The sequence below is a fragment of the Cavia porcellus genome, unplaced genomic scaffold, assembly GCF_034190915.1.
Source record: "Cavia porcellus strain 051 isolate PalLab524CR breed Dunkin Hartley unplaced genomic scaffold, mCavPor4.1 scaffold_21, whole genome shotgun sequence".
Lineage (NCBI taxonomy): Eukaryota > Metazoa > Chordata > Mammalia > Rodentia > Caviidae > Cavia > Cavia porcellus.
This window is the reverse complement of record NW_026947504.1, coordinates 34719795-34782125: the sequence shown is the minus strand read 5'-3', so window position 1 is coordinate 34782125 and position 62331 is coordinate 34719795. Positions and strand designations below refer to the sequence as shown.

The following is a 62331-nucleotide window of genomic DNA, read 5'->3' as shown; positions in this document are numbered from 1 at the left end:
GCCAGGGCAGGCAGTGGGACCATAAAATCTCAGGAAGTGGCCACCTCAGGGCTGAGGGAATGGTTGTCCCTAATAAAGTGATTGTTCCCAAGAATGCCAGCATTCCGAAGACACAGGTTTGAGCCTCAGCTCGGGCTTCCAGAGCTGCAGCCTGGGAGGGACTGAAAGGGGGATTGTGTCTCCAGGAAGAGGAGGGAGACTCACTAGATCAAAAGTCTGTGGTGCCCACCACTTAACCTCCCACATTCCTGCCCTGTCAGCGTAACCGGTGCCCCCTTTCTGCCCTCCCCTCAGTGATCTGTGGCAAGTAATGGGGTTTACAGTTTTTTTCCAGTCTTGTTTCTTGGGAAATGAGACCACACTCGGCTGTCCCTGCCAAGCCCCCCAGAGGCATATTTAGGAAGACCAGCTGCTGACTCCTGCTTTTTGGGAGTGCAGCCACTGACACCTCCAGTTTTAACCTTCTTCATTACAAAACCCAAAGGGCAAAAGGGGTCCCAGGGCCTTGTGCTACCAGACTTGTGGGAGTGTCTTGATCGGTCTGTACTAGGCAGGTTAGTGGTTGTCACCTATAAAATTAAGAGGTATAAACACCAGCTTAACCCTGGGAGCTTTTGAATCAAGGGAGATACAGGACACTGAAAAGTGCTCCAGAGATGACAAGGTGAAGAGAACAGTGACAAATGCCACGAGGCAAGCTTGACAAGGAGGAACAACACATCCACTTCTCCAGGAAGGAGAGCGACATCGGGTTCCAAGCTCGATGGATGTCCTGGAGTCAGGCTGCCTAGCTTGAGGGAGCCTGGCAGCACTGACCAGTCCTCAAAAAGGAGTCAGATGGTGGTTACTGGCCCCTCCCCATGGTTGGTGAGATAGAAATGACCACCTCCAGGGGAAGCCTCATCTAGCCGCCTCTGAATTCCTGTCTGGGTAGTTCCAGTCCTGGCTGAGCAGCTCTGGAGTTGATGACAGTCCCTTCCAGCACCGAACCCCTTGGCCACATAGCTCCAAAATCCAAGAGATCCTTTCTTAGCCTTTGCCTGTTCAAAACTCTTCATGGACCACAATTAATAGTGGCTTTTCAGTCCCCTCACATTCCCTGGGAACAGAAAGGAAATTTCATTGGAGAAGGTTTTACTTTGCAAAGAGGATAACATTTTTAAGACATAGAAATGATATACAACACATAATTACCTAGATATTAGCAAACATGCTAGCCTCCTTTTCCTCGCTGTAACTGCCCATTTGAGTAGAATAAACCTGCTGAGTTTTCACAAAGTGAACACATAGTTCGGCCAGCACTTTGCTCAAGAGATGGCAAGTTGCAGACACTGGGATAAACCACTGGGGTGACACTCAGGAAACCATTCGCCAGACTTCTCCCACAGGCCCACTGGGTTTTAGTTTAGTTTAACTAGTTTGGTTCTTGGATGAACGTTTTAAAAATGAATTCTTTAATTTAACTCAAATCCCAAATGTCAGATGAATTTGCAGACGCAGCCGGAGGAAGCGACAGTCAATTTATGTCCTGCGGAGGGCAAGTGATTTCCTTGGGCAAGAAAATAAATTCGCATTGCTCCTGCAGCCTGGGAGCACAGAGAGGGTCAGCCCTTCTCTTAGAGCTCCGCTCCTCAGCTCTGTGGTTGGTCAGAAACTTTCCCATCAAAGCAATGGCTTTCTTTTTCTTTTCTCTTTGGGGAGAGGAGTTTCCTGACTGCCCCCTTTCCAGGGAAGGCATAAATACGACTGCTCGGGTCTCTAACCCCAGATTCCCACTAAGATAGCTCTTTCTCTCCCCAGGCTTTTGCAAGTCTCTTTATTTCATTCTTTGAACCTGTGATTGGAGGCTAAAGTGCATCAGGTTGGAAGGAGGAAGCTCCCTAACAATAAAGGCTTGAATATTTAGCTGTGATCAAGTCGCTGCCCTCTCCCAAGGTCCCCCCACCTTTTCTTTTAAAATGCAAATCGTGTTTGGGGGGGCCGAGCGCTGAGTGCGCGCTGCGCCTCGGCGTCTCCAGCCATTGGTGTCTGTGTCATTACTAAGAGTCTTGTAAACACTCGTTAATCACCTTAGGCCGCCGGCCTGGGGATCCGCACGCCAGCCTGTGGCGGGTCTTCCCCGCCTCTTTAGCCGAGTGGGAAGGAGGAGGGAGGAAAGAAGGAAGAAAGGGAGGGCGGAGGCAGGGCAGAGAGAGGCACCGCCTCGGACGCAGAAGCTCCGCGAGGAGCCAGCGAACAGCGGAGCACCCGGGCCGGGCCGCAGCCACCCGCCGCTCGTGGCACACCCTGGTCCCTTTCCCGTCGCGTCCTCGCCCCGGCCAGCCTCCAGCGTTCGTCCCCAGGCAGCATGGTGAGGTCTGCTCTCGGTCCCCCGCCACCATGTACGTGAGCTACCTCCTGGACAAGGACGTGAGCATGTACCCCAGCTCCGTGCGCCACTCGGGCAGCCTCAACCTGGCGCCGCAGAACTTCGTCAGTCCCCCGCAGTACCCGGACTACGGCGGGTACCATGTGGCTGCCGCAGCAGCCGCGGCCGCGAACTTGGACAGCGCGCAGTCGCCGGGGCCGTCCTGGCCGGCCGCGTACGGCGCCCCGCTCCGCGAGGACTGGAACGGCTACGCGCCCGGGGGCGCAGCGGCCGCGGCCAACGCGGTGGCTCACGGCCTCAACGGCGGCTCCCCGGCCGCAGCCATGGGCTACAGCAGCCCCGCCGATTACCACCCGCACCACCACCCGCACCACCACCCGCACCACCCGGCCGCCGCGCCGTCCTGCGCGTCGGGGCTGCTGCAGACGCTCAACCCCGGCCCTCCCGGGCCCGCCGCCACGGCCGCCGCCGAGCAGCTGTCCCCCGGCGGCCAGAGGCGGAACCTGTGCGAGTGGATGCGGAAGCCCGCGCAGCCGTCTCTGGGCAGCCAAGGTAAGCGGCGGCGCCCGCGGGAGGGCTCGGGAGGGCGCGGGGGGCTGGGGCTCTTGCTGGGCGGGCCGCGCGCCCAGGGCGCACCGGGCAGCGGCTGTCCACGAGCTCAGCGCCCAGCAGGCGGGGCGAGGAGACGAGCTCGGGGGCGCTGGCTTCTCCGGGCTTCGCTGGCTGCAGCTCCCAGGAGTGGATATTTTGGGGCTCAGGCGCAGAACAGGGTTCTCCTCCCATCGGTTCTCACTCACAACCTTGAGCCACTTTCGGGACGTTCTTGCAATGGCTTGCGTCTATGGGCCCGCGAACTCAGTCACGTCCTCCCCACGGTGGCCACCCGGGCTCCTTCCACAGCAGAGGAGAGGGAGCCTCGCCTCGGACTCTTTCAGTCCGCGTCTGCACCGTCTCTTCCCGTGCTCTCCTTATCTGAGACTCCCCAAAGGAGAGCTGACCTGGGGAGTCAGAGGGCCGCGAACCTGCGCGTGGGGCCAGATTTGGCGTTCGGGACAGTGCAAAGGGTTGGACCTGCAGCGAACAGAGATCCAGGACGCAGCTGTAAAGGTGCCCGCCGCAGGCGCTGAGGGGTAGGGAGCGCGCCCAGATCCCAGCACCTTTGAAACGCAAAGGGGCTCTTCCCAGTAAAAGCTGGAAGGCTGTGGCCAAAGAAGCCAGAGGAGAGAGGGAGGAACTCGGTGCGGGTTCAGCCGCTGCACCAGACAGGGGTAATTTCTCCAAAGCTTCCTTTTCTGTGGAGGGTGTGAGTGTGGACCCCAACGTGGCAGGATTAAAGGACTCTGGCTTTGGGCCTGCCCCTCCTGGTGTCAGGATGTGTAGTCAGGTGGGAAGGAAGTGAAAACAGGGATTGTAGGAGAGGCCTGGCTACTTTTGATTTGAGAAGTCTTTCCACAGCCATCGGTGCTAACAATGTCCTTGCTCAGCGTCTTGCTGGCCCAGCTGGGCGGCTGGCAGGTAATAAACCCTTTGCAGAGGTTTATAGCCAATTACAGCCGTATAAATCAGGGCGCACGTTGAGGGCTGTCTCTGGACTCCGTGTGCGTCACTGCACACATTCTGGGTATGCTCAGGTGGGAAACAGCCTGGGAAGGACACAGATCACCCTTGGGTTCTCTTTCCCCGGGAAATGGGCGCCCTTGTCCTAACAGGCACCCAAGACCTGAGCTTCCGCAAACCAACTTACTGAGCTTGCTTGGGGTGAGGGTGGCTGGGGTCACCTAGCACCTAGGGAGGATTTTTCATGTCCGGAGAGGGTGGCTGCAGGTCTGGTGTGTGTGTGTGTGTGTGTGTGTGTGTGTGTGTGTAGCTGCAAGGGCCCAGGCTGCGGGGTCGGCAGATGCGAGGTCGCTGTGATGTCCCGCGCCGAGGTGGTGAGGCCGCGGTAGGTGCCGGGCGCCCTTGTGATGTTAATGTGGGGAGGCCGCAGCCCAGGCCCCGAGCCCGGCTCCTCTGCGGAGCATCATCTGTCAAAGGGGGTGTGGGGGGTACCAGGCCCGGCCGGCTTTGATATACACCTTCCCAACCCTGCCATTGTCTCCTTTAGGGCCCGGAAAGAGGGTGGTGACTTTCGCAGTCAATAATGAATTCTGACAAGTCCCTCTCATCCCTCCCCCTTCAGCCCCACTCCTTGGTTCCCAGGGGGTGCGGGGCGCCTATAAGGCCCTTGGGGCACAGGGCATAGAGCGCAACTGGTCCTGGTCACCAAGTTCTGGGGCTTGCCAGGGACACTGAAAGGGCAGAACCCAAGCAGAGGCCACTTCGAGGCACCCCCAGGGCCAGAGTAGCTCTTGAGGTGTTATTTTTTGGGGGAGGGGTAGGAGGTGACTGCCCTGTGCCCTGCTCCCAGGCCTGGTCCAGAAAGTCCTGTCCCCTCGTGGGACCCAGACTGATGGTGTCCTCCTCTCTGGGCCGCACCGCGCACAGGACAGGACTGGGGCTGCATGGGAGCCGGTGGTGGCGGGGTGGTGCAGCACCCGCCTCAGGAAGGCTCTTGGGGCTCCTTTGCTCTCCGAGCCGGCGGGGTCGGGGCCGCAGCTCCCATTCAAATGCGCCTGCCGGGCGGTGTTTATGTTAACACGCCTGGCGGGGAGGGGGATGAAAGCCCGGCCGCCATTTGCTCAGTAGTGGTAATTCAAACAGAATGCGGTTGTTATTAAGGCATTGAAAGGGCTTTTCTTTGATAAGATCGCCTTGTCCTGCATTGTTTGCGGCTTGTTCCCCTTTCAGCGGCTGGGGGAGCTCCCTCTGATCCCGCCTGTGTCTTCCCAGGGCGCTTTTGTTATGGTTTGCAAAGGGTTTACCTGAACAAAGTCGGCCCGCGGGACATTAAACACCTCCAGCAACTCCCAGACCCTTTAGATCTTCCTGAAGGAGTGGGCACTGGGCGATTGAACCTGTTCGGCCGGGAGACCACCCTGACCTGGGCCTGAGGCCCAAGAGAAAGCTCATGGAGGAGGGGCACCCTGCCAAGAGCTGACCCAAGACGGACTGGCAGTGGCCAGGCTCTAGCCTGCTCCAACAGCCGTGTCACTGTTTGTGAAGCCCCCTTAGTAAAGCAATCAATCCCAGATTTAATATGTTGACTCAATCCAGTGATCATAGATTACTGGTCAGGAGAGCTCTGGCAGGGTTTGCACTGGGAATAAATGGGGAATTAAAAGGAAAAAATGCCCCAAACCAACCTGGCTGGTCAGATATGAAGTGTCCCAGCAGGAGAAACTTTACCCTGCCCTCAGAAGTGATCTGGGAGCAAGCCCAGGTGTCTTTGAGTGAGCCCCAAGTGTGTGTGTGCACGCGCCTGTGTGGTGGTTCTGGTCACATGGTAATGCCCACTTTGGTCCACAGCACACCCTCCACCATCTTCAGGGGGCACTGACATCTCCGTAGGCCCAGTAATGGGGCCACACCACCTGCCCCCTTCCACTAGATGCCAAATGTATTCCAGCACAGTACTGCGTTTGGATTTCCAAAAGAACAGCCTGGATTCTGCTGTCTTCTGTGTATGAGGTTTTAGTTTCAATTTTCAATAACAACTTAACCCCAAGGTTAATGTAGTTGGCCTCCGCTCTCCTTCTCTCCCAGGACTGGGGGTGGGACTGGCAGACCTGGCAGGAGCCAGCCAAACTCGGGCCCCCCAGGGCGCTGGAGGAAGAGAAATGGATCCTGGGTTAGAGAGGTTTGTCATTACCTATGACTGATGGGCTGCCTGTGGCTCTCAGCCCTAACTTTTCCTTCCTCCACAGTGAAAACCAGGACGAAAGACAAATACCGCGTCGTGTACACTGACCACCAGCGGCTGGAGCTGGAGAAGGAGTTTCACTACAGTCGCTATATCACCATCCGGAGGAAGGCCGAGCTGGCCGCCACGCTGGGGCTCTCAGAGAGGCAGGTGGGGACTGTTGTCGGCTCCCCTGGGCCTGGGCAGGAGGGGAGAGCGGGCAGATACAAGGTGTCTTTCTATTTATGCTTATCTTCGTGTCACTGAAATGTTTTCTGCATTGAGGGTCCTGTAAGGTACAAGAAAAATTGGAATGTTACTTTAATACAGAATTCCATTTGGGCCAATAGACACTCTCTGAGTTCCCAGAATTAGGGAAACTAAAAAAGAAGATATAACTTCGACTCAGAAAAACACAAAGGGTGGCCAGGCACCGTGGTGCATAAATAACTGATCCTAGCAGTTTTGGAAGCTGAGGCAGGAGTATCACCATTTCAAGGGTAGCCAGGACCACTTAGCCAAACTCTGTCTCAAAATAAAATTTAAAGTGTTGAGAGGAGCTCAGTGGTCAGCTTGTGGGAGGTCTGTTTTTCTTGGTGCTGAGGCTGTGCACTCCCAGGAGATTCCCTGGAAAGAAACCTGGGGAGCCAGAAAGGAGGAACACTCAGCTCAGGAGGCCGAGCCCCGAGTTGGGTGTGAGCTCCCACCCTAGGCTGTTCCTGAATATCCCAGGAAAGTTTCTAAGGCTTCAAGGTCCTTTTGTTGCAAAGGGAGGAAGATACTGCTAATAATGCTGGCTACTGTTCTGTTTGTCCCCACATGTTCTTCACCACCTCCTGTTTGCTCCACCTTTCCATTTCTAGGTTAAAATCTGGTTTCAGAACCGCAGAGCAAAGGAAAGGAAAATCAACAAGAAGAAATTGCAGCAGCAGCAGCAGCAGCAACAGCAGCAGCCGCCCCCTCCAGCTCCCCCTCAGCCTCCCCAGCAGCAGCCAGGACCTCTGAGAAGCGTCCCAGAACCCTTGAGTCCTGTGTCTTCCCTGCAAGGCTCAGTGCCTGGCTCTGTCCCTGGGGTTCTGGGGCCTGCTGGAGGGGTGTTAAACCCCACTGTCACCCAGTGACCCTTATGGTCTGCATCGATGGCAGCAGAATTTCAGGCCGGGCCATGAGGAACGTGGATTTTGCTAGGATCATCAGAAGAGACCCCTCCCCCTCCTTTCCACAAGCATCTGGCTCTCAGAGGAAAAATGGGGATCAGGAGTAAAGAACAAGTGGGACCTGGGGCCTCAGGGAAGATATCCAGGATTTTTTTTTTTTTTTTACTTTTCCAGCCTGACTCTGTAACAGTGTTCACACAGGAAGTGACCTTTGAGGCCTAATTTGCTACTGGCTGAAGCATTACCTGAACTGGCTACAGTGGTCAGGCATCTAGTGGCCTAATTAAGCTCCAGTTCCCCTCTCCAGATTCTACAGGCTGCATTGCACCTCTGGTTGGAGCTCAGGGGACGGAGGGACTCAGGGCAAGGGCAGTGTTTGGAGCCAGCATGGCTACTTCCTACTCACTGTTTCAAGGACCAGCTGGCCCTCCTGCACGGGGCCAGGGGCGATTTAAACTGCAGGAGCCAGTGATAGCAAAGATAGAAAGCTGGACTGACAAAGACTGCAGAACCCGGTGGCCTGTGTCTTTCTTCTCTTTTTCCAGACCAGGAAAGGCCTGACTGGGTGTGTGCGGTGTGTGCGTGCGTCTGTGTGCTGTGGACTCCAGGCCTAACCAGGGAGAAAGTCTGTCCCCAGACTTGTTTAGAAAGCCTGTCACCAGAGCTTCGCGGGGTGAATGTATGTCAGTGCTATAAATGCCAGAGCCAACCTGAACTTCCTGTCGTTTTCACAATCTTAAGGCTGTTGAGGAAGGCAGTTTTTGTTGTCCCTGCCAACGTTTGGGCCATTGATCTGTGTCACATCCGAGCCAGCCTTATAGAAGCCTTCTGGATCCATGGGAGAGATGTGATGTGGTGAAGGGAAGTGGGGGTATCCGAACACGGCTGAATGTTTTTTCTAAAAAGAAAAAAAAAAAAAAAAGATAAATGACCTTTCCAGATCTTCGATTCTGTCATTTATCCTCTTCAGATTTTGAAAGGAATTATTTTTTTCTAAGAAACGAAGTCACTTCTCTGCTTGCATGCCGGAAATAGGAAAAAAAATATCGGAGAGGGTGGGAAAGTCGACACGCGCAGCCCGGTTTAACCGGAGAGCAGAAGCCCGAGGCTGCGGGTTCCAAGACCTTCCCAGCCCCCAGCCTGAGCCCAGCCTCGCTTGCGGAATGTGTGATTCTCCTAGGGGTGCCTTTAGGCTAAATGCACATCTGGATGGTCAGCTGCTTCCCAGCTGCTGCGGAATTGGGGCGGGGGGAGCGCGAGGGCTTCCTCGCAACGCCCCTTTAAACCCACGAGGCAGCGCGGCCAACAGGGAACCGGCCCCACCAGCCACTTCTGCCTTCTTGTGGATGTTGAACAAAAAGCATGCAGTAAAAGTATTTTGTCCCTTCTGCCCAAGACATTTCCACGCATTCGTCCTCCGTGGCCCCGAAGCCTTGCTCCCTGTGCGCGCGTTCTTACCCTGTCCCACCCTCCCACAGACGCGGCGTGGGGGGGGGCGAGCCCCTCCCCGCCCCGGTGCTGGGGTGACCCGGGCCCCGCCCGGTGGCCGCCGATCTGTCGGATCCGCTGGCGCCACACTGGAGAAGCTGGGGTCCGGGAGGCCCCGAGGACGCGGAGCCTGTGTTTCCGTCTGGCCCCGGCGCCTTGGAGCGCCCGTCTCCGACTAGGAAAAGTCACCCGGGGGCGGCGGGCCAGGCGCGGCCGGCGGCCAGAGGCAGGGGCGCAGCGCCTCTGTGCTCCGCGGCCCTTCCGGGTGGCGCGTTGCGGCCGGCCAGCGCGGGCGCCTGGCCGCGGGCGGGGGCGGGGGCGGGGGCGGGGGGCTCCCCACGGGGAGGAGGCCGCGTGGCGTCGCTGGGCGCGGCCGGGTTCAGGGCCCGGGCCGCAGCGCCCCGCGCCCAGGCTGCGCCCACCGCCGCCCCGCGCCGCGCCGGGGTTGCTATGCGTTGCCGCGAAACGCCTGTCAATAAACCTGTTTGGACGGTGCAGCCGGAGCGCAAGGGTTGTTTGCTTAGTGGTTAGAGGTTCAAAAGTCGGCATTGTCCCGCTGCGAGCGATTACGAGCGAGCGCTCCCCGGCCCGGCTCGGCCCCCTCGCGCGCGCGCGCGCGGCGTGGCGTGGCGTGGCGAGGAGGGAGGCGGGCGGGGGAACCCGCCCTGCTGCTCTCTGCAAGCTGCCACCCGCCGGGGCCAGCCCAGCGTCCCCGCTGCGGGCAAGGGCGCCGGGAGCTGCCCAGCGAGGTGCCGTGGACCTGTGGGGCTCCGAGGGGTCGCGCAACGAGGCGCGAGTGTGCATCGCAGCAGCCTCCGTTCCGTTCCAGAAGCTTGCGCTGGGCCCCTGAGGTTGAGATGGAAAGATGAGGCGACACCCAGAGCCACCCCGGGTAGGGTGGGGATGGGGGACCCTGGGCAGGGTGGGGTGGGGCCCCGGAATCCCACGCTCTTCGGGGCGCGCTGGCTTCAGTTTAGCCGCCAGGGGGCGCGCGCGCTCTGGAAAACGGGCGTTTGGGGTTGGCATTAGGAGCCCTCGTCCTGGAAATGACCCCGAAAGGGGCCCAAGTCCTGCCCGACCCTAGACACAGGCACCAGCGTCACTGCATCCTCCGCGGCTCCCAAACTGGGCCGCTGGAGATCCTCCCACGACGGCCATGGGCCTGAGGTAGGGGGCTGAGGACGTAGCTCACTGAGTGTGCGCTTAGCCCGCGTGGAGGGGCCGGGTTTGAGCCAGCATCCCCCAAACAAAAACCAACACCCAAACCCTAAATTCCAGCCAAGTCAGGCCCCGCAGAATCTATTGGGTGGGTTTAAAAAAAACAAATCTGGGGGAGAGCTTCTCCACCATTCTAAAAGGATAGTTTTGCCCAATACGTTTCTTTTGTTAAAATGCACAGTGATATGGGCACGTTATTAATGTATGGTAAGATTGGGATTTTAAGATAAATATGGAAATTAAATGTGCAAGCCTTAGCTGGCCGCCTTGGCGCAGGTCTGTAGTCGCAGCACTTGGGAGGCTGAGGGAGGAGGACAAGCTGAGGCTCACCGTGGGTAACTTGTGCTATCTCAGCATAAAAAGAAAAAAATAATAAGAAAGAGCAAATTAAAAAGGGCTCGAGACCTCGCTCAGTGCAGAGACTCTGGGTTCCATCTCCAGCGCCCCCACACACAGACACTCACACCGCGCACCAGTGGAACTCTCGCCACAAAGTAGGTATGGGGAAACCGCAGCTGGAGTTTTCCCTGTAACCAATTCACCGCAGTTTATTCACTCAGTTAACACAATGAAACCAACGGAAGCTTCGCTCCTTTCTAGTAATATCCAGTAAAACGCCTACATTAGTGGAAAAAAAATCCTAAATCCTAAGTAGCGATTCAAACATCCGAACAGTAATGATCTCGTTGCAGCTCTTGTTCAGGAAAAAATAAGAGAAGGCAACAAAAAGAAACGAAAGAAATCTCAGCGGCAGAATGGCAAGAAAAGGATGTAAGTTTTTAAGGCCAGTGCTGGAGACTGGCTTTAGGAACAGGCTGCCCTTTTTCAGTCTGGTGACCTTGGGAAGAACACCCCTGAGCTACCTCTGCATCTGTGCAGCCCAGATCAAGAGGCAATCTCAGTGAACTCATCTTTACAGCTTACACTTGGGACTTGATCCTAATAAGGATGTCAATTGCTTCTTTTATCATGAACCATCTTCTGCAAAGTGCTCCAGGTTCCTTGCAAAGCAACTTTGAACAGAACAATTTCTCAAATCTTGATAGGAGAAGCCTTTCTCAGAATTTTTTTTTCAAATGCATTGAGCTTCGCTTCCTTTATCAAAACAGCCCCAAGCCTGTGGTCACCGCTTTCCACCACCTCAGAGTCTGCATCTCATCCGCAGTGGCGAAGCACTGACATTCCAGATGTGAAGACAAGTTACTGACCTGCATAGCTTCCTTGTCTTTTCATCTACCAGAAGAAATGTCCCCAAACACATCTGGTTTCTAGGAGAGTCAAGATTAGTTGAGGCTGTTGTTGGGGACTTCCACACAATTGATCGGTCCATTTCTTTTAGTTCCCCAAAACCAGACACATATTTAAGTAAATAGCATTAAATTTTTCTTTATTGTGAAACCATTTCATCTCAGTATTAACTCTGCTCTTCGTTTCCCAAGGGGTCTGTTGTAGTCCTACTTCTGTAAGTCGGATTTATCCTCTGAAGTCCTTTTAAGGCAAGAATTTTACACTTTACAATTTTCCCTTCATAGAAACTACAACAGCAATTCTTGCGCTAAATTAGTTTTTTCTTTGGAGGGTAAGAAATGTAAATTCATATCTAAATTATGCAAATAAAACTATCAATATGTAAAAAATTTAAATTATATTACAGACCATATTAACTCCCCACCACTATGTAATTCTTATATTCATTTTTTAATTTTTAATTTTATGATTTTAGGAAACCAAGCAGATTTTAGTGATAACTAGGGGACTGGCTGAATGAAATCACTTGAAAAAAATATATATATATTTCCAGAAAGTTATAAACTTAGATATAGGAGGAAAAAAATCTCTCAAATTCTAAATAAAATAGAATGTCAATTTGTTAGTTCAAGAGATTATACCAACTTTTTTTTGAAGCATGACTATGTCACTAGGAATTGAACACAGGGCCTCCGGGGCCCTATTTTACCGTCACTTAAAAGGGCTTCTTTCTCGGAAGGCTCAGTCTAGAGAAGGCAGGGCAGTCAGAGGTGACCTTTTGTCTTCTATCCTCAAGTGCCCAAACATGACGTTTGTTTTAACAACAAAGTGTCTAAGTTGGAATTTGTCATTTACCACAGTCAGTACAGATAATATCATCTAAGATCCAAAGCCCCAAAGTTAAATGGCCAGTTTGTCCTTCTTTCTACAGGATTTTGGCAATTCTGTGCTACAGATCTAATCCATAAACCAGTTTTTCCTTTTTCTGGGGCTGGGGATAGAACCCAAGGCCTTGGGCGTGCTAGGAAGCAATTTACTATGAGCTATATTTCTAGCCTAGAGTATAGCCAAATTGATCCATGAAGAGGATTTCTTTGAGATGAAATGATTAGGAAACCATCCCTTTAAATATACACACATATTTTCACGGAAAGCAATATTCCCCAAGACATTGGGTTTGTCTTGGGGTTGATTGCTATGTATGAACCTCAGGCATGTCATACATCTCAGTATTTGACTTCTGAGAAAGGATTTTTTTTTTTGTAATTGTTCACATTATCTCAGAGCTGTCAGGGTCCACAGTCTGCATTCATAACTTTGTATCCAAAGCATGACAACAAGCAGTAGTTGATAAATTCCTCTCCAACCTCAGGAAAGCAAATAATGAAAAAAACGCCACACTGTAGGAGCTAGTCATTGTAGTAGAACACAATGGCTTCTTGTGTGACACTTAAATAATTTAAATTTATTGCTGATTAGCAGAATCAGCAACAAGAATTAAGTACTTAAACCACAGATTAGGAGCTATTAAAAATGACTTGAGCTATTTTATACTCAGACACTTGTTCTTTTACTTCATGTATCTAAAGTTCTAAAAATAACCACAGGCAAACCAACAAAACTTCAGGACTCACCCCACCTCACCTCCAGTTCTCTACACAGAATTATGTTGGGGTACAGCTGAGTTGGCAGAAACAGACAGAAGGCCACCATGGTTAAACTACAATGAGAGACCACTGCCCAGTAACTAGCAATACAGAAGGATGCAAAAGGACCAAAAACAAAGCCTACCTGGATTTGTGTGGCAGCCAGATGGTAAAACATAAACATTTTTTCCCCAAACGATTGTTAAAAATACGGCTGAACTGGTAATCCCAGGTCAGGGTATCACCAGTTTGAACCCAGCCTGGTAATGTAGGGGTTCAGAGGGATAAAGTGGCCCCGGGGACGTAGCTCAGAGTGAAGGCCCTCAAATGCATGTTTCTTGTCATTTCTTCCTATCCTGGCAGCTGGAGGACTGTCCTTGGGAGTGATCTGCAAACACCAACATCAACACTTATTTCTGTTTCCTGGGGTGAGGATCTGAAACGCACAGCCAGTGTCCTGGGTGCTTCTCTTGGGAGACCCTTGGCGGGAAGGGGAGCGACACCCTTGCTGTCACCTGGGTGCCTTTCAGGGCGGATTTCTTAGTCCTGAGGACAGAACAGCGACTCTAACGCCAAGCCACGCAGGCAGAAGCGAGCTGTTCGCTCAGCCAGGCGTCTCCAGCGCCCTGCGGTCTGCAATCGAGCCTTAGGATACTGGAGACGGAAAGGTGGACGGAGCTGGGTGTTGTGCGCCCGCCCGAGGGCAGCACCCGCCCGCGTCCAGGCAGTCGCCGCGCTCCGGGAGGAAGCCGGGGCTGAGTGACTGGACACCCTGGTCACGAGCCAGGTCCGGGCGTGGCAGCCGCGGTCGGATCCCTGCAGGGGGCGCTGCTGCCCCGGCCTCCGAGCCGCGAGCCTGGTGCGCAGGGCAGGGCAGGGCAGGGCAGGCAGGGCACGGCAGCCCCCCTGGCCTGGGCTCCCGATCGCAGTGTCCTCCCCCGGGCCGCGCAGTGACACGCAGGACCTGAACGGGGGACTTGTGCCCGAGAGCCTCGGTGTGGCCGAAAACTCGATTCCGATTTACCCGGGGCACAGGGTTGCCTGCCCGTGGTCCCAGCTGCTCCTCGGGAGGCTGAGGCAGGAGGAGCTTGAGGCAAGCGTGGCGACATAAAGAGACATCGGTCACACACACACACAAACACACACACAGAAACTGGGAGACAGGGAACCAGAGAAAATAGTGCACGCCTGTAATCCCAGCGCTCTGGAGTTGGAGTTTGAGGCGAGAGGACCTCAAACTCAAGCCCAGGCTGGGCAGTGTAATTAATGACTTAGCAAAATTCTGTCTCAAAACTTTTTTTCTTTTTAAACTTTTTTTCTTTTTAAAAGGGCTGGGGCTGTAGCTCAGTGCCAAGGCCACTGGGTTCCAATCCCAGTACTGGAAACCAGCCCTCCTCTCTGCAAAAGCAAAAAAAACCCCAAAAGCAAAAGCAAAAACCAACGCCCCAGAAGCAGGACGCCACCTGCCGCGTTTCCGGCGTTCCGGAGACCCGATTTCTCTCTCAGCTTCGAGATCAGTGGATTCGAGCCCGGCCCACTTGGGGTGTGGGCGAGAGAACCGGGTGAATCACCCTGGACCTCGGGCCCGGCGGGATCGTTTATGCTCCGCGCGCCGCTCCCTCCCGCACCCCGCCCCACTTCCTGCTGTGGGAAACCCCGGAGGGAGCGGCCGGGGCTGCGGGTTAATATTAATAGCGGCGGTGCCGGTCCTCCCGGGAGCAGCGCCCCTCCTCGGGCACCTCGGGGTCCGCTCCGGAAACGGAGAAGCCGGGGGCGCTGCTCCGGGAGGCGGTGGGGGGAGGGGAGGGGAAGGGGCATGGGAAGGGGGAGGGAAAGGGGGAGGGAAGGGGAGGGACGGGGAAGGGACGGGGGAGGGGCAGGGGCGGGGAGGAGCGACGCCCGCCGGGGTCCCGCACGCACCGCGTCGGCGACGGCCAAGGTCAGCGGCGGCTGCGGCGCTAGCGATGATCGGGAGAGGAGGATCTGCCTTCCCCGGTGGTGCGGAAGGCTTCGACCCTTCTCTGTCCCATTTCCCTTCGCCAAGTCTGGCTTGAGCTTTTATGGATGCAAGCGGAAGGTTTGCACACTTTCTTCCAACAGATTTAAATTATGCAGAGGCGTGAAAAGAAAAATGTTAATCCGCCCCCCCCCCGTCCTGTCTCTCCTCCTGGGATACCAGTGTCACAGGTTCAGCTAATTCCAAGGATTGTGTGTGCGTGCTCGTGCAGCCATAGTGATACATACTCTCCTGCTGAACCAGACGCAGTCACTGAATATTTATTATGTGCTAGGTTCTGAGAGACAGCAGCAAACAGGTCTCTTCTTGGGGAACTCGATTTTAGTGGGAAGAGACTTAAACATTTATCTATTAAGAGGCATGTAAATCGTTGTTAGTGTTTTACTGTTACAAACCATACAGAGGTAAATATCTTTTCCTGTACGTCCTTGTGCACTTTGCATTTTTGGGGTCTTTTTAGAGTATAAATTAGTTAAATCGAAAATGTTATATCAAATAATTGGCATCTTTTTCTCATCATATTGAGACTCAAACCTAGGGTCATTTTAACACTAAGATATATCCCAGCCGGGTTTCAAATGTGTATTTTGTGTCAAGGCCTTGTTAATTTGCTCAGTCTGACCTCACATTTGGGATCCTCCTATCCCAGCCTCTAGAGGACCTGAGCTTGGAGGTGGTGTCACTAAATGTAGCTAAGAATATGCACATTTTAAGCTTTAACAAACATAGCCATTGCTTTCCAAGAAGAGTCAGCAAATGACACAATTCTCCATGCCCAGGAGTGAACTCCTGTTTCGCCTGTTATGGATTAAAAACTGGTGGTCGGGGGCTGGAGGCATAAGCGCCTGCCTTGCAAGCAGGCAGCCGTGAGCTCGATCCCTGGTACCGATAAAAAAGGAAAAAGACAAAAAAAAAGATACATTAAAAAAAAAAAACTGGTGGTCAGCCTAATGCCAGCTGAATAGAATCAGCATGGTGCTAAGTGTAGATGGCCTGCCTGAGGAAAGTTGCCAGCATAAATAGAAACATAGAGAAGGAGAAGCTAGGTGTTGTGGGTTTCTCTGAGTGTTGCTGTTTTGAGCGGGTTGGTTCTCCTGGAGAAGGAGTGTGTCATGACTGGCTTCCCCAGTGTGGGTTTGACCATTGTCATCAGAGGAGCTCAGGACCTTGTTGGTGAGAGTGGCTGTGGTTCACTTTGGGGTAGCTCTGGTCCTTACATTGAGCATCGCTTCCTGGCTGGGGATGGGGGGGGGAGACGTGTGCTGTTTAATCTCCAGGAGGAACTTATCACGCTGGCTTTCTGGCATGTACTTGACTGTTCTTATCGTTGGAGGAGCTCAGGACCTCCATGTCACTCAAGATGGCTGTTGTGCTTTTCAGGACAGCTCTCGTCTTTGTTGTGAGTGTGGCTTCTTGGGCTCCAGGGTAGAACCCTCATCCCACCAGCACAGCTCCTTCACCCTGCTGGCATAGACTTTCTGGCTTCCACTGCTGACCTTTGGGCCTTCCCAATATGGATCCGTAAAAGAGACTGGCATGAGTCCTTGTCATGGGCGCTACACCTCCATTTGGACTCTTGGGAGGCATTGTCATGGGCTCAAGGTTTTCATCTGGACTCATACAGGACATTGCTGTAGGATCCAGGCCCTTGGCTGAATATTCTGTGAATATTCTGAATCTAGTGTTGTGGACAGATTTCCTGCACTTTCTGTTTTTTCAACTCTGGGTGACCATCATAAAATAATGTTATAAATAATATTATAAATTCTGTGTCCTGATTCTAATTGTTCTCACAACCCCTGACTACAACACAACATATCACCTTTTGTGCTAGAGTTTATCCTTTAAATTTTTGTTAACCTGAGCATCAGAAAATGGTAACCAGTTTTTCATTCTAAAATTATTAAGCAGGTTGAGCACATTGCATTTGCGGGGGGGGGGGGCATTTGTGTTTTGTCTTCTGTGATTTGCTAAGACTGAATCTTTTCTAAAAACCAGAAACAAATACCATGAGTTATATACTCCAAGTCTTAGCACTCAGAGGCTGAGGTAGCAGGATCACTGTGAGTCTGAAGCCAGCCTGGACTACATAGTGAGGTTGAGGTCAACCTGAACAACATAGCAAAATCCTGTCTCAAAAAATCAAAAACACACAAATCTTATGCTTTTGGGAGGGCAGTCTGGATTCTTCAATTTACGTTATTTCATTTAAATTTTCCACCACCACCATTCATATATAGAGCCTAATCCAGTCTTTTTAACCCAGACCCCATAAACGTTCAGCCTGTAATGGGTCTGATTTCAGAAAGAACCAGACTTCCTGTATAAAGTATGAAACTATAAAGTAAGTGACAGAGTTACTAAAAACCTTTCCCATCCTCACTGCACAAACATTTGTGGGCCCCCAACTTAAAACAAATATTAAAATGACCAAGAAGTATTTGCTACAAAAATCACAAAGGATTATTATCCTTAATATACAAAGAATTCAACGTAAAATGATAAGGAAAACAACTAGGCTTCTGAAGAAATACCAGCAAACGCCATAAAACTTTAACTTAAAGTCCAGTAGCAGGCATCTCCTATGGGATGATAAAATAATAAATTACTAGTGCTCTGCATGTGCTGTGGATTGCATGAAGGGCCTCGAACACGTGAAGAAAGAACTCTGCCATCTGGCCAACATACCCAGCCTTAATGAATGTATTTCAAGTAGCAGTTTGGCAATATATCTTACAAATCTTAAAACAGCTCCACTCAGGTTCGTGGTTTCACTATCTAGAATCTACTCTGAGAAAATAATAAAAAACAGGGAGTTGGAAATAAGTATCCAGTATTAAGGTTTTGGATAACTAAATTATGATATACACATTCAACAAAACATTCTATGTCCAGTAATATGCCCAGGCTATTTTCAGGGTAATAATGTGAGAAATGCTTATTTTTTTGTTCATATATCAAAAAAAGGCAGGATATAAAGTTGGGATAGGAGGAATTTTTTTTTTTCCAGTACTGGGGATCGAACTCATGACTGCCTACTTGCAAGGCAGGTGCTTAAGACAGGCTATAAAGTGTGGCTCAGGGTTAAAGCACTTGCTGAGCATACTGGAGGCCCCAGGTTTGGTCCCCCATGCCACCAAAAAAAACAAAACAAAAATAATAAAATCAAGATTTCAAAAAGAGAATGTATAGTATGATCCTTGCATATACCATTCATGGCATCATGGTGGGCAGAAAAATAAACCCTCAAAAGGTGTCGTGTCCTCATTCTTGGAGCCTATAAATTTAAAGTGTGCGACGAGTGGAAACTCAGCCAAAAAAATCTCTGCAGGTTTAATTAAACTAAGTATTTGTTTAGTGACCCAGGATAGTGACCCAGAGGAATAGAGACCTGTGGGTGCTGACCTTGACCAAGTGATGCAGCTGCCGGAAGCTGGAAGAAATAAGGCCCGGATGTCCCTGCAGCCTGCAGCACCTCAGTGTCTGTGCGATGATCCCAGTTTATACTTCTGGATTCCAGAACTGTGAGAGAATAAATTTCCGTTGTTTTAAGCCTCTGACGTTGTGATCATGTGTTTTGGCAGCCGCAGGAGACAGATACAGCAGTGCTCCATTACTGACCATTGTGTGACAGGAAGCAACTCCAAACTTGGTGTCACTGCCTTCACGGTCTTCATGGGACAGGAAATCAGACTGATCCAATGCAGGTGGCTTCTCTCCACCCCGAAATGCCTGGAACACGAGTGGACAGTGAGGCTCCTGCTTCAGAAGCCATGCAGACTCCCTGTCATTGTCATTTTCAACTGACTGAAGTAGTGACATCCTGCTCCAAGGAGGGGACATAACTCTGCCTCTCAGGGGAGAAGTATCAGAGATTCAGCCAGCTTCTCAGCTGCACAGGTGGCCTCCACACCTGTCCTCTGTCCGCCACGTTTCATCTCCTGAAGGCCCTGACTCATATTCAGGTTCCGGGGTCTCAGAAGCTAAACGTGGTCCATGTGTAGTTGGGTGCCTTGGGAGCTTTTCCTTTTGATTTTAAAACTTACGAAATACAGAGACAAGTTTTCTGCTTTTCCTTACGCAAATACACCTAGCAGATGATGTTACAGATGCAGGATGATGGCAAGAGAGATTCTTGTTCTAAGTGGGGAAGGGCTTGCCCAGCATGTGAGGCCCTGGGCTCAGCCCTGGGTAGGTTAGGGTGGAGTCAGTGTGGCAGGCTGCGGGTCCACCCAGGAGACTGGCGGAGGAGCGAACTTCCAGGTGTGTAGGGCAGGCCATGGAGGTGTGGCCTCAGGTATACATCTGGTTCTGGGCCTTTTCTTCTCTGGCACTGTTTTCCTGTTCTGCTAACTTCCTGCTACAAACAGAGCAACTTTGTTCTGACATGCTTTCTCCTACAATATTTCTGCGCTGGAGCCAGCTGACCCTGCATGAAATCTTAAAATGTAATACTAATTAAACCTCTCTTTCTTTAAGTGTGGGTGTCAGCTATTGTGTCCAAACATGCAAAGCTAACTCAGGTGATACTCATCACACATGCACACGCGCATGCACGCACACGCACACGCACACATGGCGTGCAGGGGGAGGAGGGAACAGAGAGCAGTCACTGGCTTAGATGGCTCTGAAATCCATCCTCTCTTATGTCACCTATTTATTGGTGAGGGCTCAGTCTTGCTTGCTGGAGGAACCCCGGAACTTTTCCCTCTCTTGTAGGTCCCTCTTCCCACTTTCAGAGCCACCTCTTTCTTTTCTTCATAAGAAATCGTCTGTATTTGTGGCATTTTTAGCCTGTTTTATGGCTATAGAGCCGTGATGCGAAACTTTTAGAGCCTGAGTGCCGGTGGCACCCGAAACCCACTTATTTGTCACAAAGCGCCAACGTGTAATTAAATTTGACCACTGGGACTTTCATTTACAAAGAACGACTCACACATTAATATCATTTGTCTTGAAAGAAAAACACAATATGGTATAAGTTCACCACCATTGCCATACAAGCTTGGAGCGCCTCATTTGGTTTTGAACTATCTTTCACCCTAAACTGACATAATTCCTTCAAAATATTTGTGGGTTTCTTATGTGTCAGTTTATAAAATCCATCTATTACATAAAGCTACACTCACAATTGTCTTTGTGATAAACCCTTCCTTCCCTACCTTGAGAGCCTACGATGCCCTAGTGCAACAAGCCCTTAAGATTCACAGCCGCGCCTGTGCTGAACAGAGATTGTTCACAAGGCTTGCTTTAGAGTTCTTCAAAGGCCTTGTGTCTAGTTGAAAGAGTCACCTTTGAAATATCACCTTATTCTTCTACTGTCCTAAAGAAGGAGTTTAAATTCGTATGTTTGGCTCATTTTCATGGTGGTGTCCTGGACCTGACCTTTGGTCAGTGGTCTTTCTTCCTCCTTATATTGGGGGACAGAACTCAGAGCCTCCTACCTGGCAGGCAAGTCCTGTAGCTGTACCCCTAGGCTGTGACGTCTTGTCTTACCATGAGAAGCTTCTGCTGGTGTGATCTTGCTGATTTCTCTCCGGCATTCCTAGAGCGCTTTGCCTAAACCTCTGCTTGCTATTTTTTAATTGCTTTATCTGTCTGATTCTTACCTTTGACAATGGACTTCCTGAAGGAGGGACCTTGTATGTGTATTTTGCCTCTTTCTATCCCCACTACTGGACACAGTGCAGGCTAAACAGTCCATCCAAGTTTATAAAAACAAGCTAAAAGAACGCGGCATTATAGCATATAAATAACCCTTACCAAAGGTAACTTGCTGGCAGAACTCGTAATCTTTGACTGATGGCCAGAAAAACATAGTGTAGTGTCTTATAAACCTGGTCTCATTACACAGCCCAGGGAACTCCCGTTTCTCTCCCAGACAGTTTGCCCTTGAACTGAGGTCCAGGGGGCACTCTTAAGTCAGGCGGTCTTGCCCAGTCCTGTGAGGTTGGACCCATGTCATGATTCCCAGCTGCAGTTTCTTTGGCCAGTGGTTGACCAATGATTAATGAGGTGAAGAAGGGTTTACAGACTGCCAACAGCAGAGCTCCTTGTAACCTGATACACTTGGTGCACTTCCTGTGGGGAAAGTGACAACAGTTTAGTCAATGTTCTTTTGAATAGTGCCTGCTTTTACTCAATATAAAGTGAGGTTCATATAAGGAAAAAAAAAAAAAACCTATAATCCTTGCACTTGGAGTTAACCATTGATAAATTTAAAAGACTTTATTCTTAATTTTAAAAAATGAGTGCATTTTTCTCATTGTCAAAAACAGAACTAGTGCAGAAGAACATAAAGTGAAATGGAGGGGACAGCCAATTCCGCTCCTCAGAGTTAAGTCTTGTTGGTATTTTGTGGTAGCTTTGTTTAGGCTTGTTTTAACTATAAAGTGACTCTTTAAAAAAAAAAGCACAAGGTTTCAATAATAATGGAGACACATTTTAAAATGCCACAAAGCCTACTTCCATCAATACTTAAAAAACTATCCTGATGAGATATATATGAATGATTGCTTGTACCATTCGGAGGACTGGCTTGTAGCTGGGTGTAAGCCCTGTGTGACACAAATCCTCTCGGATTTCAGCATAGAGTGAAGAGTGATTCTCCCAGTGTTTTATCAGTGCTGTTTACTTGCATAGATCCTGCATTTGTAAATGGTGAAAATAACAGCAGAGAATGAGCTTTGCAAGTCAATTGCTGAGCAACTGAATTATTGCTGAACACTGAATTATTCTCCTCCTCTTCCTCTCCTTTAGATATTATATTATGCTGAGATCAGCCCCAGGCCTTCCTGCCTGCTAAGCATGTGCTCTATCACTGAGCTACCCCTGAAGTGCAGATTGAAGCTCTGAGTGTGTGTTTCTGCTGTCTTTTCCCAATCACTGAATAGTGACAGTTATGTGATGCTGTTAAGTGAAAGGCTGTATAAACAAGCAGCGTGTGTGAAGTGGTTTTATTTAACCTCCAAGGTTAAATAAAGTTCAAGGTAAAGTCCTAGGGTTTCCGTGTCAATACAGCATTAGTTGTGACTATTTTCAGGAATTTGGACTAGGGCTGATTTATTTTCTTTAAATGTGCTCTATGCATATGTGAAGATATGGACAACTATTTGGAAGAAAACAAGAGATAATGTGATAGATAGTGAAGATCTCTGGTCGTCTTGCTTTGAAATTTATGTCTCTTATGTTGCTTTCTTATGTTCTGTTTTGTTGTGTTTAATTTCATCCTCTTAAAATTTAAAAAAATGTGCTTTATGCATATTTTTCTGAATCAGCTGCCTGTTGGCCTTGGAAAAGCAGCCTCCTTATTTCCAGGAGAAAATGGTTATAGTTGCAAAAAATTGAAAAAAGTTACATTTTCAAAGAGAAGTTTAAAAAGTTAACATCTGAAGTAGGTCGTGTAATTTGCCTATTTACTTTCATGAGAAAACAGAAGAAATGGGTTTGATAAATAAAAGCAAAAACTTATGAAATTCATGCTGGAATTCCACACTTCTAACAACCTAGTCCTACTACTGGATTTTGCTTTTTAGAGTTGTTTTACCCCCATTTACTGTTGGCTCCTCTAGTACCTAGCACAGGAGTGGCCCATTCTGACAGTCTCTGCTGAATGATTGATAATGGATCATTTTGATTCATCATTCATTAAACTTATCATGAAGATGTTCTGCCTGTTGGAGCATCATGTTAGGGACCAGGGTACAGAAAGGGTGTTGATTGGCCCTAAGTTTCTACCTTGGTCTATGTTCTCCTCCACATGGCCTTAGCTCATAGGCTACGTTTTCCTGAAATCTTTGCAGTAAGACTTCTAAAGGCAGTGAGGGTTCTGCCAATAAGATGCATTCATGCAATGTCTAGAAAGCAAAAGAAGCAGAAGTCATCTTCTGGTTGTAGTTGTGACTGATGCTGCCAGGCATGGCTGCATGACCAGGTCCACTTTCCGGCGTCCGACATCACCTTCCTGGGTGTAGGTATAGCTGTTGCAGTGTTAAGAGTTGGTGGACTTCCGTGTTGTAGCTGGGGCGCTATGATCTTAAAGCCAATTGTCTAGCACCCTGCCTTTTAATAATTTTGTAAACACTTCTTAGTTGAAATGCCTTTATTGGTTTCTATTCTGCATGCTGACCTTTTCTTATAAAAGGAAGAAATAAGTAGGACATAATCACTGAATTTAAGAAACTTATTATCTCATGGACTGGGAATGTAGCTCAGTGATAAAGTATGTGCTTAGCATGCACAAGCACTGGGTTCCATGCCCTGCACCAGCATCAGATGAGAGAGGAAGCTCAGCTATCTCCTGAGTGAAATAGACAATGCAACTGGAGTAGAATCGTGGAAGCAGCAATGGAAATGTGCTATGGAAGAGTAAAACCAAAAAGAAAAAACCGGTAAAGGGACATCATGGCGTTGCTGCAAAGCGAACAGCCTCGGACATTGAAGGATGAGCTGTCCCTCAGTTTTGTGGGCTCAGCGGGACAATTCTGCCAGTCTGATGTAATTGCCATCAGATGGTGGCTGGGGCTGGGGCTTGTTTGCAGTAGTTTCTGACCTGCCCATGTGGCTGTGGACTCAGAGAATGAGAGTCTGATTGTCCAGGCTGAGGGGTGTGGACTTCACTCTTCAGACTCTGCAAGTTACGGCCCACCTTTGGGGACGGAGCAAGATGATCACTCCTGCCTTTAGGGAGATTTCTCTGGCCTCAGTGAGGTGTGTGGTGGGAATGAAAAGATGCTCCTAGAGCTGGAGAGAATGGTGAGGCTCTGGCAGCAGCTCGTGAGGCAGGAGAGACTATAAGGAAAAGCTGGCAGGGGAGCAAAAGAGGGAACAGATGTGAGAGGACTCTGGGAGGCACAACACAGACCGAGATTTGCAATGCAGAAAGAAGGTTTAGATACATGCAACAGAATTTATGTAAAGCTACTGGGCTTGTACCATTTATAATATATAACATCAATACATGTATACAAAATATGTGTGCATATATGTACGTAATTTTAAAGAATTACAATGTAAGAAATCAATATAAATAATGTACATCCTTAAGCTTCTGATATAAAACAAAATGTGAATTTTGTGTAACATAAGTTTTACATCAAAATGATGCTGAATCCCTGTGTATAATTCCTTGATAACATGGTTTATGACCATAGCACCCTGAACACGCCCGATATCGTCTGATCTGGGAAGCTGAGAAGGGTCAGGTGTGGTTAGTCCTTGGAAGGGATCATATGTCTTTTAGGAACAAAGATGCTGTGTCTTTATAGGGGTTCTACCCGACAAAGCAATTTACAAATATAACTATTAAGAATAATAAAACTTCGAAGTACAGTGTTTAAATGGATGAGCAAAGTAGTCTGGAATTGTTGCACAGAGAGAGCACGTGTTTATCTCTGCTGGTTCCCTAAGGAGCCAAGAAAGAAAGCTGAAAAATAGAAATTCTGTCATTTCTTCCTGAATAATCCATCCATATCCAAGACACGTTATACTGCCTTTCTGATCCAGGGTTAATAGAGATAAGCCTCAGATTTAATAGAGATAAGCCTCAGATAGTAAGTAACCTTGCTTTATCTGCCATTGTAAGTTTTCAGAGTTTAGATTACACACAGTCAACTGTGGTCTGAAAATGTTAAACAGAAATTCCCAGAAATAATCCATAAGTTTTAAATTGTCATCATTGAGTAGTCTGGTCAAATCTAGCCACATCTGCTGCATTCTGCCCTGGATGTGAATGGCCCTGTGTTTAGACTATCCGAGTTGTATGCTCTTCCTAACCGTTAGTTACATAGCGGCTGTAATTGTTGTCAAACCAGTGGTCACAGGTTTGCAGTGCTTGCATTCAAGGAGCTCTTATTTACTTAATAATGGGCCCAGTGTGCAAGAACAGTGGTGCTGGCCAGGTGTGGTACTGTGCACCTGTACTGCCAGTTACTGTCAGGTGTTGGGGCAGCCTGGGCAGCACAGCAAGACCAGTCTCAAAAACAAACACAACAGAAACGCAGCCGTGCTGGCGATTGCATTACAGTACCTCATTATAATTGTTTTATTTTTTGTTCATCTCTCACTGTGTCCAACATGAATTACAGTTAGTTGTAGCTGTCTGTGCAGGAGGAGGAAAACAGTGTGGCATAGAGTTGGGTATTGTTGGTGGTGTCAGGCATACCTTGGGGTCCTGTAACATCTGCCTGGTGGATGGGAGTGGTCGGTGCACTGGAAACTATAGAAGAGAAATCTGAGCAGCGCTAAGGTGGGATGGAGGTGTTAACAACTCAATAAAGAGGTTATAAATGTAAAAATGCAGACCCTGAGAGGAACTGGGTCTGATCTTTGAGCTGGGACCCAGACCTCTGGGGAGGAGCCACCCAGTGTTGATTTTCGGGAGATCATTGCTGTTTCTGAAGGAGTCTTGATTCTGGGGAAACAGCAAACTGGAAGGAACTGCGGCACTGTGGCTGGCTCTGTTGGGCTCACATTGAAGTGGAGAAAGGGAGAAAGAAGTCCTTTTTTGGGCCTTTAGGCTTCCGTCTCCTTCCCACCTCACTGATAGGTGGAGTCTAACCCACAGGCAGTTGCTGAAGGAGAACATTTGCAGTGTCCCAGCCCTGACTCAGCATCACAGGGTGTGCAAGGAAGTATGGATTTGAGGCTGTGAAACAAGAGCTTAACAGTCCTTTGAAAAATACAGTCTTCGCTTGATACCTTTGGGGATTTGTTCTAGGTACCCCACCCCATTCCACCCAGGATACCAGAATCTGTTGTTGCTCAAATTCTTTATATAAGTTTTTGCCAAGACTCTACATATGTCCTTTCAGATACTGTAGGCCATCTCTAGATGACTTATAATACCTACTACAATATAAATGTTATGTAAATAGTTCTTATACTGTATATATTTTAGGGGATGATGATCAGGAAAAAAGTCTGGGTAGTACTCATGAAATCTTTTTCTGAATATTCTCAATTCCAGGTTAGTTGAATCCATAAATGAAGAATTAATAGATATGGAATCCACTGCATTTGTTTAGCAAGTGTTTGATACTCCTAATTCATTTTTTCCCAAAGAAGATATGAATTGGTTTCCAATAGAGACATATACTGACTAAGACTATTAAAGAAAAAATGCTTTAAATAAATAAAGATTACACCCCACTTAGAGCTGTATTTTCAACATTTGTATGGCAGCCAAAGTAGAAATACATTTTATATTATGATTTATTTAGCATGTGCATATATAACTGAAAAGTTTCACGAAGCGATCTTTATCCTTTTTTTAATAAAGCTTTGTGGGTTTTTTTTTTTTTTTTGTCTTTTTGAGACAGGGTCTAGCTATGCAGTCAGACTGGCCTTGAGCTCACTTTGTAGCCCAGGCTGATCTCAAACTCGCAACAATCCTCCTGCCTCAGCCTCCCAAGTGCTGGGATTACAGGCCTGAGCCACCACACCCAGCTGATCTTTATCCTTATTATGTATAATGTACTCTGATATTTTCCATCCTAGGACGCATCCCATCAAATGACAGCCCCAGCTCCTGTTTTATTTAATTAAAGAAATCTGGTAACAGCCACTGCCTTGACTTCAACAGTTACTAATTGGTTGCTAACTACTCTTTGAAAACTATCCAACTACAGGAAACAGAGAGCCAGACTTTATAATTACCCCGTAATATTGAGGGCTGTTCTCCACCTCATATTCTTTTATGGAGTTCTCACCACAGTCCTATGAGGTGGGCGTTGTCCCCACCAGACTGATGAGAAGACAGACCCAAAGGTACTGAGTCCCCATTCAGAAGGGTGAGGTGGAAAATGCGGCCCTGGAGGTTTTTTCTTTTTTTTTTTGGAGGTTTTTTTTCTGATTAGAAATCTCAGCCTTTCTCAGTACCCTAATCCGGGAGGAGATACTGAGTTGAGTGCTAACTGAACACTAATTTTAGCTCAGATTCTGATAGCCAAGGCAAACAATAAGTTGTATAGTACTCACTGTTGGATGAAAGTTGTCTAAATAAACTTCCTGCCAGTATTAAATTCCAGGACACGGGCTTCCTTTATAGCTGCTGAATTACAATCCCCATCCTGAAAATACTGAGAGTAAAAGGCTGTCTGCAAGTGTGTTTAGGGGTGTTAAATAGCTGACCATATTAATGTTTTTGGTTGGATCATTAAACACAACTGTTTGCAGTCTCACTGTTTGAATGTCCACTTTGTATGCTTTTATACTGTGACTTGAGCAACTATCTCTAAGATGATAATGTGTAATCTATTAACTGGTGATTTCTTATTGTCTTTTTTTGTAGTTCTGTATTACTTGTACCCTTACACCCCTTTGTTTTGTTTTGTTTTTTCTTTTTCCTTTTAAATAAAATTTAAAAATAAATAAATAAAAAGCTGTCTCCCTAGCAGTGGAGATGGAACCCTGGGCCTTGCACTTGTTAGGCAAACACTACCCTGAGCAACAACCCAGCTTCACATGACCTTTTGTTTTATATTGGGGATTGAACTCAGGACTTCATACTTGCTAGGCAGTCGCTTGTGCCGCTGAGCTAAATCCCTATTTTTGATTAGACAAGTGATCACTCAGAATAAAGCTTACGTTTTCCATTCTGTGGGTAGTTAGGTGTTTTTGTAGAACTAAGTTCTGTTAATGATGTGTAAGTAGAGTGGTATATCTGGAATAACTTCTTGAGTATTGTTGTCAATTGCTGCAGTAACAAATCACCACAAATCAGTAACTTGAAATGACACAAATCTATAATGTCACAGTGTCCCTTGGCTTTGGAGACTTTTCTGCCCCATCGTTCACAAGGTTGAAATCAAGTTGCTGGGTCCTCATGGGGAGGTTCTAGGAAGAGTCTGCTTCCGAGTTCACTCAGGCCTCTGTAGGTGGACACCAGCGGTCCCAGACTTCTTGCTGACCGTGACCCGGGGGAGCCTTCACCCCTACGAGCCCCTCTCCAGTTCAGGCAGACGGCTTCCCTCTTTTCAGTGCTGTGTTGGCTCACCACGACTTCCTTACATTTGAGTTCTGACTTCTCTTTCATATCTCAGACTACACCTAAAAGAAGCTCTTTGCTTTTCAAGATTTTCTTAGATCGATCCTATGGAGACAATCCAGGACATTCTCTTTATTTTAAGGTCTGTAGGCCTATTCATACCTATAAAATTGCTTTTGCCCTGTAAGGAAACAAAGTCCCAGGTTCAAAGGATTACAGGGCAGACATCTTTCAGTTTTCTAGATAAATCTGCCCACAATGAGAGCATAGCTCTCTTCCCTCCAGAAGGTATGTGCGATGGCTGGAGTGGCTGAGGAACTGGAGGGAGCTGTGATTTAGGGTGAATGGAATGCAAAGTCCAGGAACTTGGGGTCCAGACAACCTGGCCAATATCCCATCCCTTGACTGTGTAGCTTCAGATTTCCATCTGAGGGAGAAATTAACTGTGTACTTAAGCCACTGCTACTTGGGCCTCTATTAGTCTCAACAAACCAATACTGAAAAATCTAAGGAGATGAATTATGAAAGGGATTCTGGAACAATCCCTTATTCTGCGAGTCTATGGTTCCCTACATGTCCTCAAGAGGCTTTCTCTATGATCCTCAGATTGTCTCTAAGGTAGATGAGAGCCATGTGCGTGTGTGTTGGAGTAGGTACCCATGGACATCGATGCTATAGGAAGTGTAACCTTAGTATTCTGTTTTATATGGGGGGTGCGTTTACTTTTGCTCATGCCTGCTCAGTACAATATGACTTTGCTGTCTGGATACTCTCTGGTGAAGAGGCAAGACCTGGCTGTTGTCTCAGAAAGAGACCCCAGGGCCTCAAGCAAAAGCCTTCCCGTTTGTGTCACTGTCGTTGCCTTCCCTAAGACCCACTGAGCAAAGTGCTATGTTACTAATGTAGTAAGACAAGAAAAGCTCCAGCTTCTGAAGAAAGAGCTCTACTCCTTTAATATAGTCTTCAGACAATTCATTTAATCACCACAAGCCAGGCGTGGTGGCACACACCTGTAATCTCAGCACTGGGGAGGCTGAGGCAGGAGGATCACTGTGAGTTTGAGACCAGCCTGGGCTACAAAGTGAGCTCAAGACCAGCCTGAACTGCATAGAGAGTCCCTGTCTCAAAAAAAAAAAAAAAAAAAAAAAAGGCAAAAACAAACAGCAACAAACACCCCAGAACATTTAATCATCACAACAACCACGTAAGATGAGATTATAATAATTCCAGGTGCTGCAGACAAGTCAAAGGGATTAGTTTATTTGCTGTAGTTCAGAAGGGCAGTACACAGTAGATACAGAATCAGGGGTTAATTCCTGCCAGAGTGCTGAGAAACAACTTTCAATTTCCATATTTGGCCAGGGATCCTCCCCTTTCTCCTTCACTGGATCAGAGGACAAACAGTAGCACTAAAGGTGATTTGTACCTCATCTCAGATCTGTTTGTGTGTCTGTGGAGAGATCGGCTCATGCAGAGGAAAAGAATCATCTGCTCTGTTACACTTTCAGTCCAGAAGCTAAATCTTTAACATTAAATACAAGTAAAGAAAGCATATATACATTTTGACAAGTCCAATTATATAATATATTTATACAAAAATGTTAGAGATTTATTCTTCTGGGTATATTTGGTTTCTAGAGGAACTGAGGTAGGAGAGTTCCACATAATACACAATTCCAGATTGGTAGCCTTTTCATCTCTCTCTAGATATGTGAAGCCTCTGACTTTCTTAGGACTTGTATGAAGAGGAAATGCAGCTTTTCAAAATCTCATACCTTTGGAAATCAGGCTAATGGGGAAATCAGGAAGAGAATACTAGCCTGTATTAGAATAATATAAATTACTGTAAAACATTATTATATCTTTCTATAGCATTGAAGATTCTGGGGACACTCTACCAGTGAGGTAGCTCCTACATCCCCAGTCCTTTTTAAAATTTTATTTCAAGACAGGGTCTCTAAGTTTCCCAGGCCGGCCATGAACTTACACTGCTCCTTCCTCAGTTTCTTGAGTACTGGGATTATAGTCATGTCTAGCTTATTATGCTTTGCATTCATAGAATTACCACTAGATGTGAGGGTTCAGTCAATTTCATAATCCAGACAAGAACCTTGAGTGCACACTAATGGCACATGATACTAGTAAGGCATCCACATGCTCTGTGTTTAGGGAAAGACTCCAGCAATTCATTTGAAAGTTGAAATACACAATAATGCCTCAAGTTAGAGCTATCTATGCTTTCAAAAGGCACAATGGGGGCTGGGGGATTTAGCTCAGCGGCATAAGCGCCTGCCTTGCAAGCAGGCAGTCGTGAGTTCGATCCCTGGTACCGATAAAAACAAAAAAGACCAAAAAAAACCCAAAAAAACCAAAAACAAAAAACAAAAAACAAAAAAAACCCCACCACCAACAACAAAAAAAGGCACAATGGTAGGGGGGCAAGCATATAGGTCAATGGAAGGGGTGCAAGCTAGGCCTTCTGAAATGCTAGACAAGACCTGTACCACTGAGCTATCTACACCCCCAACCTGAGAAAGTATTTACAATGAAAAAACAGGAATGAAATTTTACCAGGCCCATTCTACTTCATGGATATGTAAATACTTATACTTCACTGTACCACTGTACCACTTCATGGATATGTAAATACCATACTTCACTGTAGCACTGATGGGTTATCACTAGCAGAGGGAAGGACCAGACCATTTCAGCCAGGGACTCTTAAAAGTGATTGGCTGTTATGCAAAAGTTTCCTTTCCTACCCAGTTTCTTGCTGAGAATCTATCCAAAGACAGCAATGTCTGTCCAAAGGGCTGGCCACATCATGGCCAGTGCCTTTGCAGGCAAGCCTTTCTTCTGCCTGATGCCCTGCTTCACTTTCCCATTGGGTTTATTGTCTACAAATCTAGCTTGCCAGACCTGGGCTTGAGTAAAATAGGATTCAATGTCAACTGAGAACACTTGTCTCCACCTCCTTCGTTGGTGTTGGAGATCAAAGCAAGGTTTCTAAACAGGTTCCCCTCCAACTACAGTACTTCATTTTCAGGAGAGGACCTTTCTTTCTTTTTTAATACTGGGATTTGAACTCACTACCTAATGCTTGCCAGGCAGGCTCTGTACTGCTGAGCTGTATCCCTGGCGCTTCTGGAGAGCTGGTAACTGGAGTTGATAAGGTTATGGAAAACATCGGTTGTGGACTAACATATTCTTTTTTTTTTTTTTTTTTTTTTTTTTTTTTTTTTTTGGCTTTTTCGTTTTTATCGGTACTGGGGATCGAACTCACGACTGCCTGCTTGCAAGGCAGGCGCTTATGCCGTTGAGCTAAATCCCCAGCCCCAACTAATATATTCTTATAAATAAAAGATTTAAAGGCTATTTACAGTAGACCTTCAGCAGTTGATCACTTCTGTGTAAGTTTCAGCTCCAGGGTGGGGGTGGGTAGCTCAGTAGTAGAGCACTTGCTTGGCCAATGTGAGGTTCTGGGTTCTAATTCCAGCATTGCCAAAACAGAATGACAAAGTTCCATCCCTGGAACCTGTCCTTCTAAAGGCAGCTTCCCTTGTCTTCAAACATTGCTACAACACAAAGAATTGAGGTAGTGACCTGAATGGACAGTTTTCATCACCAACAGTGTCAAGAGACCCTGGGAGATGGGTGCGAAGCAGGAGGGGAAAGAGCACATTGTGGGGTGGGGTGTACCTTAGCGCCTGCACTTCCTGGCATGTGGAGGTGTTGGGTTTGATCTCAGCTGGGGGGAGGCGACTTTATTTTGAAAAGTATCATTAGTCCCTAGATAGGCTGCATCACTGTCACTATGGCAACATATGCAAACACAGACCACACAGGTGTATGCAGACACACACAGAGATGGGCTGATTCAGCCTCAGACACAAATCACACGCGTGCGCGCACACACACAGATTCTAATTAGGATTGACTGACAATAAGGCTATATAGAAAGGCCCTTTACTAACTTGAATTGCCCTCGAAAGATCAATCCTTAAATTTCATTCCAATGTAAATGCATTAGCCCAGTTTACTGAAGGAGAGGGCCTCTGAGCAACAGCACTGCCCTGAGGAGGCCACGGCTAATCTGGGAAACTGAAGCATCCCTTGTCCTTCAAAAGGAGTTATGTGGGGAATCTAAATAACTCCTACTCACTGGGGCACCCACAATTTAATCTCTAGCACCGTCAGGGGCAACAGGTGATTGGCTGTACAAATTGCTAACGCTTTAACCTGGCAATCGCGGTAGAAAGATCCAGCCGCGGCATAGGGCAGGAGGCTGATGAGTGTTACTAAGTGTGCTCAGCCCTTAGTCCCGGAGGGAGGGATAAAAGCGAGTTATACACGTCAGCTCATTAAAAGCAGTAAGCAGGACCCGAAATCGCCACCACTTCTCAGATGTTGTATGCATGGGTTTAGCAAGGATGAGAACTTTTTGAGTAACTGATAGCAAACCTAGAAGATGGAATATATCGTTAAGGAAAAGGAAGTTTTGTTTCCCCCGTACGGTTCTTGTTTCTTTAAACTGGAATTGAACTCAGGACCTTGTGCTTGTCAGGCAGTGCTGTGCAGCTGAGCTACATCCCTGGGCCTCCCCGGTACGGTTTTTGACGCTGCGTGATCTGAACCTCTGCTTCTCCCAGGAGAGCTGGGACAGACGGTCTTGGGGAAAGTCACGAGGAGCCCCGGAGCTCAGGCCCGGGCATAGCAGCGTGCTCTCCCAGATGCTAGACTCCCAGGGTTCTCACTGCCGGCGGCTTCCCGAGAGAGTGTGTCCGTGAGGAGCCCTCCCGGAATCTCCAGGGCTCTGCGGCTCGGACGAAGACAGACGACTTAGCGCAGCAGGGGCGCGCTGGATTGCGGCTGGGCTCAGGTCAGTACCGAGCGGGCTCACAGCGCTGGATGCTGCTCTGCGAGCCTGCGGCACCTGGGGCTGAGGATGCCCTGCGGGGCCAAGGAATGCAGCGGTCGCCAGGCGCAAAGACAAAGCCGGGCGGTTGGCGGGATCCGGGCGCTCAGGAGCCTTGCTCCTCCTGTGCGCCGAAGGCTGCTTTCCCGGAGAACTTTCCAGGCGGCCGCTGTCTATCCGTTACAGGAAAGGAGCACGCAAAGTCGGCCGAGCGGAGGAGGCAGGTCCCGGGAAGATCATTCTGGACTTGCGGAGGCCCTGCTGGTATTGCTCGGCTACAAGGAGATCCTTCGGGTGTCCTTGCTCAGGGTCCCCCCAGCTCACAGTGCGCTTTCCCTGGCCCGAGGGCCTTTCAGACTTTCGGGCACACAACTAGAGCTCCATGAGGCCGCCCTGCAGGTCCGGCGAGGCGAGGGCGTCGCATAGAATCCTTTCCCACAGGGGCGCTCCGGGCTGGCACCCTGTCCCCCTTTGCCCTCTTTGAGGGACCCTAGAAGGTCAACCTCTACGGGTAACTCCAGCGCCTCTCCTCGGCCAGGCCCTCTGGGTGTCCTGGAGCCAGGCTTGTCCGCCGCTCTTCACCCTCCTTCGGACCCCATTTCGAGGACGTGGTGACGCAGCCGAGGAATCTAGACACGGCTGGCCCTGGGTGAAGAGGGTGGCATCCAAGCGCAGGGCAGCGAGACAGAGGTCCAGCTCCAGGGCGGCAGGGCTCGTGCAGAACTCCCTGCGAAAAGCTCGGTGATCTCTAGGCCACCGCCTGGGTGATCAGAAGCATCATGCCTGGCACAACCATCATCCGCGCCCACCGCTGCCTAAAAACGGCGCCCTGTGGCCAGCGCCTCTTCCTGGTCTCCGCGCACCCTCGATCCACCCGCTTCTAAGAAGGTGCAGCTTTGCCAGCTCGCAGTGGAGAGCAGGACTAGGCCTGGGAGAGGACGGAAAGGTGCTTTGTATTTGGAGCCCAAGCACTTCAAGGTCACAGTAAGAAAGGGAGGGAGCTTGTCTACAGGAAAGACATAAAACCAAGTACTCAACATAATCAGCGAATATATGACGAATAATCGGATCGACAGAGGTGTTCCTGGGCGGTGGAAGATTACAAGGTTCTCTGAGGCGAAGATCCAATTGCTTCCCAATGCATGGTCAAAAAAACGACAGCCAGTAATTGTGGAGAGATGTTTTCTAAGCACAGAATTAAGTGCATTTGTATTCCTTGATTTAAGGCTCTCAGCTATTTCATGAGTAATACAAAATTTGCCTCCAGTTTGTCTAGGAGGAAACCAAGGCAAAGAGTTTGAATAGTTTTATCGGCATGATGGGCCAGCACTGGAGGGAGCCAGGGCTGCAACGCAGAACTACAGCACTCCCCGGGCTGCAGTTTGGGGATAGGTTTTCAGAAACGGCAGGATCTCACAGGTGAGAAACCATCCGTTTCTGATTCAGGGGCTTTATTTTTCTGGAAGTGCATTCTGACTCAATTTTTTCACTGCAAGAAACAAAGCAAAGCAAAACAAAAAATGCCCTGTGTCTCTGTATAAGAAAATAAAAACAGCAACGACACGAGAGTAAGCCCGAGGCCTGCAAGACAGAGCGCAAAGGAGGGGGCGACCCACTCGGCAGAGCTAAACCGCCCTCTAAAGAGGGGCGACAGGGAGCAGGGGTCCATGGGACGAAAGCCCACTGAAACGCAGGGCATTTGTGCACCTAACACAAGAAGTCCTGGCCTTTGGTCTCTGGCGATTTATCCAAAGAAACTCCTTGGGTCTCTGGCCATTGTCCTGTCCAGCAGGGCGATTCCCAGATGGTCAAACCCAACGGGTGCTCTCAGCTCTGGCCCCATTCAGTGTCAGCCACAGGCAAACTCCCCATGACAGGTATATTGCCTGTGGAGGCCAGAATGGACCCTTAATAAAACAAAACAAAGGAAAATCCATCATCCATATGCTACTCTAACTCAAAACCCAAGTATAATGTTTCTGACTTCCTTACTTTTCCCAGATGAATACAGAGGAAAAACAAACCCTAATTTAAAAAATTCAGCTAGAATCCTCACATTTAAAACAGATGGAGTGAAACAGAGAAACAGGATAGGTTTTCAGATCTTCTCTTGTTAGCTGCATTTATTAAGCATTTTCCATAAACAGCTTAAAGCCTCAAAGATTGAAAGGAGGAACTGACCTGGAAACTACATACCTATTCATAAAGAACTGTTAGGTAATTTTAAAAAATTTGGTACTAGAGATTCAATCCAGGGCTATGCACAGGACAGCTAAGTGCCCAAGCTCTGAGCACTATCCCCAGACTTTTTATTTTATTTTGAGACAGGGTCTTGCTAAAATTTCCAGGCTGGCCTGGGATTCCCACAGCCTCCCAAATAGCTGGAATTACAAGCTTGCCCTCGTGTTCACTTATGTTAGGTAATTTAAAAACTTTAAAAGAACCAGTTGTTAACTCTCGCTGTCATAATCACACGCTGTCATAATTCTAAGGATGGGGAAATCATACTAACCATAAATAGCTATTTGTTTGCAGGGTGGCCCGGTTTACCTAGCTCAGTCTTCAGCCTGTTTTTCCCTAGCTGAGGCCAGGACCTAAATCCATATGCTGAAGCAAAAGCTCCACGGATCTTTGTTTTAGACTGGTTGTTCAAATCAGGGCCCGTTTTTCACCTTCATCCCTTTAGGTCACCTCTCTGGTCTCTTGAGGACTAAACACACACACACACACACACACACACACACACACACACACACACACACGGACTCTTCTACTGCCCTTCCTCCAGGCCCTAGCCTAGGCAGATTTAACAGGGTTTTCTTCAGAGGAAAGCAGTCCTGGTTGAGGATGTTTGCTAATGACTACTCCACTAAGGGGTTAAGGAAGAGGAGAGATGGGGAAAGAGGACTTTGAAAAGTACCGATTTCACTGGATCTTTGAAGCCATAAATGCTTTCTTTTAATTATTGATAAGGGTAAATAAGTGTTCAGCTTCTGGGCTGAAGCACTCCGGCCGGCGGGCTGTCATAAGGGGTGCTGGGGTGCTGCAATTCATACACTTCCCGCGTTGGGTAAATGAGTCTCCTTATGGAGGGCTGGAGGCCCGGAGGGGCTCAGGCTGCACCCCAGGAAGAGAACCCCAGATGCCAGAAATCAACGCCTCTTCTTCTGGGAGGTCTGCCAGCATCTCTTCCAACGCGCCCCAGTTGGCACCTGTGCTCCGAAGAACGGGTTCTCCCCTGCCATTTGGGGCGGGGTCCACAGATCCCAACCCACCCAACTGCCAGGTCCCATGTTCAAATCCAGGGTCCCAGGCCTGCTCCCCGCTCTGCGAGTGGCTCAAGTCGCCCCGCCCGGCAGGGAGCGGGCCCCCACCTCTCACCGAGGTTCCTGCGGGCGCCGGGGTGCAACGCTGGAGGGCTGAGGCGACGCGCTGAGGCCGGGAGGCAGGCGGCCCTCCCGGGCTGCAGCTGGCACGGCGGGAGGCACTGCACCCCCGGGGGGCGGCGGCGGGGGCAGCGCCAGCAGCTCTTCCCCCGAGGTCACAGCGCAGTCCTGCTCGGGCTCCGCGCCTCCGCCACCCGCGGTCGTCGCGAGGCCACCGCTGCCACCTCCGCGCTTTTTGTCCTCCTCCTTCTTCCACTTCATGCGGCGATTCTGGAACCAGATCTTGATGTGCCTCTCGGTCAGGTTCAGCATCACCGCCAGCTCCACGCGGCGCGGCCGCGAGATGTACTTGTTGAACAGGAACTCCTTCTCCAGCTCCAGCAGCTGCGCGCGCGTGTAGGCGGTGCGCGTGCGCTTGCTCTCCTCGGGCTCGGCCGCGTAGGCGCTGCCTGTGGGCGACACAGCCGGTGAGTGTGGCCGCGTGACCTCCCGCCCTGTCATGCAACCGGACCCCTTCGACCCCTGCCCAAGGGGCTCAAGGGCTCCAACCTTCCCAGCAGCTCCCAGCGGCCAGCAAAGCCCAGCTGCTCCCTGTTCTCTGACAGCAAAGCTGCACGGGCTCTCAGCGCCAGGGTTTCAAATCAAGTTAAGCCAGCCAGCACTGGGCTCTGTCACTGTTCTTTTTATTTTTATTTTTCTTATTTGAGGCAGGGTCTCATTATGTGGCCTAGGCCGGTCTCGAATTCACCATCTTCCTGCTTCAGCCCTGTAAATGCTAGGATTGCAGGTGCTCACCATGAAGCCCAGCTAAGGAGAGGCTGCTTCCTGGATGCGTCCATTTAACTAGTTTGGGGTTGATGCCCATTAAATCCGTGTAACAACCAGGTGCATGCAAGACCATAATCCCGGTATTCTGGGAGGCTGAGGCAGGGGGATAGCAACTTCTAGCCCAACCCTGGCAACACAGCAACTTAGCAGGACCTCGACTTTAAGGTAAAACAAAACAAAACGAAGAGATGGGGATGCAGCTTAGTGGGAAGGCCCTGGGTTCAACTCCCATACTGGAAGAGGGGAAGGGCATATAATAGATGTTTACACTGACAGCATTCTATGAACGCAGTAGCAAGCCTTCAACAGCGGATTTCAGAGAACAGGAGCGCTCAGAGTGGCCATAGACCAGCAGAGGATTTCAAACAACCTTTCCCAAACTGAGTTGTAGCTAGAAATACATTTCAGACCACTATCCTGTCCATATACAACTGACAGACATTTCGAGGTATACACCCAGCTTTTCCCCTCATATTATGCTATTTTTCAGAGTGTTTTCTATTTTGTTAAAACAATACTGATCTCAAGGCAGCAAATTGGTTTCACAGCCCACTAACGGGTGCCACCTGTATCACACGGGTCCTGACATATTTTGTTTGAAATGACCATATGTTATTTTCGGTCCACACCATTATCGGCCCGGCCCCAGGCCGAGATGTGGTATATTATTCTCTGTAGTCCTGTTAACCACAGTTTGCTGCCTGCTGGTGTAGAAAGGGAAACCAAGGCAGGACACTGTTCACCTTGCGTTCTGTTCCTGTTCCCCAAACCCTGGCAGAGGCAGAGGCAGAGAGAGAGAGAGGACCAGGAGGAGAGGTTAATGGGGTACAAATGAGCGAGCACCGAGGCTCCTGGCTTCTAGCTGCAAGCTGGAGGAGCCTGGAAGCGACAGGGAGGCCAGGCAGGGGTGTGGTGGGATGGGGGAGAGTGGCACCAAGCTTGGCATTTGCTATGGCAACATACTGACTGCACCTGTGCACTGCCACTGTGGCAGGACATGCTTCACAAAGCTCCAGGGGAGGAGGCTTAAACTGCTTTGTCCTTAGTGCAGAGGTAGGAAACACTCCTCCTATGACTGGCGTAAAGCCTTAGGGAGCCCAAAGGCGATTCTTATGATGAGGTGGGTTATTAATATTGCTATGGCACCTGAACGGGTTTCCCCCAGGCCAGGAGGAGGCTCAATCCCTAGTCAGTAAGAGCAAGGGTGGTCCCTGACCAGGAAAGAAGCTGAAGTGGCTCTTAAGTAACACTTTAGAAAGCTGCCTACAATTGTTAAATCCTTCCCACAAGGCTTCAGATCTCCTGCCTTTAGCTTCCTGCAGCTGAGGCCAAGCATGGAGGCTGCTGGTGGGGGGATGTCGAGGGCTGTGGTTCTGGACCATTCTTTAAGGCATGGGCAGAGCCTTTTAGGTGTGTGAGGCAGCCATTCTTGCAGATAGAGACTTTTGGAAGTCTGTGTGGTCTTTAGTATCACCCTGTTACTGTATGTGAGAGCTTAAGGGTCACCTCAAGCATCCTCTGGAGTGGAACCCCACTGGGTACAGGCAGATGGGTTTCCCAACCTAGAAGTTTCCTGGGAGGACCTGGGGCTCAGGGCTCAGCAGCACCCTGCAGGAGGCTCCCAGGAGGAGAGAGGAGGTATGGTGGGTGGAAGGGTCAGCAGAGGCCTCCCCAAACCCCATGGACTTCCAGAGGGAGGAGCAGGCCCCTTAGGTTATCCCTCATCCCCAGGCAAGGCTGTGATTTTCCTTTCAGGAGTTAAAATTGTGCCTCTTGTCTTTTTGGGTCTTCTTGAGTGCAAGTTTCACCCAAGGGTGAAGGAGGAGAGGAAATTACTGAACCTCAGAAATCCTCTCTTAGGGCTTCCAGTTCCTTTTCTGGAGGAAGACCCACTTCAAGAGGGCAAGGTCGAAGATGCCAGAAACTCAATGCCCCAGGGGAAGGCAGTCCAGGAGGGAAGCATCCCTGGCAGGACCTGGGGCTGAGGGACCCTCTTCCTGCCTCCCAAGAATCCTGCATTTCCAGAAACAGGAGGCTCTGAGGCTTTAGACATGGGCTTTAGGGACTAGATAAATATACAGAGGCACTTCAGTGGCTCTGGGGCCCCCATCACTCTGGTTTTGTGGTTTTACAGGTATAGGTAGGTGACCAGGTACCTGCAGGAGCCTGGTTTGGACCCTGTCCTGCCACAGGATTTTTACTCAATGAGAACCTGAGATGAGACCCTGAGAATGGGTGCCTAGAATTTGAGAATTTGGGGGGCATGCCAGCTGGAGCTTCTCCCCCGCTCACCGCCCCATTTCTGTCAGTTAAAGGTCTAGAAAAGGCAATTATTTGCAGTGCAGGTGTGACCAGAAGTGGCTGCTGCACAAAAGCGATAACATTGTGTAGTGGCGGGGCACAGGCCACACCGGAACTCAGAACTCACTGCCAGTTTGGGGCACGGAAGGGACCCAGGGGCTGCTCGGCATCTCTCTGCCTTCTGCTCTGGGGAAGACATGACCCTCTGCCACTAGAACCCAGAGATCCCAGGACTCTCGATTCCCTGAGCTGGCGGCACAGGTAGGACATGTCTTTCTCTGAAAACTTACTTCCTGTGACAAGTGAAGAGACTCCTTTAAACAGTTGTTCAAAAATAAGTTAGTATTTTGGATGCCTTTCCCCAAGCCTGGTTCAGAGGGCAGCTGCCCATCAGCCTCGCTATGAGCTGGAGGGGCCCTCATCTGGGCCCAGCCCCTCCCGGCTCACCTCTAGCCCCTAGCAGGGCTACAGGACTCTCATAGATTTCCTGGATGGATGTGGCTTTTCTTCCTTCTCCTGCCTTTTTGCATCCCCATCCCCATACATACACGGGAAAAGGCCTGTGCTTCTCCAGGGAAGCCAGGCAAAGGAGAGGCCTGCAGCTCGGAAGGCACCCTTTGGCCTGGATCCTCCATGCCCATTATCCGGTTCTAGGCTGCTGGATCCCCAGCTGGAGAAACAGCCCTAAGTGGGCTTTTGGGGCTAAGACAGTTGAGTGCACAGGCAAGGAGAGTTTAAGTTCCCAGGAGGAGTGCTGGGTGGGAAAGATGCTCCAAGTGGAACTGGAAAAGCGCCCCAGAGCTGGAGGATCTTGTTGGCTTTGTGGTATACTTTAGTCTGACCTGGTATTGTCCATGGGATGGGGAACTGGGAGAGGGGCGGCTGAGTCTAGACAGGAAAGGAAGCCGGGAAGGAGAATTACCTGCCCACTGGCCTTTCCACGCGTGCGCTTTGGTGGACTTCATCCATGGGAATGGTAGTTGAATGCGGGTGGGCTCTTCCAGGCCCCCTAGTTCCGTTCCATCCGTGAAGGGCCCGGCAGGCGGGTGGGAGAGCCCCAGCGGAGCAGGGAGGTGGTGGTGTAGGTGCGCCCCGGCAGGTTCGTCGGGGAGGGTGGGCACCTCATACGGGGAGATGTCCGTGGGACTCCCCTGCTCCAGCGCTGCCAGGGTGCCAGGGAACGGGGGCGGCGGTGGCGGCGGTTGGCGGCCCATATACAAACACGCGGGGGGGCTGGCATTGAAGTCTGGCACCGAGCCCCTCTGGAACGCACACGGGTCCTTGTAAAGCTGCGTGGCTGCGTAATACTGCTCCTCGCCATTCATGGTCGCAACCCCAGTCGGGGACCAGGAGCCAGGAGCAGCGAGCTGCAGTCAGGGACTTGGCGCTGAGCTGCGCTCCCACTCCCCGGAGCCCCTGCTCCCTTTGACAGCTCCGCACTGTTCTCAGGGAACCTGTGGCCAGCGGGGACAGGCCAGCCGGCCGCTGCGCCATAGGCTCCGGCTCGCCCCACGTGGCTCAGCCTGAGAACATTATTGGTCTGGCCGGCTGCTTAAGACGGGGGCGCAGGCACCCGCGAGCACCTGCGTTTGTTTCAATTTTCTCTCTCAGCTGCGCACACCTGTATACGCAGCTGGCGTGCTCTCCAGGGGGATTCGGGGGCGGGGGACTCTGAGAACTTCATTTATAGAGCCATTTTCCTCATGGTGTAAACGTTTCTATGTCCCTTTCATCTTCTAAACTTGCATAGTGTTACTTACTTGCTACAATGTATCCATAGGCACGTACTGGGGTTGCATGTGTTGTAACTGTTGGCAAATACAATCAGAAAAGTCTGGAGACCCCAATTGTGTAGGTCAGGAGCAGGCGTCTCTCTCACTTTGGAAATTGGTTGGCAACTGTCTGCGAGGTCAGGAAAGGAACAGGGCAGCCCCACTTTTGCTGTGTGGTTGTGTGTGCCTGTGTGGCCCCCTCCCCCGTACCAATCACAGTGGGTTTTATTTTTTTTAATTGAAGGGCATGTTAACTTTGGTTTTAGGTACTGGGTCCCATCTGGCCAATTCGGAATATACTCTGCCAGCCGTTCTTGTGGTTGAGAGGCAGGCCAGAGGCTGGCCTCAGGTTTCCAGATGCTTACTGATTCCCTTGGGTCTGGTAAGCCTGGCTGGAGTCTGCGGGTGGCAAACTTTCTCTCCCCATCCTCCTGCTTGTTTGAAATAAGAAACAAGGGGGCCTAGGGAAGAGATGCGTTTAGAAAATGAAATAAAAATGCCACATTTGCTCCCTAACTTTTGTGCTTGGCTTCCATCCATTCGGTACCTGGCTGCTATGGGATCCAGGTCTAAACAGGGTCACCTTTTCCGCACTCCTTGGTGAGAGAGGACTACTTCCCGCAGTGCCAGCGCGCCGCGGGGTCCTCCCGAAAGGCCACATTCCTCCAACCACGAGGAATTTTGGAAAAACCGGATACTCTGCAAGAAAAACCTCCGCAAAAGGGCAGGAGCCACAGGCAACCACGGAGAGGGGAGTCGCCGAAGTCGCGGCACATTTGACATCTAGACTCTCTCCAGATTTTAGCGTCTTTTTCCCCTACTGGAAATGTTTGTGTTTTCAATGCAGAACGGATCGCGCTATGCTGTGCCTCGTTTTAATCTTCCTTGAGAGCTGGCTTGAGGCTGGATTGCGGGTGCGCTATGGACGTTTGGGTCAGGCTGGGGAGAGGTGCGCGGGAGTCTGGCGTTGCTGATGACCAGGCCTTCACCGAAGGGGTGATTTCTTAAGGGAAAAAGGCCACCTGTGTTCCCACCAGGCCGTGGGACCCGCATGCCTAACCTCTCCGCGCCCTGGTCAATGCGCCCATTGTTCACGGGCCGCGGAGGAGCCGACGCTATCGCCTGGCCGCGAAGGACCGCATCGATCAGGAGATCAGGACAGGGCCGGAGCGGGCTGCGCCGCCCAAGCGTGTTGACCCTCCGAGATAATCTGCCCGGCGACCCGGTTACGAGCGCACCTCAGCGCCGCTCTGGACAAAGATCGGCCGCCTTCCTGCTCCTCCATCGGCCGCCTTCCTGCTCCTCCTGTTCGCTCGGTTCCTCCCTTTCCCGGCTCCTTCAGCCTGTTCTGCCCTGGGCGCCTGGCTCCCTGCGCCCGCCCGCGCCTGCCCGCCACCCCGGGAGTATTTGCTTTGCACTTCTCCTCTAATTGCACATGTCTGTAAAGTGGGCTCCATTTCAATGCTTCATTTGCTTCCATTTAATATTTTTGCTCGGCCCTGCGGAAAGGAAAGAGGCTTTTAGCAGAAAAGTAAATCTCACTGCGCGCTGGCAAAAATCCCTGAAAACCAAACCAAACCAACAAGCAATAAACCCCACATCAAAGCCGGGTACCGGGCCGAGCAAAGGTGTCGGGGTGGAGGGGAGGGGGGCGCTGAAGGTATTCAGGGGACACGGCTGGCTCTCGCGCTCGGGTGAGCGGTCCTCCTGGCAGCTTTCTACAGGACACTGAGGTCAAACAGCCCTTTCTCCTTCCTCTTTGGCAGCACAAGGCCATCAGGGCTTTGGATTGGCGAATTATCGCGCACAGGCACAGGAAACGCACCCCGCCCCACGCTGCGCTGTCCCGTTGCGGACAGCCCGGGTGTCCTGGACCCCGAGCCCGGTCCAGGGGAAGGGCGTTTCCGCCCCCAGGCCGGCGCGATGCCGGGCCATTAGGCCAGCGCCTGCCCGAGCCATTTAACCGCGCTCTTATGGATAAATAAACACAACGGGCTGTAAACCAATTATAGTGTGGACAGTGAAAAAGTCGTTTATTAGCAGGACACCCTGCTGTACCTCGCCTGCCCGCTCCTCCCTTCCCCGCGCAGAGCCACACTGCGGGTTGCCCGGGACTTGGGAGTGGGAAGGGAACTGTGCGTGATGATAGGCATTTTTAAACCTTCCTTAGGAAGGAGGAAAATGAACCTCACTTAATTCCAAGAATCCCTTTAGGCGGAATTTAGTTTGCTAGAGCATAATATTTAAATAGTAAGCTGGCTATTTAAAAATAAGAATTAGATGACATCCTGAGTTGAAAAACTGTAAAGCAACCACCATGATGCGCTGATGGAGAATACACCTTCCATAACTGGCTTTTTTGAGACAGGGTCTCACCGTGTAGTCCAGGCTGGACTCGAACTCATTCTGTAGGTGGTGCAGTCCAGTAACTCAGGATCCTCCCCTCAGCCTCCCAGAGCCTTAGGATTCCGGGTGTGCATCACCAGTCAGGCTTCGTGGTTGACTTCTAAATTTCATTTCATTTTGGCCATACTGGGATTACTGGCGACTGAACCTAGAACTTCTTGTACGTTCTGCTGCTGGGCTACATCTAGCCTTTTACAGTTTTTGAGTCGCAGTCTAGCTAAGTTGCTCAGGCTGGTCTTCTAACTTATGGCCCTCCTGCCCCGGCCTGCTGTCTCTCCGCACCAGACATAATTGACTTTTACCTTGTGTGCATTCAGTGGGTACTGTTTTTTAAAGAAAAAAACCAGGAAGATTCATTCTTTTCCTTTTGTTACTTTTTGTAAGTCCAGAGTCTAGTGTCCAGGCCTGAGAAGACCTAAAAAAAAGACCTCTCCCTTTGAATGAACAAGGTTTTCCATCAGTTCTTAGTGCACAACAGTTGAGATTGAAATCATTTTCCACATAATTTACTTATGTTTTGAGACAGGGTCTCACTGTGTAGTTCAGGCTGGCCTCACACTCATGGGATCCTTCTGCCTCAGCCTGCCAAGTGCTGGGCATACAGATTGTGTGGCACCATGCCTGTTCATTTTCCACATAATCTTGCATCCCACTTTTGTGTAGATATCTGAGACTAACATCAAGTGTAACTAACTGGACAGTTGTCTGATTCTCTAGCTCACAGTGCTCTGAGAGTGGAGGCTTTGCACACCCTACCACTGTTTGGGAGGGGGTCCCCGGACATCAGTCCCTTCCTCTTTGAGTTTAATTCTTGTCATTCTCAATTTACCCTGCAGCAAAAAGATGTACTAAACAAAAGGTGAGGGGCTAGGGATAGAGCTCAGTAGCACAGCATCCGCCTGGCAAATTGAGGCCACGAATTTGAGACCCAGTACAAAAAAAAGTGGGACCTGAAAGATCTGGTTCCCCTACTGCGTCCCTGTTTTGGACCCCACCCCGCAGGCTCTCAGCTCTAGCTGTTTCATCCAGATGTAAAGTGGCAGAAATCCCAGCCCTTCATGCTCCTTTAGATTTAAATCCTTCACAACCAGCTTTATACATCCACTGAAATTTCCTTCTTTGTCTTGAATCTCTTCTTCCACCGTTTCCTGTGATTAATTTTTTGGTCTCCTGGGAATCTCTCCATATATCCAGGTTCCTGGCAGAGGTCAAAGAAACTTTCCCCCACACTAGGTGGTTTCTCTTAGTTGCCTTCAACCTTCCTATATTTTGCATGATGTATTGGTTTAAGGACTAAGGATTTCACTAGTATTTATTGATCAAACAGAGCTCTTACTATGTGCTTGCTTGCAGTATCTTGTATGTTCTGGCTTTGGTATGGGATGGAAACCCCTTAGGAGCTGCATATGTATGTCTTCCAAATCTAGCTGTGCCATGTACATGCTACGTGTCACTTGGCAAGTTATAAAATGTCACTGCTCCTCTGTGCTTATCTGTGAGATTGAAATAGCACCATTGCCCCAGAAAGTGCATCTATTGTATAACAATCACAGCAAACATGGAACCAGGCACTGTTTCAAGTATTTGACACACACAACAATCCTCACAAAAACTCCGTAAGCTACCTACTCTTGCCCACATTTTGCAGTGGAGGAAACTGAGGCACAGCTGTATTAAATTACTTGCTGAATGGGCCAAGGATTTAGCTAGTGGTGTCAGCACCTGCCTGGCAAACATGAGGTCATGAGTTTGATTCCTGGTACCAGAAAAAAATTTTTAAAATTAAATTACTTACTGAAAGTCATACACCTGGTGAAGTGACAGCCTAAATCCAAGCTGAGGTAACTTCACTTTTAGAATCCATTCTGTTGCCCATCATCTTGCCATAGAGCAGGTACTCAGGCCAAGAAACAGCTTTACTTTTTTTGACGAGAATTAGGTAACCCCAAGTGTCTAATGCTCTTGGCATTTTGTAGGCATTTAATAAAATGTCATCTCTGTCCCTTCCTGTCCTAACACTGCTTTCCATGCACCTACAAGTATTTGGTTATTAGCCGTTACTGTTTGTTACTGCAGACCTGTGTAGATAAGACATTCCCAGACAGGCCAACCTGGAAGGGAATGTTTGGAACAGTGGGAGGAAGTGCAGAGGGAGCACTGTCCCTCAGTGCTTTAGGGAAACACATCCCCAAGCAAGGCTCCACATAAAGCGGGCAGAGGGAGGGGGCTGGAGGACCTCCCTCCGGCCTGCCTGAGCCACAAACAGGTGTGAAGGGTGGGCACAGCCAGGGAAGCTTCAAAGAAAGATTTGAAGAGGTGGGCTGGGGTAGCTCAGTGGATGAGTGCTCACCTAGCTGGCTCAGAGCACTGGGTTCAATCCCTGGCAGGTCAAAAAAAAAAAAAAAAAAAAAAAAAAAAAGAGATTTGAAGTGAACTGATCACAGCTAGCTATGCATTTGCCTGCCCAGTAGACATGAACTCCAATGTCTAAGTATTGTTTAGCCAGAGGCAACGCCCGCTGCATTTTCTTACTTTTTTCCGTTTCCCAGTGAGGGATCATAAAGTCAGAGGAAGTTCTAGCAGGCTTCCAAGGGTCCTTCTGATTTCTGCAGCAGAGGAGCTTTGGAATCCTGTCCCATTCCTGTTTTCCCACATCAGACATGACGTCTTACATAACCCTTGTCATCTTTGGGGAGGTGCAGGAGTGATACCCTTCCCACTGTGGTTCCTCAGTGTGTCCCCCAAATCTGAGACTCACACAAAAATGGTAAAGTTGGGAGTCCATGGCATTCACGTGCGAGAATCAACCCCCAACTTGGGGCTCTTCTTTTGACTGTGCCTGTGTCACTGTGTAGTAAAAACTCCACTGAATTTTCCTACTAGGAGGTATCTCTTATTAGGATATTGTTATGTAGAGACAAATGTTGTTTGAATACATTTACTTTACTCCAATTATATTGCTAGGCAAATCCAACTAAGATACAGATGATTCCTAACTGGAGAAATAACATGGTCCATAAGACAGCGTCTCTGGAGTGTGACTCCTGAACTATGTTTATTAAGATCACTGAGATGCTTACAAAATACAAATATCAAAGCCAGACCCCAGCTCTACTGAATTACATAAGGGTGGGGGTTTCTCTGAAATCTTTTTTTTTCTCCTTTCTTCTTCTTTTAGTTCTTTGGTTCTGGAGGTTGAATCCAGGGCTTCACGCAAGCTAGGAGAGTACTCTACCCCTGAGCTGCATCCCTAGCTGAGAATCTGTACACTAGGGAAAGAGAATAACCACAACAATCATTCATGCTACAATTAATATGATGCAGGGGGACTCAGAGATACTCCTAAAAACAACTGAATCAAGGACATTGAAAAATACCCATTAGTGAAGAAAGCAACTCAAGAGACTCTTGTTTAAATTTCTTCATGCAAAGTGCTTGTAAATCCTGAACATTTTCACGGTAGGTTATAAATCTGGAATGTTTTCATAGGTTTCCTTTCTCTTTGACACATCCAGTCTTCCTTTATGTGACTAAGGATTTAGTGAGGATTAGCCTTCTTATTTTATTATTGTGCTTACTTGGACTGAGCTCTTTAGAAACAGTGGGATTCTCCTTGGGATGTTAATGGAGCTCCACTGTAGGCTCCATGAGGTTGAGCTAAGCATTTCCACCATTCACAGTGGCTAACACGTAAGGCTAAATGAAGGGAGGTAATAAAACCAAAGTAAATTGATTCATCTCCAGGCAGTACCATTAACTCGTGTCTTAATGCAGTACACTCTCCACACTGGACATGACCAAACAGCTTCCTTTAAAGGTAAATGAATTTTATATAATTTGCAGCTAATTCCATTTAATTCTGCCCCCATGAGCATGTGATAAGGGAATGTTAAATTGGTTAACAACAGGCTAAAAGGGGAACCCAGGAGGAGACATTATATTTGATTTCCAAGTGCTGTGGCTCAACGCTGAGAAATCCAGATTACTAGGAGTGCGTTGGTTTCTCGGTTATTTGCTTTCTGTTCTCCTAGCTTCTGGGTAAAGGGCAGCCAGAAAACACTAGGGTCCCATCTGTCATGAGGAGGTCACTTACACACAAAAACAGCTACTCTTTTTTTTTTTTTTTTTTAATAAAAATCACTCTTGGTCTGACAAACGCCCCTTGGACTGCAGGGAATCAGGAAGAGTAAAAATACTAGAATCAATAGCAACTTTGTTATCTAGTAACTTAAACAACCCTTGCCTGCTGGGATGGCAGAACAGGCTTTCTTATCTAGCAAACAGGGAGACTTTCTGGATAGTAGATTATTTTCACAAAAATAACCAGACTAGGTTCCTAGAGAAAGTGCCTAAGGTAGGAACTGTGTCCAATTCTAATCCGCTTAGACACAGTACTTTCAAACATGAGAATTGGGTTCTTTAGAATCTAATACACATTCTTTCTGTCTTTTTTTAACCCATAGGTATCAATTACTATATAATCAATTGAACATTGAAAACTGAAACAGGAGCTTTGTACTAAATGGATCATCTGGTCAACCTGCTCTTCCTTTCTGTATCAATAGATCAGTACTTGCTGCATGCTGTGGTCTCCTGAGCTATTATAACTGACACTGGTATCTTTAGAGTCCGGAAAAGCCTTCTCTACTGGAGAATCTGTCTAAAAATCCTCCAGGCTGAGAGTGTAGCTTAGTGGCAAGCCGGGTGCTCAGCACACAGAAGGCCCCATTCCCAGCACTAAACATTAAAAATTAAAATGGAGACCACCAGAGAAAGAGCATAGTTTGATTTGGGAGTTGCATATGTACTTTTGCATGTAAATAATAATTCTGTTCAAGAGTCACGAACATGTTTTGAAGAGAGCCATCTCTCCCATAGTGCAGTTATCTAACGGGCTAGATACGACACACCAAAGAGATTACTGGGACCCTGAAGATGCTTGAAGGGAAAGCAGAATCTGCGGGGCTGTAATGATCAAGCTTGTCTTTCCCGCTGCAGTTCACATTCAAGTTCATTACTTGTGTGCTGCGCTTCGGTACTGATTTGATCGTTTTGCATTTGGCTCTCCCTCTGACACTTCAGAAAAGGTCTTCTTAAAGTTGGCTCGTAGACAGCACCAGATGATAACACCAACAAAATATCCCACATTACAAAATAAAATAATCTATGCCTCCTAAGCTTTTATGCTCAGCTCATATGTAAGCTGACCTGGTTTTCCTGGAAAAGAGGTACATGTGGACCTAAAATTCTATTGAGGGGAGAAAAAAACCTTTTTTTTTTTTAAACTCATGTTGTGTTATAAAACACAATCAATCAGCATTGTCTGCTTCATTTACAAAGCCATTTATTAGACTCTGCCAGCGTGGTCACAGTCAACCCTTCAGGGTTCTGTAAGTTAGAGATTGCCATGAATCCAGATAATCAGCAGTGTTTTCTTACCTTCCCAGCAAATTGTGACTGGCGATAACCAAAAGGCAAACACAAGCCTCTAACACCTCGCCTGCTGTAATCTGTCTCCTGGCCTTCAATTACACAGAATTAGGATTTTTTTTCAAGAAAATGCAGTGACATTATTTACCTTTTTGTGTTTACATCACTAGTTAATATAATAACTAGAAAAATTCAGTAAGGAAAAGTTTGGGAAGAATTCTCATTTTTCCTTTCCCTCCTGCTATGATTCCTTATGAATCTCTTTCCTACCTGCTTCAGGGCCTTTTTATATTATTAGTATACATTAGTTATACAGATTAATGAATTACATACCAGCAGATTTGTAGATACATACTACTTAGTTCATTTTTATACACCATCAACTCCCTTCTGGAGGGTCATTTTTAAGAGAAAATACTGATCTTATACCATCTATTTATAATATTCCAGATGTTCAGGATTTTTTTTTCCTTTTATGATGCTGAGGATCAAACCCAGGGCCTCACATTCTAAGGAAGGGCTCTACAAGAAATTTGGCTCTGATTATTACTTGAATTAGGGAAGAGATAAGAATTAGAGATGGTATGTGCATATTTCACTGAAAATAATTCTTTTGGGGGGTGCTGGAGACTGAATTCAGGGTCTCAGGCATGCTCGGTACCTAGCACTCTATGCCAGAGCTCACCTCCAGTCCTGAGGTAATAATTTAACAAAGTCGGTGATGTTTTAATGTTTTCCCCCAGTATGTTAACTAAAGGCAGCAGAAGAGTCTTTAAAAAAAGTCAGATGAGCACATGGCCTGACTTGTTCCTTGTTCTTCATCCAGTTCTTTTTTTTTTTGTCATCTTTTTCCTTTTTATCGGTACCGGGGATCAAACTCAGGACTGCCTGCTTGCAAGGCAGGCGCTTATGCCGCTGAGCTAAATCCCCAGGCCCTCTTCATCCAGTTCAATCTCTGCTTTTATTAACAATGTACCACAGAGTTGATTATGTCCAACTTCTGAGAAAATCACTAATTAGGGAAATAGAAGCAAATAGCTTTGTGGAACCAAAATGTTGCCCCAGCTTGCCCATCTATTCATGGACTAGGTGTTTCTGCAAATGGCACCTTTCTGGTACTCTCTCCTGGGAGTACGGAGGCTCGTCTTCAGTTTATACCAAGGAGTCCTCTCATTTCATCCTCGTCTACTCCTGACAGGTAAGTGTTCTTCTTCAGCAGGTGGGAAAGCGTACTGAAGCTTGAATTCTAACTTCATTGTCTGAGCCAAGTATCTCTGGGCTGGCGATGAAGCCTGTGAGTCATCTTTCCAGAAAGACACACATGTATGAGTACATGCATTCTGCGTGAGATTTCAGGAAATTTATAGCCACTGCCTGCCCAGCTCCTCAGTCCCCATCCTCCACAAGGCAAGGTTGACAGGAACCCCATGCATGCCAGATTCATACTTTTTATCTCTACTTTTAAATTTTTGGCTGACTGCCCCAGGCACCCTCTGGAACTTTACAAAGGTCGCCTCCTTGTCAGTGCTCACAATGATCGTTGTTATGTGATTGGCTGTTTGCACCGTGTGCCGAGGACTTATACACTGGATGATTATTATTCAGTTTTCTCATTGTAGTATTACCTTTGCCCGCCGAGAGTAATAAACACACTAAAGTTCAAATGGTGAGTTTGCAAGATATGAAGCTACAATTCTAAGATTATTTAGAAATTCATAAACTTAAGATGTATTGACTGTGACATTGAACTGTGACTGTTGCATAAATGGTAGTTTGGCTTAAGATTGCTCCAGGCACTGTGTCAGGCTTCCTGCATACAGAATCACACGATCCCTACCCCTAGAGGCTGTAGTGAGAAGACACACACACACACACACACACACACAAATGCCAGAGGCCTCTTGAACATGACTTTTCCACTTCTTATTGGAAGCTGGTGACACATATGGCCTCTGGCTTTTCCAAGCTCAATTCTCAGTTATTTCCTGAAAGCCGACAGATACGGCCGGCCGGCATCGTTTACTAGCAGTTTGACTTCGGACTTTCAGCTGACCTATGTTTCCAGTTTTCCATCTACTGAATGGCAACTTGGCAGGTAGTTCAAAGTATGGGCTCTGGAGCGGGACCGTCCTGATCTGGATCTCAGCAGTACCACATAGTAGCGATGTGACCTTAACTCTGTGCTGCAGTTTCCTCCTCTGTAAGGTGCGGATGAAAGTGGCCTCTGTGGCATTGAGTCACCCTGCTGGAGTTGATACATGCAAAGCACTTCGACAAAAGCACATTTCACTCTTCATTCATTTATTCAGTCAGCAAATGCCAGTGGAGATGCCTCCTCTGTTGCAGGGGTGGGCATGACAGAGTAAAGGGGTCATTCTGCTTTAAAGAAACGTCTAGTGTCCAGAGGGTGTCAGACAGCTAGACAGAATTTTCTCGCCAGTGCTAGTGATTGAATCTAGGACCTCACGAATGCTGGGCAAGTGAGCCACTGAGCCCCGCCCCAGCCCGCTGGAGAGGAAACTTAAGTGTAATGAGCTGATCTCCGGCTGAGGCAAATAGAGGCTGTTGTGGGAGCCCATGGCAAGGGCACATCTTCTGACTTTGGGGTGAGGTTCCTTCTTGTGTAATTTATTCCCTAGCCAAGGCCTGGACTTTTGTCTCCTTTAGGATTTTTCAATAAAGTTTTATAAAAAATATTTTTCACTGTGGTTAAAATGCACATAACATAAAATTTACCATCTTGATAATTTCCAAGTGTATTTACACTGTTATATGACCAATCTCTAGACTTCTTTTCATTCTGAAAAACCAAAACTCTGTACCATTAAATGATGCTCCCCATTCTCACCAGTGCCCCAGCCCCTGGTAACTAGTCAGAGTTTTAAATGTTTTATATGTGTTCTTCATCGTGTTAATATCTCAACATTCTGCCATTACTGTGATGGGATCACATTTGCTATTATGTGTTACACCTGGATGGAGATTTCCCTCTAAAATAAATCAGTGTTTTCTCCAGCTGATGCTACTACTATTCATTGGAGTCCTGAGAACTGATGTCTTCTAGCAAATAAATTACTGTAAACTGAGCAGTGTCTGGGAGTGGGCGTGTGAATCCCTGGTTGATGGCATTTGCTTCAAGCTTAATTTGCTGATCCTTGTGCTCAACTGGGTGGGGGGATACTAAGGATGGAAGGCAGCCCACAGCGATTTGTTTCTCAGAAATTATAAGAAAGTCAGAGTGAGGAACCACATATAAGTGCCTTTGTGTCTTAGAGATATTTATCTCAACTTGGGCACACCAAGCGCATCTCAGAGGCTGAAGGCCTTGCTTAGAGGTGTGAATGGGGCAGCTGACTGTGGGGTGAGTGGCTGAGGAAGAGAGGCAGATGTAGAGGCTGTTGGAGAACTGAGATAGGAGAACATGTAGGAGAGAGTCACGCTGGAAATCCAGAAAAGAGGGAAATGCAGAATTTAACAGAAAGAGATGATAGGAGTTGGAGAGTGAATCAGAATTAAAAAAAAAAAAAAAAAAAAAAAAAGGGTGCAGGAGGTGGAAACCAATGTTACAGAGTTCCGACTTGGTGTAGGGTCTCATTAACCTCTCAGGAGCTTTCTCTGAGTTAGGTATTATTTCTGCCTTCACTGGTGAAGAGATTTAGAAAGGTTGATTCACTTGGCCAAAGTTGTGTGATGAACAATTGATTGGGTCATTTTTTTTGTCCACCCAGTATCTGTCTCCCTCCTAAACCTATGTTCTCTTCTTTGGAGGCCTCAAATTTTCCAGTTTGGGAAACTGCAGAGCTGATTTTACTATAAGCAAAGAAACCAGCATCGATGGAGGGGGCAGTTGTCAGGGTGAGGATCATGGTCCCCTCCATTTGATTATGTTCAGTTTGAGGTGAAGATGGGCAGCGAGATGAAGGACTGGGGGAACTGGAGACTCAACTATTGATTAGCTATTGAAGGACTGAGTCTAAAGAGTTCTGGGTATCTTCTTGGGAATTCTGCCAGTGAGTGGGCAGCCAAGAGAAAATGAGGGTCCTGTATCATCTGTAAAGTTAAAGTTCATGGGCTTGTGATTTGGAAGAAAGACAACATGTGTGTTTCTGTATGGAAAAGTGTGACCAGGTCAGAAGGCTCCAGATCATCAATCAAGTCTCGGAAAAGTTATCAGAGGGCTCTGAGGAGTGGACTAGTCCCTCTTGGTCCAGCTGCCACCGTCCACCCAGTGTCTTCACCTTACATCTGCCTCTACTTGGTCCTCAGCTCATCGGTCTTTTCTCTCCTTTCCCTTTTGTTCCCTGCCTGCATCTCTTTTCCCAGTACTAGAGACTAACCCCAGAGGTACTCTACTAATGAACTCCTTCCCCAGCCTTGTTTATTTTTTATTTTGAGACAGGATCTCACTACATTATCCAGGCTGATCTTGCTCATGATTCTCCTGCCTCAGCCTCCTGAGTAGCTGGGATTTCAGGTGTGCCTCCAATGCATCTGCCAAAGCAGTCTTTTCATAAAGCCCTTGGCCACTGCTCCCTGCAGATCTGGGCTGTCATTCAAGGTGTCCACCAAGGTTCCCTCTTGTCTGCTTCATATCTTGGCAGAGGTACTTTTTATTGCAATATGCATTTCATAAATTTATAATTTTAAAAATGGATTTCTTCATTGCCTAGAGCTGTGGCAGTGAACTTCTTAGCGTTTGCAATGATACAAGCTGCAGCACAGGTTTGCCACCACTGGCCCAGAAAGTGAAGTCACACTCCTTCACGCAGCCCACCAAGTCCTCCCCAACAGGAGCTAAGCCTCCAGGCTGCCTTTTCCACAAAGCCTCTGGTCCTCCAAGCATCAAACACTCCACTTAACTGCCACCCCATCTCCTGGGACATCCAGCCTCATAGACCCCTGCTTCTGCATGCATTGGCTGACCATGACGTTGTATGTCCACGTATGTATGTATGACCATGTATGACCGTGACAAACTTTTGGTGGTCCTTTGAGGACACACAGGTGAGACATTGAGATGAGGCAGAAATTATGACTAGATTCAGATTTGAAACCAAGGAATAGATGTCTGCAATCCATGCAATTACAAGGGAAACATATGAGACAAAACATTTCTACAAGATTTCTTACATTGGATTCACTGTTGGGATATTGATGTCCGTTGCTGTGACAAAATGCCTGACACACACAATCCACAGGAGAAAAGGTTTAATTTGGCTCATGGTTTTGGTGGCTTCAGTTCATGGTCGTCTCCAAGAATACATGGTGGAAAAGCATGGCAAAGGAAAGGTGCTCAATTCATGTAAATAGAAAACAGGGGCCCAGCTGGGCCCCTGCTCCTGATTTCCCAGTCAGTTATGAGCTTCCCAATGGATCAGGGTATCGGTGAAGTTACAGCCCTCAGAACCCAGCCTCTTCCCTAGGGTCCATCTCCAAACATTTCTGTATCAGGGATCAAGCCCTCTCTCCATGAGTCTCGGGGCGGGGGGGGGCCTTCATATCTAAACCACATTACATCCCTAGAAAGCTTTATCTTCTATTTTGTTGTCTTCCCGCCTGGGAAAAATGAACTCCTCCTAACGTTATCGCTTATCAGCCTCATGCTTGCTTTAGATTTGTCTGTCATGGGTGTTCATTTAGGTTGGCATTCTCAAGGCCTGTATGGTAAGCAGGCAAACATGATGCTACCTGGTCATATCCTGGAGCCCAGCATGGGTGCTGATGGCTCCTCAAAGGACCAGAACACATGATATGTCACAGGATTGAGCTGGGGAAAACATGAGAAACCGTGAAAAACTGAAATAGGGCGTCATGCTGAGACCCAGAAAATCTGCATTTTTTACTTGGCCTTGCTTCTCAGTGGCTCCCACTAAAGAGGCAGATGCTGGTTTAAACGCAGAGGTAGCAGTCAGGAGGCTGAGGCAAGAGGACTGCCATGAGTTCTAGGCCAGCCTAGGCTATGTGCAAGTTCAACGCCAGCCTGAACCACACAACAAGACCCTGCCTCAGAAAACCAAATAAGAGATAAATGTAAATAAAAAAATAAATGTGACAGTTTGTGGAATATCTGGGGCACATAATCCAGCAGTAGTTTTCAATATGATATCTGTTGGATCAGCCATGAGTAACACAACTGGTGAATTTCTCCCAATTCCTGAGAAACTACTTGAAACTCAAGAGCCTGGCGACCTTAAGGAAGAACTAGTTAAGGCCCCTGCCCATGGAGATGTTGCTAAAGCGGGGACTCTCAGTCCTTGTCCTGTCCAGGAAATCTCCGTTCTTCAAAGTGGTGCTGACCTCCCTTAGCTCTGTCACAGCCGGATACACATAGCAAGAGTTTGATAAACGTGTACTGGTTTCCCCCCTTCATCCCTTCCACTTTCCCACTCTGATCTGTTCTCTCTCTCTCTCTGTCGTCTTTATCTCTCTCCGTCTCCCACGAGACAGAGCAAGTGCTAGACTCTGAGGCCTCGGGGGGTTTGAAGGTCTGGGGTTTAGGGTGGGAGGAGAAAGAAAGAGCAGGAAATAGTTTTTCTAGAGATTGATTTTTAACTTCCTCCCCACATCAATATAGCCTTCACAGAGCTAGTTAATTATCAATTTTTGTGAGAAAGCAAGGCCGTCCTCCTCTTTTGAAAGCCCTCTGAGCACAGAGGCTGTGCGCCATCCGCCTCCAGCCATGGAAACATCTCGTGGCCCGTGAGTCCCCTGCATCTTCCATGTGCTGCGTGCTGCAGGGCAGTGCAAGCCAACCACTGTGCGTGGCAACTGTTACCATCTTATTTCTTTTTCCTCCTCTTTTCTTCTACTTCTTCAAAGGTTGACAAAGACTTACTAAAACTAAAAAGCTAAAGAATAAATAGTGGCTCTTTGAGTCGTTCCTTTAATTTCCCACCCACAGGGCTGGGGATGGAACCCAGAACCTTGCACAGGCTGGACAAATGCATCTCCCCAGACCTCACACCTCGGTCCTCCCGTATTTTTTTTTTTTTTTTTTTGAACATCTGTTATGCTTTCAAAATTTCCATCTGTCTAAACTACTTCAGATTGCTGTTTTTCTCTTGAATAAGACTGTGGTGATGTCATACTTCATAAACCGAATCCCTCTCTGTATTCCTGTGATTTGTGTGTAATGACCATCACTTTCTAAAAATCCCAGAATTGGGTTTCCTGATGGTTAGTAAATTTTTTTTTTATCGGTACCAGGAATCGAACTCACGACTGCCTGCTTGCAAGGCAGGCGCTTATGCTGCTGAGCTAAATCCCCAGCCCCTGGTTAGTAAATGTTTAATTGGATATGTCAATACATTTTATTCAGGTCTGCTCTTTTTTACTTTTTCATCCTTCTCTTTGCAATAACTCTTCTTCAGATATTATTCAAATGATGGTACGCAGGAAGGTAAATGCTCTTAGTGAAGGTAAACTATACATAGATTGAGAAAAAGACAGAAGGGAAGAAGAAAAGAAGGTGTAGTTTTGCCAACATTAAGCCACCTAATATTCATGGTAGAAAAAATTACTAGAGACAAAGACTACGACACAGTGACGAAGGAAGACACGATTCTAAATGTCTGTACAGAGCTCCAAAGCACAGGAAGCAAAAAATGAGAGCCCTGAAGAAAGAAACAGGCGATCCATGAAGACAAGGGGTGGGCAGTGATACCCTCTTTTCAGCAGCTGTTGGAGCGAACAGATGGGCCATCAGCCAGGTGTAAAGGGCGAGCTGCAAATGACACAGCTGCGATGGTCTGAACACGGTCTGTCCTTGCTGGGACCCATTTGGAATTGAATTTACGTCTTGAAATATTGAGAAGTTGGAAATTTAATATGAAGAGGGTGGAAACGTAATTGGGCTGCGGTGTTCCAACGTGGACCTCTGAGCCACGCTTCAGGTTAGATGAGGACATTCTGGAAGCCTTATAAGAGGAGAGACAGGAGCCAGAACACATACAAACACATACATGTATGCATACACACACGCACATGCGCATGCATGTTTTCTGTTTCTTAGCACGCAGTGGTTTGTGAAGCCTCAGGAATCTTCAGGTAAGGCAGTAGTCACCAGATTTGGTTTCTTGAACTTGGATCAGAACCTTGAGCAAAAATAAACTTATCGGCCAGGGATTTAGCTCAGCGTAAGTACCTGCTTGGCAAATGTGAGGTCATGATTCGATCCTCTGCACCAAAATAATTAAAAAATATTTTTAAAAATAATAAACTTGTTTTACAACTTACTCAGTCTTTGGCATTGTGGAACTACCCAGAGAAAACAGACAGAGCCACAGTCTACAGGTGGCAGGCTAGATGACTCCATTTATGTAACACTTGACACACCAAAGTGCAGAAATGAGTGCAGATGATTGGTGAGGAGACAGAAAGGAGGGAAGCATAGTGGTGCAAAGGCTCAAAGAGTCCTTGTGGTTTTGAAACTATTTTCCATCTCAATCACAGTACTAGATATACACACTCATGTAATAAAAGACACAGAGCTAAATACACTGGTATATGCACAAGACGAGTAAAACTGGGTGCATTTGAACAACTTCAAATTTGAACAAGTTCAAATTCTTCTGCAAAATGAAAATTTTAATTGGTAAAAAAATATAAAGCAATCAGCGGTCAGGAAATTGAGGTGGGGCCGCTTAGCCCTTTTGGCTTCTGTTACTGGTCCTTACATCTTGATGTTTGATGTCTTGAGGACATGACAGAGGTGCTTCATCAAGGTTTGTTTATTCAGAAATTAATGTATAAAGGGTTTTTGAACACATGCATGTTTTCTGCCTGTACCCTGCTCTCTTGGTATTAAAAAGCATTAATTAATCAAAGTGCCTTCAGGAAAGAGAATAAGGGGCTGAGAGCACAGGTCAGTGGTTGGTTACTTGCCTGGCCTGTGTGAGGCCCTGGTTTTGGTTGTCAGATATAAAACTAAGTTAGCAAAACAAAGGCAAATGAGAGCAAATGCGTTTTTGAGTCCCAGCAGTAACGTGGAAGTTAGACGGGTGTGAGGGGGCCAGTCATCTTTCTCTGTGCTGATTCTTGCCATGATGGACATACAAAGAACAAGATTTTCTTTTTTTTAAAATTTTATTTTGAAAGTGGTAAAATACAACAGAACAAGACAGAATAAAGCCAACTGAGCCTGTGTAGTGAAATTGGTACAGAACTTCACAGCAGGTTACCGGGATAACAGTAATAGGTATCACAGTATATTTTGTTATCTTTATAGTAGTTGTTCTTTCAATCATGTATATCAAAATGAGATGAAATACAGAACATTATAGAACTTATCAAAACAGAATATTGAATAGAGTAGTACCATTAATCAGAATAGAGCAAAACAGTAATAAAAATATTTGCCTTCAAAGAGATGGTAGAAGGAAATCCCCCTTATTTGCTATGGTCAACCGCCCAGGAGACGTTCAGATTTCTGGTTCCCATTTGCTAACGGAGGGGATATGAGAAGGGGGGTAGGCGAAGTGGGATGTTTGACTCTAGGCCGTGCATCAGTAGGTTCACTATTGCTTAGCAGGGAGGCAGGCTGGTTGCTTGGTTTCACAGCGTCCTAATTTCCAACATGGTGCGGATCTCAGGAGCTGCTGCTGGTTCTTCCCCTGGAAGGGCCACAGTCTGCCACACTGCCACCACTTACCAGGGAGGGGATTTTATTTTCTGTACAGAAACAAGAGGGACCTACAGTGCTATGACGTACTATTGTATATATCTAGGGATGCCATTGGCCAAAATTTATCTCCTATAATAATGTCTCCAGACCCGCTGTGAATATATACTGGTGGTTCTCAGTTATTTGTCTTTTAAGACTTTTATTTTTGGTGGTACTGGGCTTTAACTGAGGGCTTCACACTGAGCTTTAACCCTAGCCCTTTTTTTTTTTTCCAAATTCATTTTTTAAAAAATTTTAAGATGGGCTTTCACTAAGTCACTAAATAGCCTAGGCTGGATATTATCTTGCTGGGAGTGTTCCTACCTTAGCCTCCCATGTGCTTGGGATTCCAGGTATGTGCCATTGGGTCCAGATTATTTATTTTATAATTACAAATAAATTACATTGCAATTGATTCTAGGCTGTTCTACTAGTAAAGTTACCTCTGTTTTTTTGATTTTTAGGATGCTTTGACAGTGAGAAAATTCTTTTGCCTTAAATTTGCACATCAGAATATTGCTTTAAGTTGAATGTACAATTCTTTTGCTTTACATTGCCATTACTTGCATATTCTCAAGCAGTTGCATCATGTGTGCAAGTCCTCTGTGTTATGACAGAAAAAATGCTCCATGAAGAGAAGGCAAGGTAGTTATACTAGCATGAGACAAAACAGATTTAAAATAAAAACATTTACAACAGTTGACCATGGTGACACATACCTGTAATTCCAACACTTTAGGAGCATGAGGGCAAAAAGATCATAAAATTTTTTTTTTTTTTTGTCTTTTTCGTTTTTACCGGTACCAGGGATCGAACTCACGACTGCCTGCTTGCAAGGCAGGCACTTATGCCACTGAGCTAAATCCCCAGCCCCCAAGATCATAAATTTGAACGCAGTCTGTGCAATGTGGTGACTTACTAAGAATTTGTTTCAATAAATAAATAAATAAATAGGGTTATGGCTGTAGCTGTATATGAAGACTTTGGGTTCGAGCTCCAGGGAAAAAAGATATGTTTGAAAAAAACAACGAAGTGTCGGGCATGGTGGTGAGATCCGAAAAACAACGAAAAACAAAACAATCAAGGGTGTTATATATTAACAAAAGTTCTAGACCTACAGGAAGGTATAACAATTATAAAACTTTACAAATCTGTGAAGCAAAAAGTTAACAGACTTAAAGAGAGAAATCGTGGTGTGGTGATAATTGGAGCCTTCAGTACCGTCCTCTCAGTTATGGGTAGGACAATCAGACAATATACAGACAAGTAGGGAAGAACTAGATTTGAAAAACTTGATAAACTAAGTAGACCCAGGAAATGTACACAGAACATGCATTCAGTCAACAACATAAACACGTCATTCTCAAGAGCACATGGGGCATCCCCCAGGACAGACCGTATGTTAGGCTACACATTGAGTCTCAATAGTTTTTAAAAGACCAATGTCACATAAATCACCCTTTTTGATGACGATGAGATTACAAAACAACAGAAAATAAGAAAAAGTTCACATACTTGTGGAAATTAAATACAAATGGACCAAAGAAGAAATCTCAATAAAAATTAGAAGGTATTTTGAGATGAAATCACCACATACTAAAATTTTGGGGACACAGTTAAAACTGCTTAGGAGACAATTTTAGCTGCATACCTTGAAAAAGACCAGCTCTCAAATGGCAAACTGACATTACACCTTTGGAAAGTAGAAAAAGGACAAACTAAGCTTTAAGCTAGAAGGAAGGAACAAACAAAGATAGTGATAAATGGAATAGTCATTAGAAACACAATAGCTATGACCAACAAACCAAAACTGATTAAAAAAAAGATTAACAATACTGATCAATCTTTATCTAGATTCACTAAGAAAAAAAGAAGAGTCAAAATTCCTGTAACGAGATGTGAAAATGGGACATTTCTATTGCTTCTACAAGGAAAAAAAAAAGGATTTATAAGAAAGGCTATGAGCAATGCACATCGATAAATAGATAGCAATTAAAATGGACAAATTCCTAGAAACACACAACCTACCATCATAAGATCAGGAAGACAAGACTTCCAGGAAGATGATGGAGTGGTAACAAATCAACCTCTCCATGATGTGGAATCCAGACACTGGAAGACAGGAACTCGGGGAAGATAAGAAGGAGAGAAGCAGCTCCCTGGAGCCCAGGAAGGATCTCAAAGGAAAATTCACAGAGCAAGTGAGGAGTCAGACCTCATTACAGAAAAAAGAAGTAGCAACCCACACTTTCTCCCCAGCTTCTGACTGTGGCACGGGACAGAAAAATTGAATCTACAGAGACATAGTGAAGCAGGTGGCTCCAGAGATGTTTAGGGAGAAACAGATCAGTGGAATACAGCAGAGGATGCTATGGGCTACAACAGCTGGTGAGTGACTCCAGTTCAAGTGACTTCTGTGTGCCCTGGAAAGGGTGTTTGGTCAGATTCCATTATAGGGAGAGGTCAGCTGAACCTAGGACTCAGAGCATTCCTGGACCAGCTTCATCTCGGCTCCCAGTTAACCTGCCACAGTGACTGGGTGAGATACAATCACAGGAGGCATCCAGGGACAAGGTGCCAAGGTCAGGCCAGTAGGAGACATCTATCATGTTGTAAGCAAGGCACAATGAAAAATCAATCTAACAGCTGCTAGATGATGTAGAGGAGAATAACAATATTGATTGGAGTCAATGAAAAAAAGCAAGAGATAGCACAAATGACACACATAAAAACCTGTTCACAGAAGTAATGCCAGAAAATTCCCCAAGCATGGAAGAAGAATGTTACATACTCTTAGATAAGGGAGGCACATAGAATACCAATTAGCTAGGATCAAAAAAAATCTAAACTGAGGCATATAGTAGTCAAGATTCAAGAAATTCATCACAAGAACAGAATGTTAAAAGCTGTTAGAGAAAAGCAACAAGTTACCTATAAAGGAAAACCCATCAGAATTAAAACAGACTTCTCAACGTAAACTCTAAGTTAAGGACAGCCTGGAGTGAAGCATTTAAATCCCTAAAAGAAAAGAATCTCCAACCTAGTTTGATGTGCCATACGAAGTTAGCTTTCAAAAAGAAATAAGATACACCCATAATAAAGAACACTCAAAGAAACTCATGACCACCAAATTAGCATTCCAGAACGTTCTGAAGGATATTCTAGAAAATGACAATGAAAACAACAATTCCATTAATCCAAATAGGGTAAATCTACCAGACAAATCAAGGAATTAAACATAAGGGAAAGAAAGGGAATCAACAACAGGAAAATAATATGACAAGAATAACTCAATACATAACAATTTTTTTTGTCTTTTTCCTTTTTTATCGGTACCGGGGATCAAACAATACATAACAATTTTAACTATAAATGTGAATGGTCTCAGTTCACCAAGCACAAGAAACAGATTGGGAGACTGGATCAAGAAACAAGATCCAACAGTATTCTTCCTATAAGAAACACATTTAACTTAAAAAAACCATAGACTGAAAGTCAAAGGATGGAAAATAATACTTTGTGCAATACAAACCTGGAAAAAAGCAGAGGTAGCTATTTGCAAACAAAGTGGATTTTAAGCCAAGACTGATCAGAAGAAACAAAGTGATTATGTACTTGTTAAGGGAACAATCCATGGGAAAGAAAGAACAATCATAAGTATATAGGCACCTAATATCAACACATCCAGCTATATAAAACAAGCACTAATGGATATGAAATATGAGAT

The 62331-nt window shown here is 47.5% G+C and overlaps 2 protein-coding genes and 1 long non-coding RNA gene across 4 annotated transcripts; 2 read left to right on the top strand and 1 right to left on the bottom strand.

Annotated features, from left to right (window-relative positions):
- The first annotated feature begins 2099 nt into the window (after positions 1–2099).
- Positions 2100–8244, top strand: Cdx2 (caudal type homeobox 2). Of its 2 annotated transcripts, none has more exons than XM_023560495.2 (3): positions 2100–2920; positions 6172–6313; positions 7010–7151. In XM_023560495.2, the coding sequence occupies exons 1-3, from the start codon at positions 2380–2382 to the stop codon at positions 7149–7151; spliced, it is 825 nt and encodes a 274-aa protein (XP_023416263.1). In that variant the 5' UTR covers positions 2100–2379. The 2 variants fall into 2 exon arrangements, with proteins under 2 accessions (XP_023416263.1, XP_003477454.1); XM_003477406.2 differs by having other exon boundaries at positions 2153–2920; positions 6172–6317; positions 7010–8244.
- A 6557-nt stretch (positions 8245–14801) lies between these two features.
- LOC134472040 (uncharacterized) lies at positions 14802–16685 on the top strand. Its single transcript, XR_010041865.1, has 2 exons — positions 14802–14980; positions 16301–16685. It is a non-coding gene; the product is annotated as an uncharacterized LOC134472040 (long non-coding RNA).
- A 19068-nt stretch (positions 16686–35753) lies between these two features.
- Positions 35754–40859, bottom strand: Pdx1 (pancreatic and duodenal homeobox 1). Its single transcript, XM_005008571.2, has 2 exons — positions 40258–40859; positions 35754–36655 (listed from the first exon to the last, which is right to left on the bottom strand). Exons 1-2 carry the CDS (start codon positions 40658–40660, stop codon positions 36198–36200), a joined length of 861 nt encoding a protein of 286 aa, XP_005008628.2. The 5' UTR covers positions 40661–40859; the 3' UTR covers positions 35754–36197.
- Between the last annotated feature and the right edge of the window lie 21472 nt (positions 40860–62331).

What these genes read in the sequence shown, in the direction of transcription:
- Cdx2 (XM_003477406.2), top strand. Translation starts at nt 2,380, where the DNA reads ATGTACGTGAGCTACCTCCTGGACAAGGACGTGAGCATGTACCCCAGC. An exon ending in GCCGTCTCTGGGCAGCCAAG is followed by an intron (nt 2,921 to 6,171) that starts GTAAGCGGCGGC and finishes CTTCCTCCACAG; the next exon opens with TGAAAACCAGGACGAAAGAC. An exon ending in TGGGGCTCTCAGAGAGGCAG is followed by an intron (nt 6,318 to 7,009) that starts GTGGGGACTGTT and finishes TTCCATTTCTAG; the next exon opens with GTTAAAATCTGGTTTCAGAA.
- Pdx1 (XM_005008571.2), bottom strand. Translation starts at nt 40,660, where the DNA reads ATGAATGGCGAGGAGCAGTATTACGCAGCCACGCAGCTTTACAAGGAC. An exon ending in GTGGAAAGGCCAGTGGGCAG is followed by an intron (nt 36,656 to 40,257) that starts GTAATTCTCCTT and finishes TGTCGCCCACAG; the next exon opens with GCAGCGCCTACGCGGCCGAG.